Genomic DNA, 69,773 nt, shown 5'->3' with positions numbered 1-69,773 from the left:
CTAGGGATAATGTCAGGTCTAGGGTTATGTTTAGGGATAGTGTTAGGGATATGTTTATGGCTAGGTCTAGTGTAAGGGTAGGTTTAGCGTAAGGCTCAGGTATAGAGCTATGTTATTATTAGGGTCAGAGAATGGGTTAGGGTTTGATTTGGGTTAAGGTTTAAGGTTAGGGCTCAAATTAGCATTGGGGTTAGTGTTGGAGTTAGAGTAATGGAAAGAGTTAGGTTTGCAGTTCAGGTTAGGTTTAGAGTAATATATACTGATAGTGTTAGGGATAGGGTTAGGGTTAGGCCTAGGGTTAGCATTTGGTTTAAGCTAACCAAATGAATAGGTTTAGTGCTAGTGTTAGGGCTTAGGTTAAGGTTAGGACTCGAGCTAGAATTTGGGTTAGTGTTAGGGTTCGGTTTAGGGTAAGTGTTAGGCTTTGAGCTAGGTTTAGGGCTAGGGCAAGGGATAGGGTTAGAATCAGGGCTATGATTAGGGCTATGTTTATGGCTAGGGTTAGGGTTAGGGTTAGGGCTAGGGTTAGCATTAGGGTTAGGGTTATGTTTAAGGTAATGGGTAAAGTTAGAGCTAAGATTTGGGCTATGGTTACACTTAGGATTAGGGATAGGGTTAGGGTTTGGTTTAGAGCTAGGGTTATGTTTAGAGTAAGAGTTAGAGTTTGAGCTAGTGTCGCGACCCCTTGCCCGCAAGGAAGACGCAACACTCAGGAATCTTCTCTTAGCAGTTTATTCAGGTCCCTTGATATTTCTTATTCTTTCTTCTTCTTTCTTCCCGGATGCCCTCCCAGCCTTAATAAAGCATCCCAAGCCCCAATGCAAAGCTGCCGCGTGGAGCTTCCTCACAGGGTGGTGAAAAATCATGTGCCAACTCTCTCAGATAAGGAGTTGTTTGTCACATACCACAGCGGAGCCAGCGCCATCTCGTAATGGCGACCATAGTCTGCAGAAACGGCAGAAGCGGCTCACCACAGTTCCCCCTTTCTGTTTTATTAAAACAATACAGGCGAGAGTTGAGGTCCTATCCCACTGTGCAGAAGTGGCTGCATAGTATGGCTCAGTCCTAAGGAGGGCCCTTCCCCAGATCCGAGGCCACATCAGCCGACGCCTTTTTTCGTGGGGCGGGGCGTGGACGCGTCTAACCCGCATGCAATAGGAATGCTCTCCTTGAGGTCCACGTCAAGGATCACTCAAGTGCAGTGCCTTGCCTCGCATCCTGTATCGTGACGATGGTGGACGAAGGGGGATAGCTGAGGCTGAACTGTGGCTGCATTAATGACAAACAAGTTGACAGCACCCTGAAAGAAAGGCACGGACTTTAAAGCGATAGAAAAGCACTAGTGTGAAAACCCATCTGTGTGCAATGGCAGCAAGACCGGCAGAGTGCAAGGGCTTTCCAACACTAAGAGAATAACAAGGAAAGTCATGTCGATCCCAGTGCAATGTTATAATAACTTGGGGTGCAACGACCATGACAAAGGTTTACTGTTTAAGATGCGCAAGCCAGACTTGAGGTGAGTTGCCATTTTCTAAAGCTGCAAGAGCTTGTATGATCATAGCCTTTTCTTGTGCATGGCGAGTTTTAAGGCGACAGAGAAACCACAAACAAAGTATAACACTGAAGCAACACATTGCACCAAAAATGCCTACTCCCACCCACTCTTTGAAGAAGGAAAAAGCAGAAGATATCCAATCGGTGAATTGACCCAAAGTCACTGGTTCAACACGGGTACTATTCAAAACAGCAATCTGAGTTAGTTGAGACTGGATCATGTCTTCCGCTGCCATGGACCAATTTCCAGCCAAATATTCGCCAATGATGCGGGAGGCATTTCTGGAATCATTAAATCTGACAGAGGTTATGCATAAATGTGCACGTTGATCAACACAACCCAAAAGCACTAAGTCAGCCAATTCTTCTACCTGAGCTTGAAGTAAATCTATCCTTTGGTTGGCAGCTAAAATCCCTGACAAAATATGTTGATTAATTGAATTTTGGGATTCAAGTATGGTGGAAGTTTGTTGAACAACTTGATTAATAGTGGCAGCAGTTTGTACTTGACTGGCCATGGCTACTCCAGCTGTAACTGCTGCAGCAGCAGATACTGCCACAGCTGTCACTATAGCTGCCGTAATTCCAAAATCTCTACGGGTTCTAATCAATTCAACAATAGGAAAGGATTCTGGATCTGCAGTAACCGGGATCGGGACAAAGGTTGGAATTTTCATAATCAATGCCATAGTCCAGGAGCCATTCCAACACTCAGACAAGTAGCAAGTAACATTAGAACAATTAAGCATCCCCTGTAATGTAACATTAGCCAAAAGAAACAGGAACGGAGATTGGAGACAGACTGCTGCGGAGGGTAATGTAGCATTAGATAATTGTGAATTATTTGCAAAAATTTTAAGCCTCCTACCTCGCTCCGAGTCTTGGGTAATGCCAGAAACATTAAACAGCCAACTTTGGACTCCTAATATTTCCCTGGGGAAACACAAGCGCGGACTAGACTAGCCCAATCTGAGGGAGTCATACAAAATCTAGTAAGTCCCTCCACCTGAGTGAGAGTGAAAGCGGCATCTATGCCATAAGTGCGGACGGATTCTGCCAAGGTTTTAACTATCTTAAAGTCTAAAGGCTCATGATATCTTCCTCTATTATTGTCCTGAAACACCGGGTACGCAAGTCCCATATCTGTATTAACTGTCCTCCAAACTTGCACATGAAAAGACCTCCCGGAACCTTGGCTCCCCCCCACATACGGGGGTGGGGCAACAGGCATCATATCTTCTTCTAAATTTTCAACCTCCTCCTCCTCAGAATTCTGTTGACCAATATTAGATCCCTCCCCCTTCTTACAGTAGGCATGCGCGCCTTGTGTCTCCTTTTTCTTCTTTTTCATTTTTATCTTATGTAGTTGTTGCAACAATATATCAAGGTCCTCAGAACTCTCTGAGTCGCTTGTGTTCTCAGGCGTTTTTAATTCGGTCAAGTCTGGATAGAGCCTTCTCCTATTTTTATCTTCAGGCTCTTTTGCCTTCTCACTACTGTTACTTTTGATACTCTCTGCCACTTCACTATGTGATCCTTCAGATTTTTCCTCATGTAGTTGTTCAAGAACGGCCTGACCCTCACTCACAGCTTCTTGGCATTTACCATCTGTAAGGCAACTACGGACCATTTTCCAAAGGGGTATCACCCCACCCTCTAATATGCCCTGCTCAGATGCAAAGTCAAGATCTTTGCCTAATTTATCCCAACTAGGTACAGTAAGGCTGCCCGAAAATGCAAACCACGGTGCAGCGATATCTATCTTCTGTAAAAATCTCTGTAAAGTACTATGTTTCACTTCCAGGCCCTTGGAACGCAACAGGCCATCTAGGGCCAGGAGAAGCGGACTTGAAGATGCGGCACCCATGACACAACAACAAAGGAAGCACAAAAAACAAAAGCGAAAGTACACAGTGCAGCTGCAATAAAATGTAATGCTCTCTCTTTCTTTACAGAGGAGCTGCCCCGCTTTGGTCGCGGATCCCACTTACCTGGGACTAACCAGTGCACCACCCCTGACTGCTGAAAGTTCTGGTTCCCGGGTCTCGGCACCACTTTTCGCGACCCCTTGCCTGCAAGGAAGACGCAACACTCAGGAATCTTCTCTCAGCAGTTTATTCAGGTCCCTTGATATTTCTTATTCTTTCTTCTTCTTTCTTCCCGGATGCCCTCCCAGCCTTAATAAAGCATCCCAAGCCCCAATGCAAAGCTGCCGCGTGGAGCTTTCTCACAGGGTGGTGAAAAATCATGTGCCAACTCTCTCAGATAAGGAGTTGTTTGTCACATACCACAGCGGAGCCAGCGCCATCTCGTAATGGCGACCATAGTCTGCAGAAACGGCAGAAGCGGCTCACCACAAGCTAGGGTTAGGGCTAGGGCAAGCATTAGGTTTAGTGTTTGTGCTAGGATTAGGGTTAAGGTTATGCATAGGTCTAGGTTTAGGGATTGTATTAGGGCTAGGATTTGTGTGAGGTTTATGGCTAGTGTTAGGGCTATGGGTAATGTAAGGGCTAGGGTTATGGTTATGGCTATATTTTGTTGGGTTAGGGTTATAGATATGTCTAGTGTTAAGTTTAAGTTTTGGGAAAGATAAGGTTTAAAGATAGGGTTTGTGTTAGGGTAAGTGTCAGTGTTGGGGTTAGCATTGGTTTTATTGTTAGGGCCAGAATTAGAACTAGGTTTAGGTCTAGAGCTAGGGTTAGTCTTTGCATTATGTTAATGGTTATTTTAGGGCTAGGGTTAGGTTTTTGTTTAGGACTAGGGCTAGAGTTATGGCTATATTTAGGATTAAGTTTATTTCTAGTGCTAGTGTTATGGTTAATTTTAGGTATAGGTTTACTGGTAGGGCTAGTGTTAGGGTTCAGTTTAGTGTTAAGGTCAGGCTTTAACCTAGGGTTAGTGTTAGTGTCAGAATAAGGGTAAGGTTTTGGCTTAGGCTTTGGGTTAGATTAGAGATAGAATGAGGGCTAGGATTAGGACTAGTAATATAGTTAGTGTTTGGGGTAAGCTAAGGATTAGGGTTAAAACTAAGGTAGCATTGGGGTGAGAGTTTGGCTTAGGGTAAGGAATAGGTTTAGAGCTAAGGTTTGGATTAGTGTTAGGGTTAGGGTTAGGGTTAAAGCTAGGGTTGAGGCTCAGATTAGCGCTAGGTTTTGTGTTAGGGTTAGGGCTATGGCTAATGTAAGAATTAGCTTTACGTTTAGGGATAGTTTTAGGGTTAGGATTAGGGCTAGGTCTAGTTTTTGGGTTAGGTTTAAGGTTAGTGTGATGTTCAGAGTAGGGTTAGTTTTAAGGTTAGAGTCAGGGTCAGTATTAATTGTAGGGATAGCTTTAGGACTAGGTGTAACGTTAAGATTTGTTTTAAGTTAAGGGTTAGTATTAGGGCTATAGCTCAGTTTTGTTTGTGGGCTATGGCTAGGATTAGGGCTAGTTTTCAAATTAGAATTAGAGTTAGGGCTAGTGTTAGGGTTAGGTTTAGGTTTAGATTTAGGGTTAGATTTAGAGTTAGGGTTAGTTCTAGCTTTAGGACTAAGTTTAGGGCTAGTGTTAGGGTTAGGCAATAGATAAGTTTGGTACTAGAAATAAGTCTAGGGCTAGAGTTAGGGTTAGTCTTAGGGCTAGGGTTAGATTTAGGGTTACAGTTAGCAATAAATTCGGGCTAGGATTTGAGCTATGGTTAGTGTTAGGATTAGGCCTAGAGTTAGGGCTAGGGTTAGTGTTAGTGGTAGTGTTAGGGTTAGGGATAGGGGAAAGGATGTGGTTATACCTAGGTTCAGAACTAGGGCAAGTGTTGAAATTAGGGTTTTGGCTATGGTTAGGGTTCGGGTTAGGATTAAGGCTAGGTTTAGGACTAGGATGAGGGCTTGGGTTTGTGTTAGGTTCAAGGCAAGTATAAGGTAGAGTGCTAATGTCAGGTCTAGGGTTACAGTTAGGGATACTGTTAATGTTAGTTTTATGGCTAGGTCTAGTTTAAGCGTTATGTTTAGGGTAAGGGTCAGTTTAGAATTAGGTGTGTTATTAGAGTTAGGGTCTTGCTCAGAGTTTAGGTTTATTTTTAGGGCTCAAATTAGCATTAGGTTTAGGTTTAGAGTTATGGTTAGAGTAATTGATGAGGTTAGGTTTAGTGTTCATTTTAGGTTTAGGTAAGGATAAGGTTAGTATTAACGATAGGTTTGTGGTTAGGCCTAAATGGATAGGGCTAGATTTAGGTTTAGGACTAGGGTTAGTGTTTGATTAGCATAACTGTTAGGGTTTGTGCTAAGATTAGGACTATGGCAAATGTTAGTTTTGCGGGTAGGTTTAAATTTAGGGTTAGTGTAGGTTTAGGGTTAGGACTAGGGTTAAGTTTAGAGTTAGGGTTAGAGTAGGTCTAGGGTTCGGGCTAGTTTTATCATGATGTTCATAATTAGGGTTAGGGTAATGGGTGGGATTAGGGCTATGTTTAGAGCTCTGTTTTGGTTAGGCTTATGTTTAGGGTAATGGATAGGTATAGGTCTAGGTTATGGTTAGGATTAGGGCTAGGGTTATGTTTAGGTCTAGGGTCAGTGTTAGGGTTAGGTTTAGGGTAAGTGTTAGGGTTTGAGCTATGGTTAGGGCTAGGTTGATGGATTGGGTTAGTGTCAGGTCTAGGTTTAGGATTAGGGTTAAGTTAAAGGCTAGGGTTATCATTAGGGTTAGGTTTATGTTTAGGGTAATGTTTAGGTAATGGATAGATAGAGTTAGGGCTAGGATTATGGTTAGAATTAATTCTAGGATTAGTTTAAGGGTTAGGGCCAGATTTAGGGTTAGGGTTAGGTTTAGGATAATGGTTAGGGCAAAGGTTAGGGTTAGGGTTAAAACAAGGTGTAGGGCTCAGTTTACAGATAATTTTGGATTAGGTTAAGGCTACAGCTAATGTAAGAATAAGCGTTATGATTAGGGCTACTTTTAGGGTTACAGTTAGGGCTAGTACTAGTTTTAGTTTTACATATACTTTTAGGGCGATTTTAGAGCTAGGGTTAGTTTAAGGTCAGAGTCAGGCTCAAGGTTAGTTTTAGGGTTAGGTTAGGACTGGAATTAGGGCTAAGGTTAGGGTTAGGTGTTGGATTAGGTTTGGGTTTAGATTAAGTGTTAGAGTTAGGGCTATGGCTCTGTTGTTTTAGGGCTTGCAATACATTAGGGCTAGTTTTAGGATTTGTGTTAGTGTTAGGGCTAGTGTTAGTGTGAGGTTTATGCTTAGGTTTAGAGATGGATTTAGAGTTATGGTTAGTTCTAGGGTAAGTACTAGGGCTAGTATTAGGGCTAAGGTTAGGGCAAGTGTTAGGGTTTTGGTAAGGGATAGGGTTAGATTTAGGAATAGGGCTAGGACAAATGTTAGAATAAGTCTTAGTGCTAGTGTAGGATTAGGAATAAATTAGTGCTAGGATCAGGTCTAGGATTAGTGTAAGGGTTAAGTCTAAAGTTAGAGTTAGGGTTAGATTTGGGGGTAGGGATGAGGTTAAAGCAAGGTTCAGAACTAGGGAGAGGGATAAAATTAGAGTTAGGGCTAGAGTTTTGGTTCAGGTTAGAATCAAGGCTAGGTTTATGGCTAGGATGAGGGCTAGAGTTTGTGTTAGGGGTATGGCTACAATTAGGGCTAGAGCTAATATCAGGTCTAGGGTTATGGTTAGGGATAGTTTTGGGGTAAGATTTGTGGCTAGGTCTAATTTCAGAGTTAGGTTTAGGGTGAGGTTCAAGTTGAGAGCTAGGGGTACTATAATAGTCAGAGTCAGTTTTTGGGTTTGGTTTAGGTTGAGGTTTAGGGTTATGGCTCAAATTAGCATTAGGTTTGAGTTAGGATTAGGGTAATGGATAAGGTTGTGTTTAGGCTTCAGGTTTATTTTAGGGCTCAGGTTAAATTTAGGGTAATGGATAGGGTTATGGTAAGGTGTAGGGTTAGCAATAGGTTTATGGTTATCATTAGGATAATGGAAGGGGTTAGAGCTAGGGTTAGAGCTAGGGTTATGTTTAGGATTAGGGCTAGAGTTAGGGTTAGGGTTAGGCTTATCATTTTCTTAAGGTTAGGTTAAGGGTAAGGGTCAGGGATTGAGTAAGTTTTAGGGCTAGTTTGAGGCTTCAGGGATAGAGTTAGGGTTAGGGTTAGGGTTAGGACTAGGTTTAGCATTAGGTTGAGGGTTATGGTTAGGGTAATGCATAGAGTTAGAGCTAGGGTTTGGGATATGGTTACAGTTAGGATTAGGGCTAGGATTGGGGTTAGGTTTTGGACTAGGGTTATGTTTAGGGTAAGGGCTAGGGTTTGAGCTATTGTTAGTGTTAGGGCTAGGTCGAGGATTAGGTTCAGCCTTAGGTCTAGGGACATAATTATGGTAGGTTTAGGGTTAGGGTTAAAATTAGAACTAAGGTTATCATTAGGGTTAGGATAAGGATTAGGGTAATGGATATGGTTAGATGTAGGTTTAGGTTTAGGTTTAGGATTAGATTTAGTTTTAGGGTTAATGTTAAGGCTACAGTTATGTTTAAGTTTATGGTACGGGTTAGGTTTTGAGCTAGGGTTAGGGCTATGGTGAATGTTACTTTGAGGGTTAAGTCTAGTGTTAGTTTTCAGGTTTGGGTTAGGGTTACATTTAGGGTTAAGGCTAGGGTTATCAATAGAGTTAGGTTTAGGGTTAGGAAAGTTGTAGGTTTAGAGCTAGGTTTAGGGATAAGTTTAAGTTCAGTGTTAGGGCTAGGGTTAGCGTTTAGAGTAATGTATAGGTCTAAGTTTCTATTTATGGTAAGGGTTAGGCTTTGAGTAAGTTTTAAGACTAAGGCTAGGGTTAGGTTTAGGGTTAGGGTTAGGGCTAGGTTTAGGGTTGGGGTTACACTTAGGGCTAGATTTAGGCCTAGAATTTGCTCTAGGTTTTTTGTTAGGTTAAGGCATAGAGTTAGGGCTATGGGTAATATAAGAGCTAGGATTATGATTAGGGCTAGTTGTAGGCTTAGAGTTATGGCTTTGTCTAGTGTTAGGTTTGGTTTTTGGTTAGGGTCAGGTTTGGAGATAGGTTTAGTGTTAAAGTAAGGGTCAGTGTTCAGGTTAGAGTTAGAGCTAAGTTTAAAGCCAGAATTGGGACTAGGTTTATGTCTAGGGGTAGGGTTCGTCTTTGCGTTAAGTTAAGGGTTATTGTTAGGGTTAAGACTAGGTTTTTGTTTAGGTCTAGAGCTAGAGTTAAGTCTAGATTTAGGATTAGGTTTAGGTCTACTGCTAGTTGTAGGGTCTGGTTTAGGTATAAGGTTACTGGAATTGCAAGTGTTATGGTTTGGTCTAGCATTATGGTCAGGTTTAGACCTAGGTTAGTTTTATGGTCAGAATAAGGGTCAGAGTTAGGGTTAAGGTTTGGGATAGTGTTAGAGCTATAATGAGGGCTAGGTGTAGGACTATTAATATGGTGAGAGGTTTGATTAGGCTGAGGATTAGGGAAAGGTCTAGGGTTACCATTACGGTTAGGGTTTTGCTTAGGGTTAGGGATAGGGTTAGAGCTAGTGTTAGGGGTAGGATTAGGGTTAGGTTTAGGGTTAAAGCTAGGTGTAGGGCTTGGATTAGGGCTAGTTTTTATGTTAGTGTTGGGCTAGGGTTAGGGCAACAGGTAATGTAAGAACCAGGGTTAAAATTAGGGTTAGCTTAGGGGTTAGGGTTAGGGATAGTTCTAGTGTTAGAGCTAGATTTACGGTTGGGCTGATATTTAGACCTAGAGTTATTTTTAGGATAGGAGTCAGAGTCAGGATTAGTTTTAGTGTTTGAGTTAGGACTCGAATTAGGGCTAGGTTTACTGTTAGGGTTTGATTTAAGGTTAGTGTCATGCTTAGAGCTAGGGTGAGTGTTAGGATATGAGGCAGGGTCAGGGTAAGTTCCAAAGTTAGGTTTTGGACTCGATTAGGGCTAGGGTTAGTTTGTTAGTAGTTTAGGGTTTGGTTTAAGTTAAGTTTTAGTGTTAGGTCTATTTCTCGGTTTTGTTTTAGTCCTAGGGTTAGAGTTAGGGCTAGTTTTACAATTAGTATCAGGGTTAGGGCTAGTGTTATTGTTAGGCTTAGACTTAGAGTTAGGGTTACATTTATAATTATGTTAGATCTAGGATTAAGCTAGGACTACGGATAGGGCAAGGGTTAGTGCCAGGGTTAGAGTTATGGTAAGGTATAGGTTTAGAACTTGGAATAGGGCTAGTGTGAGAGTTAGAGTTAGTGATAGGGCTAAAATTAGAGTTAGGGTTTGGGATAGGGTGAAATTAGGGCTAGGATTAGGACTAGGGTTAGTGTACAGCTTAGGCCTAGTGATAGGGATAGGGTTAGGTTTAAGTTTAGGATAAAGAATGGAGTTATAGCTAGGTTTAGATGTAGGGTGAGGGATAGAGTTAGGGTTAGGGCTAGGGCTGGGGTTAGGGCTAGGATGAGGGCTAGTGGTTGTATTAGATTCAGGACTAGGATTAGTGCTAGGGCTAATATCAGGTCTAGGGTTATGATTAACTTTAGTTTTAGGGTTAGGCTTATGGCTACGTCTAGTGTAAGGGTTAGGTTTTGGGTAAGGGTCAGGTTTAGATCTTGGGGATTTATTGGGATTAGGATTTGGCTTAGCTAAGGATTTAGGTTTATGGCTCAAATTAGCATTAGAGTTAGGGTTATGGATATAGTTAGGGTTTGTTTTAAGGTTCAGGTTTGGTTTAGGATAATTGATATGTTTAGTGTTAGTGACAGGGCTAGGGTTAGGCTTAGAGTTATGGTTAGGGTAATTGATAGGGTTAGAGCTTAGGTTAGAAGTAGAGTTATAGTTAGGAATATGCCTTGAGTTAGGGTTAGAGTTAGTGTTAGAACTAGGGTTAGGTTTAGGTATAGGGTTATGTTTAGCATATGTTTAGGTTTTGAGCTAGGGTTAGGGCTAGGTTTATGGATAGGTCTAGGGACAGGATTATGGTAGGTTTATGTTTAGAGTTAGAGTTAGGGCTAGAGTTATCATTAACATTAGGTTTAGGGTTAAGGTAACGGATAGGGTTAGGTTAGGTCTAGATTTTTTTAGAGTTAGAATTAGTGATTGGGTTAGGATTAGAGCTATGTTTACGTTTAGGTTTATGTTTAGGTTTATGGTTTAATCTAGAGTTAGGGCTATGCTGAGTTTAATTTTAGGGTTATGTCTATGGTTAGTTATCTGGTTAGGGTTAGGGATATCATTAGGTTTTGGGCTAGGATTATCAATAAGTTTAGGTTTAGGGTTAGGGTAATGGGTAAGTTTAGAGATAGGTTTAGGGCTTGGTTAAGTTTAGGATTTGGGCTATGGTTAGTGTGAGAGTTAAGTGTAGGTTTAGGCTTATGTTTAGGGTAAGGGTTAGGCTTTTAGCTATCTTAGGACTAAAGTGAGGGCTAGTGTTAGATATAAGGCTAGTGTTAGGGTTAGGGTTATTCTTAGGGCTAGGTTTAGGCCTAAAATTATCTCTATGTTTAGAGTTAGGTTTAGGCCTAAGGTTAGGGCTATGGGTAATGTAAGATCTAGGGTTATGATTAGGGCTAGTTTAAGGGTTAGGGTTATGACTGGGTCTTGAATGAGGTTTAGATTTTGGTTAGTTTCAGGTTTAGAGGTAGGTTTTGTTTTAAAGGCAGGGTCAGTGTTTGGGTTAGAGTTAAAGTTAGGGTTAAAGACAGAATTAGGACTAGGTTTAGGTCTAGGGGTAGAGTTAATGTTTCGGTTAGGTAAAGGTTTTTTGAGTGCTAGGGCTAGGATTTTGTTTAGGTCTAGAGCTAGATTTCAGGCTATATTTAGAATTAGGTTTAGGTCTGGAGCTAGTGTTAGGTTTAGGTTTAGGTATAAGGTTACAAGTATGGCTAGTGTTAGGGTTTCATTTAGGGTTAGGGTCAGATTTAGACCTAGCGTTTATGTTATGGTCAGAATAAGGGTCAGAGTTAGGGTTAGGGTTTGGAATAGCGTTAGATATAGAAAGAGATCTAGTGTTAGGACTATTAATAGGGTTAGGATTTGTTCAGCCTAAGGATTAGGGATAGGTCTAGGGTTACCATTAGGATTAAGGTTTTGCTCAGGGAAAGGCATAGGGTTAGCACTAGGGGTAGGTTTATGGTTAGGGTTAAAGCTAGGTTTAGGGCTCAGATTCAGGCGAGGTTATTGTGAGGTTTAATGCTAGGGTAGGGCAACAGCTAATATAAGGACTAGGGTTACAATTAGGGTTAGGGGTAGGGGTAGGTCACGTGTTAGGGTTATGTTTATGATTAGGGAGGTATTTATAGCTAGAGTTAGTGTTAGGATATCAGTCAGGTCTGTGTTAGTTTTAGGGTTAGGGTTAGGGTTAAGGTTAGGACTCGAATTAGGGCTAGGTTTACTTTAGGGTTCAGTTTACGTTTAGGGTGGTGTTTAGAGCTAGGATGAGTGTTAGGATATATGTCAGGTCCAGGGTTATTTTTAAGGTTATGATTAGGACTCAACATAGGGCTAAGGTTAGTCTAGCTGTAGTGCTAGGGTTTGATTTAAGTTAAGGTTAGTGTTAGGCCTTTTGCTCGGTTTTGTTTTATTGCTATGGTTAGGGTTAGGGCTAGTTTTATGATTAGCTTTAGGGTTAGGTGCTAAGGTTATGGTTAGGTTTAGGATTAAGGCTAGATTTAAGGCTAGGATTAGGGCTAGGTTTTGTGTTAGGTTTAGGGCAAGAATTAGGGTTATGGCTAATGTCAGGTCTAGGTTTATAGTTAGTGATATTTTTAGGTTTAGGATTATGGCTAGGTCAATTTAAAGTGTTACGTTTAGGGAAAGGGTCATATTAACAGCTGGGATATTATTAGGGTCAGGGTCAGGCTTCGGGTTGGGGTTAGGTTAAGGTTTAGGGTTAAGGCTCAAATTAGCATTAAGTTAGAATTAGGGTTAGGGTAATGAATAGTGTTAAGTTTAGGGTTCAGTTTAGGATTAAGGTAAGGGATATGGTTAGGGCTTGTGATAGGTTTAGGGTTAGGCCAAGAGTTAGCATAAGGGTTATGGATATTTTTAGGGTAATTAATGGAGTTAGACCTAGGGTTCGGACTAGGATAATGGTTAGGATTAGGGCTAGAGTTATGGTTATGGACAGGGATAGTGCAAGGGTGACACTTAGGATTAGGTTTAGGGGACGGTTTAGGGTTTGAGCTAGTATTTTTGCTATGGCTAAGGTTAATTTAGGGTTTGGTCATGGTTAGTGTTATGATTAGGAGTAGGGTTATCATTAGGGTTAGGGTAAGAGGTTTAGATGTCAGGTTAAATATAGGATTAGGTTGAGGTTAGTGTTAGGATTAGGTTTAGTGTTAGGGTTAGGGTTTGAGCTAGCTTAGATTTAGGTTTAGGGTTAGGTTTACTTGTAGTTCTAGGGTTAAATCTATGTTTAGAATTAGGGTAGGTTTATCTTTAGGTCTAGTGTTATCATTAGGGTTAAGTTTAGAGTTACGGTATTGGGTATGGTTTGAACTAGGATTAGGACTAGGGTTAAGGTTAGGGTTAGGGTTAGGGTTAATTTAAGTGTAAAGATTAGGGATTGAGCTAGATTTATGGCTAGTTGATGGTTAGGGTTACAGTCTGGGCTAGGGTAGGGTTAGGATTATGTTTAGGGCTAGGGTTAGCATTAATTTTAGGGTGATGGTTAGTGTAATGTATAGAGTTAGAGCTAGGGTTTGGGCTATGGTTACAGTTAGGGTTAGGGCTAGAGTTAGGGTGAGGTTTAGGGTTTGGGCTAGGGTTATGCTTAGGTAAGGTTTAGGGTTTGAGCTAGGTTTAGGGCTAGATTGAGGGTTATGGTTAGGGCTAGGCTTAGGGTTAGGGTTAGGGTTATGCTTAGGGTTTGATTTAGGGCTGTAATTTGAGCTAGATTTTTGTGTAAGGTAGGGCTAGTTTTAGGTATATGGGTAATGTAAGAGCTAGAGTTATGGTTATGGCTAGATTTTAAGTTCGTCTAGTGTTAGGGTTAGTTTTGGGGTTAGAATAATGTTTAGTGTTAGGGTTTTTGTTAGGGTAAGTGTCAAAGTTTAGGTTAGAATTAGTTTTAGGTTTAGGTCCAGAATGAGGACTAGGGTAGGTCTAGGGGTAGAGTTAGTGTTTGGTTTAGGTTAAGAGTTATTGTTAGGGCTAAGGCTAGGGTTATGGCTATATTTAGAATTAGGTTTAGGTATAAGGCTAGTGTTAATGTTAGGTTTAGTGTTAGGGTTACTGGTAGGGCTAGTGTTAGGTTTCAGATAAGGGTTAGGGTCAGGTTTAAACCTAAGTTTATAGTTAGGGTCAGAATAAGGGTCAGCATTAGGTTTAGGGTTTGGGTTAAGTTTAGATCTAGAATGAGGGCTAGGTTTAGGACTAATGATAGAGTCAGGGTTTGGGGTAGGTATAGAATTAGGGTTAGGACTTGGGTAGCAATAGGGTGAGGGTTTGACTAAGTGTAAAAATTTGGGTTAGAGCTAGGATTAAGACTACAGATAGGGTTACATTTAGGGCCAGGGTTATTGTTAGGGTTAAAACTAGTGTTAGACCTTGGATTAGGGCTTGGTTTTGTGTTAGGTTTAGGGCTATGGCTAATTAAAGAACTGCCATTATGATTAGGGCTAGTTTAAGGTTAGGTTTTGGGCGAGGTCTAGTGTTAGGATTAGGTTTAGGGATAGGGTGATGTGTAGAGCTAGGGTTAGTTGTAAGGTCAGAGTCAGGGTTAGTATTAGTTCTAGGGTTAGAGTTAGGACTCAAATTAGGGCTAGGGTTAGGGCTAGGTGTAGGGTTAGGGTTTGGTTTAGGTTAAGGTTTAGGGTCAGTGCTATGGCTCAGTTTGGCTTGAGGGTTAGGTCTAGGGTTAGAGCTAGTTTCAACTTAGCATTAGGGTTAGATCTAGTGTTAAGGTATGCTTTTGGGTTAGGTTTAGGGTTAGATTTAGGGTAAGGTTTTGGGCTAGAATTAGGGTTATGGTTAGGGTTAAAGGTAGTGTTAGGGCTCCAATTAGGGATAGGTTTAGGGTTAGGTTAGGGCTAGGTTTAGGGCTACAGCCAATGTAAGAACTAGGGTTATGATTAGAATTAGTTTTAGGGTTAGGGTTAGGGCTAGGTCTAGGGTTAGGTTTATGTTTATGTTTTAAGTAATGTTTAGAGGTAGGGTTAGTGTTAGGGTCAGAGTCAGGGTCAGTGTTTGTTTAAGGGTTAGGGATAGGACTCGAATTAGGGCTAGGTTAAGGCTAGTTGTAGGCTTATGGTTTGGTTTTTATGTTCAAGGTTAGGGTTAGGGCTAATGTATAGGCAAGTGATAGCATCAAGATAAGGGATAGGGTTAGAACTAGAAATAGGACTAAGGCGAGAGTTAGAGGTAATCTTAGGGCAAGGGTTAGGTTAGGTTTAGGGTAAACGGGCTAGGATTAGGTCTAGCATTTGTATTAGGGTTAGGCCTAGTTTTAGGCTTAGATTTAGGTTTAGGGATAGGTTTAGGTTTAGGGGAAGTCATGGGGATAGAGCTAGTTTTAAGGCTAGTTCAGAGGTTAGAATTCGGTTAGGGCTAGTGTTATGGTTTTGTTTAGTAATAAGGCTAGGTTTAGGGCTAGGATGAGGGCTAGGGTTTGTTTTAGGGTTATGACAAGAATTAAGGCTAGGGCTAGTGTCAGGTCTAGGCTTACATTAGAGATAGATTGAGGGTAAGATTTATGGCTAGGTCTAGTGTAAGGTTTCGGGTTAGGGTAAGGGTCAGGTTTAGAGCTAGGGGTATTATTAGGGTAAGAATTAGGTTTCAGGTTTGGTTTAGGTTAGGGTTTAGGTTTAGAGCTTGAATTAGCAATAGGGTTTGGTTAGGGTAATGATAGGTTTGGGTGTAGGGTTCATGTTAGGTCTAGGATAACTGATAGGGTTAGAGTTAGCAAAAGGGTTAGGGTTTGTCCTAGGTTTAGCTTTATGGTTATGGTTGTGCTTAGAATAATGGATAGGGTTAGGGATAGGGTTATGGTTTATATTAGGGCTAGAGTTAGGGTTAGGCCTAAGGTTAGGGTTAGGTTCAGGTTTAGTATATGGTTTAGAGTTTGAGCTAGGGTTAGCACTAGGGCAAGGATTAGATTTAGGGTTAGGTCTAGATTATAGGTACGGTTAGGGTCAAGGTTAGTGTTAAGGTTAGGGCTAGGGTTATCATAAGGTTTAGGGTATTGGATTGGGATTGATTTTGTGTCAGGGTTAGGGTTGGGGTTAGGTTTTGGCTTAAGGTTAGGTTTAGTGTAATGGTTAGGGTATGAGCAGGGGTTACCTCTATGACAAGGGTTAGGTTTATGGTTATGTCTAGGGTTAGGGTAGATTTAGGGAAATGGCTAGGGTTATCATCAGGGTTAGCATTAGGGTTAGGGTAATGGGTAGTGTTAGAGCTAGGGTTAGGGATAGGGTATTATTAAGGTTAGGGTTAGAGTTAGGGTAATATGTAAGCTTAGAACTAGGGTTAGGGATAACATTAAGGTTAGTATTAGGGCTAGGGTTTAGGTTAGGTTTAGGTTTAGGCCATTGGTTAGTGTTAGGGTTAGGTTAAGTTTAAGGGTTAGGGATTGAGCTAGTGTTTGGACTAGGATGAGGATTAGAGTTAGAGTCAGTGTGAGGGTTAGGGCTAGGGTTAGCATTAGGATTAGGGTTAGGGTAATGGATAGAGTTAGAGGTAGGTTTTGGCCTATGGTGATGGCTACTTTCAGGGTTAGTGATATGGCTAGGTCTAGTGTTAGGGTTATGTTTTTTGTTAGGATAAGTTTTAGAGCTAAGGTTTGTGTTAGGGTAAGTGTCAGTGTTTGGTATAGGCTTAAGTTTATTGTTAGGGCCAGCGTTAGGTCTACGGTTTGCCCTAGTGGTAGGGTTAGTGTTTGGGTTAGGTTAAGGGTGATTATTAGGGCTAGAACTAAGTTTTTGTTTAGGGCCAGACCTTGAGTTATCACTAGATAAAGGATTAAGTGTGGTCTAGGTCTAGTGTTAGGGTAAGGTTTAGTTATAGGGTTACAGGTAGTGCCAATGTTAGGGGTCGGTTTAGGTTTAGGGTCAAGTTTCGACCTATGGTTAGTGTTAGGGTCAGAATAAGGGTCAGGGTTAGGGTTAGGGTTTGGGAGAGAGGTAGAGCTAGATTGAGGAATAGGGTTAGAACTACTAATAGAGTTAGGTTTTGGGTTAGGCTAAGAATTAGGCTTAGGACTAGGGTAACTTTAGGGTTAGAGTTTGGCTTAGGGTAAGGGATAGGATTAGTGCTAGTGTTAGTCTAAGGTTAGGGTTAGGGTTAGAGCTAGGGTTAGGTTTAGGGTTAGGGTTAAAGCTAGGGTTAGAGCTTGGATTAGGGCTAGGCTAGGTTTTGTGTTAGCTTTAAGGATATGGCTAATGTAAGAACTAGGTTTACAATTAGGGCTAGTTTTGGGGTTAGTGTTTCATCTAGGTTTAGTGTTTGGTTATGTTTAGGATTAGGGTTGTATTTAGGGTAATGAATAGGTTAGGTTTAGTGAATGTGTTAGGGTTAGGCCGAGGGATAGCATTAGGTTTAGGATTAGGGTTAGGGTTAGGGTAATGGATTGAGTTTGAGCTAGGTTTAAGGCTAGGGTTATTGTTAGTGTTAGTGTAAGGGTTAGTGTTACATTTAGGGTTATTGCAAGGATTAAAGTTAGGGTTATGTTTAGGGTAAGGGTTAGGACTTGGTTGAGTTTTAGAGTTAGGGTTAAAGCTAGGGGTGGGGCTCGCCTTATGGCTAGATTTTGTGTTACCTTAGGGCTTGTGTTACGATACACCTAATGTAAGAACTACAGTTATGATTAAGGATAATTTTAGGGTTATGGTTAGGGATAAGTCTAGTTTTATGGTTAGGTTTAAGTTCAGGTTGATGTTTTGAGCTAGGGTTACTGTTAGGTTCAGAGTCAGGGTCAGGTTGAATTTTAGGTTTGGGAACAGGACTCGAGTTAGGGGTATGCTTAGGGCTAGATGTAGGGTTAGGATTTGGTTTAGGTTAAGGGTTAGGATTAGTTCGATGGCTCATTATGTTTTAGGATTAAGGCTAAAGGTAAGGGTAGTTTTACGATTAATGTTAGTATTATTGCTAGTGACATGGTGAATATAGGCTTAGGGGTACATTTAGAGTTATGGTTAATTTTAGGGTTAGGGCTATGGCTAGGTTTAGGGCTAAGGTTAGGTCTAGTGTTTGGGTTATGTTAAGGGATAGGGTTAGAACTAGGAATAGAGCTAGGGCATTAGTTAGAGTTAGTCTTAAGGCTAGGGTTAGTGTTAAGCTTAGGGCTAAATTAGGGCTAGGAATATGTCTAGGATTGGTGTTAGAGTTAGGCCTAGGGTTAGGGCTATGTTTAAGATTAGGTTTAGGGTTAGGTTTAGGGGAAGGGAAGGGGTTATAGCTAAGTTTGGGGCTAGGGCAATGATTAGAATTAGGTTTAGGTCTAGGGTTAGGATTGTGTTAGAATTAAGGCTTGATTTGGTGTTATAATGAGGGCTAGGATTTGTGTTAGTGTTAGGGCAAGTTTTAGGGATAGGGATAATGTCAGGTTTAGGGTTATGGCTAGGGATAGTTATAGGGTTATGTTCATGGCTAGGTCTAATGTTATGTTTAGGGTAAGGCCCATGTTAAGGGTAAGGTGTATTTTTAAGGTCAGGGTCAGGTTTCAGGTTTGTGTTAGGTTAATTATTAGGGGTAAGGCTCAAATTAGCATTAGGGTTAGAATTAAGGTTAGGTTTATGGATAGGTTTGGGTTTAGGATTCAGTTTAAGTTTAGGGTAATTGGTGGGATTAGGGTTATTGATAGGGTTAGGGTTAGTCCTAGGGTTAGCATTTGTGTTAAGGATATTGTTAGGGTAATGAATAGCATTAGAGCTAGGGTTAGTGCTAGGGTTTAGAATAGTATTAGGGCTAGCGTTAGGGTTAGGACTTGGGCTAGTTTGAGGGTTTGGTTTAGGTTTAGGGTACAGGTTAGGTTTTTAGCTAAGATTAGTGCTAGGGTGAGGGTTAGGTTTAGGATTATGTCTAAGGTTAGATTTAGGTTTAAGGTTAGGGTTAGTGTTAGGGTTAGGGCTAAGGTTATCTTTAGAGCTAGGTTAATGGACTGGGTTACGGTTAGTGGTAGCTTTAGTTTTAGGGTTAGTGTTAATGTTATGGCTAAGATTATCATTTGAGTTAGGGAATGTATAGGGTTAGATGTCATGTTAGGGTAAGGGGTAGTTTTAGGTTTAGGGTTAGTGTTAGGGTTTGGCAATAACTTTAATGAAAACTCTAGCCATAACCCAAACCCTAAACCAAACCCTAACCATAAACATATCCTTAGACCTGAATGTAAACCTAAACCTCACCCTAGCCACTACTCTAGCTCAGACAGTAAACTAACCCTAACCTAACCATAACCCTAGCCCTAAACCTAACACTTACCATAAAACCCAAAACTAGCCCTATCCATAAAACTAACTCTAAATTTAGTCTTAATCCAAACCATAACCTAGCCCTAACCCTAGCTCTAAATCTATCCATTATACTAAACATAATCCTAACCTAATGATAAGCTTAACCCTATTGTTAAACATAAACCATCCATTACCCTAAACCTTAACTGAAACCTAAACCTAATCTTATCCATTACCCTAACCCTAAGCCTAAACCTAACACTAATTCAAGCCCTAAACCTAAAATTGACCGAAAACAAAAGCTAACCCTGACCCTAAACCTAATAATACCCCTAACTCTAAACCTGACCCTTACAGTAAATATATCTCTAACACTAGACCTAGCAAGACCTAACCCTAAAACTATCCTTAATCATAACCCTAGGCTTGACATTAGCCCTAGACCTAGTTCTAGCCCAGAACCTAACCTTAATCCTAACATAAATCCTTTAGCCCTAAACCTTGCCTTAATCCTAACATAAACACTAACCCTAGCCCTAATCCTAATTCTAACCCTCTCCCTAGCCCTAAAGCTAGCTATAACCACACCCATTCCCTTAAACTTAATCCTAACCCCAATGCTAATCCTAAACCTAGCCCTATCCCTACGCCTAACAATAACACTAACCCTAGCCCTAAACCTACCCTTATTTTAGTTTTAACCCTAACCCTAACCCTAAGTCTAGTCCTAAATCTAAATCTAACTCTCATCCTAGCCATTTCCCTAGTTCTAACCCTATCCCTTACCATAACACTAACCCTAGCACTAACCCTAACTCTGGATCTAACCCTAACTCTTAATCTAACCCTAATACCAAGCCTAAACCTCACCCTAACACTAGCCCTAACCCTAAAACTAATTCAAAATCTAGCCTAAACCTAGCCCTAGCCCTAAAACAAAACTGAGCCATAGCCTAACCCTAAAACTAACCCTAAAATGAAGTGAAACTTTAAAACACAAACTGTTCCTGACAGCGAACCTTGAACTGAGAAGGCACAACCTGGAAAACATAGTAATGCTCGGTAAAAGATGAATCCTTACTGGTATCAAAGAAATTTGAACAAAACTAACTCTAACCCGAACATTAGTTCTAACCCTAGCCCTAACCCTAATCCTAAAACTAAGCCTTTCCTGTTTATAGAGCTTGATCATAAACGTATCAATCTTGGGGTGCCTAGTAGGGCAAGGTAACAGATGAATCCTGCACAGTATCAAAAATTCTGACCAATAATTGGGGAAGGTGTTTCAGTACATGCCTATTTCCCCTGTTTTCTCCTAAAGTGATCTTGGATAAATTGTTTTTTCATGCTTCAGCTTCAGGTACTCTCACAAGAAACAAAGCAGAGCATGCCCACAGCAAAGTGATTGAGTATGTGAAGTTTCAAGCAGTTAGCACCAACCTTGTTTAATTTCCAGCTCCATGTCCATTTACCCAGTACATCAAAATGAAGTGAATCTGTAAAATACAAATTGTTCCTGGCAGCAAAGAATTGAAACAAGAAGGCCGAAACCTGGGGAACATAGTAAGGCTAGGTAAAAATGTATCCTGCCCAGTATCAAAGAAATTTGAACAAGACAAACTCTAACCCTAACACTAGACCTAACTCTAACCTAACCTGTTTAGAGAACCTTTGATCATAGAAGTCTCAAAGATGAGGAGCCCAGTGGGGCAAGCTAACAGATGAACCCTGCCCAGTATGAAAGAAATCTGACAAAATGATTGGGGGAGGTAGTTTAGTACATGCGCATTTTCCTGTTGTCTCCTAAAATTCTCTCGCATAGCGTTGTTTTTGCATGCTTCATCTTTGGGATACTTTCACGAGGATAAAACCAGAGTTTCCTCACAGAGAACTGATTGTGTGAAGTTTCAAGCAGCTAGCAAAAAACCCTGTTTGATTTCCAGCTCCATTTCCATTTACCCATATAGGTCAAAATGAAGTGAAACCTCAAAATAAAAACTGAAATACTGACAGCAAACCAGTGAACCTAGACGGCCCAAACCTTAGGTACATAGTAAGGCTAGGTAAAAGATAAATCCTGCCTAGTATCAAAGAATTTTGAACAAAACTACTGTAAATCTAACACTAGATATATCCTTAATCATAACCCTACAGCTCACCCTAGCCTCTTTAGAGAACATTTAATCGTAGAAGTCCCAAATTAAGGGAGCCTAGTAGGGAAAGCTAACAGATGAATCCTACACAGTATCAAAGAAATCTGAGCAAATAATTGGAGGAAGTGTTTCAGTACATGTATATTTCCTTGATTTCTCCAAAAGTGCTCTGGGATAAAGTTACTTTTCATGTTTCAGCTGAGGGCAACATTCACATGGAACAAACCAGAGAGTGCCCACAGAGAACTGATGGAGTGTGTGCAGTTTTGAGCAGCTAGCATCAACCCTGTTTGCTTTCGTGCTCCATTTCTCTTCAACAAAATAGTTCAAAATAAAGTGAAACCTTAAAATACAAACTGTACCTGACAGCGAACCATTGAACCGAGAAGGCCCAAACCAGGGAACATTGTGAGTCTAGGTAAAAAGATGAATCCTCCCCAGTATCAAAGATACATGAACAAAACTGACTCTAACCCTAACACTAGGTTTAAACCTAACCCTTACCCTAACCCTAATCTGTTTAGAGAACCTTTCCTCATAGAAGTCCCAAATTAAGGGAGCCTAGTGGGGAAAGCTAACAGATAAATGTTGTGCAGTATCAAAGAAATCTGACCAAATAATTTGGGGAGGTATGTCAGTACTAGTATATTTCCCTATTATCTCCAACAGTATTTTTGGATAAAGATGTTTTTGCATGCTTCATCTTTGGGAAAATTTCACAAGGAAGAAACCAGAGAGCCCACATAGAACTGATTGAGTGTGTGCAGTTTTAAGCAGCAAGCACCCACCCTGTTTGATTTCAAGTTCCATTTCCATTTACCCGTGTAGGTCAAAATGAAGGAAATCTTAAAATACAAACTGTTCCTGACAGCAAACCATTGAAGGGATAAGCCCCAAACCTGGGTAAAATAGTAAGGCTAGGTAAAAGACAAATTATGCCAAGTATCAAATGAATTTGAACAAAACTCACTCTAACTCTAACACTTGATCTAACCTAACCCTAAACTAATTCTAACCTGTTTAGAGTACTTATGATCATAGAAGTCCAAAACTTGGGGAGCCTAGTGGCACATCTTAACAGATGTATCTTGTGCAGTATCAAAGAAATTTGATGAAAAATTGGGGGAGGTATGTTAGTACATTCATATTTCCCTGTTTTTTCCTTAACATGCTCATGAATAAATTGTATTTCATGCTTCAGCTTAAGGTATTTTCACAAAGAAAAAAACAAAGAGTGCTCACAGAGAGCTGATTGAGTGTGTGAAGTTTCATGCAGCTAGCACCAACCCTGTTTGATTTCCAGCTCCATTGCATTCACACCTATAGGCCATAATAAAGTGAAACCTAAAAATTCAAATTGTTCCTGACACTGAACCATTGAACCTTGAAGGCCCAAACGTGGGGAGCCTACTAAGGCTAGGTCAAGGATGAATCCTGTACAGTATCAAATTTATCCAACCAAAAAAAAAATTTGAAGCTCTTTCATTACATGGGTATTCTGCTTGCTCCTAAAACACTCAGAGATAAAGCTGTTACTTTCTACCTCATGTTAGGGCTACTTCCATGGCAAACACCAGATTATGCTCACTGAAAATTGATGGAGTTTGTGAAGTTTCAAGCAGGTAGCCCAAACCCTGTTTGATTTCCAGCTTCATTTCCATTCACCCCTATAGGGCAAAAAGAAGAGAAACATGAAAATTGAAACTGTTCCTGAAGACAAACCCTTTATGTAGGAGGCCCAAACATTTGGAGTATAGTAAAAAAAAAAAAGATGAATCCTGCACAGTATCATAGAAATTTGAAAACAAACAAATTGTTGGGAGACTTATTTCAGTACATACATGTTTCTCTGTTTTCTCATTAAGGGCCCTCAGTTACAGTCTTTTGCATGCTTCAACTTTAGCCTACCTTCAAAAGAAAGAAACCAGAGTGTGCCCACTGAGAACTGATTGTGTGAAGTTTCAAGCACCTCCTGCCAATCTGTTTGATTTCCAGCTCAATTTTCATTCACATCTATAAGCCATAATGAAGGGAAACCTTAAAATACAAACTGTTCCTGACAGTGAACCATTGAACCAACAAGGCCCTAACCTGTGGAGCATAGTAAGGCTAAGTAAAAGATGAATGCAGCCCAGTATCACACAGGCGCTCTCTGCACAGACAGAAGGCAGCACAAAACACAGAGGCTTTGCTTGTGGGTCACCAGACCGAGATCTTGACACAGCACAAGGTCACTCCAGAACCACCCACCTCACCAAACACCATACACAGTTAATAGATGAAATCCATCTTGCAAAACCTTACTCACCATCTATCAGTGGGCGTGGCTATCAGCTTGGTTCTGCAGCTTATCTGGTACCCAGTTTCCAACTCCCTTACCTCAAGCTGTGATAACTCAAGATTTTTCTCACAAGTTTTGGGGGGTGTAGCTATCAATGTGGAACAGCAACTCTACAGGCATCTGGTTTCCAATTCAGAGACTAAGAGTAGGGAGGCTCCAGGTAGAAGCTCAATCCCTCTCACCCTGGCTACCTCCACCACCCTGAGCACAGAGATTCAACCTAGGAATAGGCAACTCCACCTACTGCAAGAAAAGAAAACAGAGTTTGGAGAGACTTTTTTCTTTCTTACTTTTCTTTTCTTGCTCTTCTCATCCATTCTCCTCTGCCCTTCCCCCTATGGTTCTCACAACCTCAACATATGTGAAACCAAGAACTTTCCATAAAACTGGACTTTAAGAACTGAATCACTAGAATTGTATAATATAGAGGAATTGCATAGGCCCCACTTCACCACCTCTTTATTTGTTCTTATTTTCTTTCTCCCTCTCTTTCTTTCTTTCCTTGTTATTTTTTTTCATCTTTTTTCTTTCTCTCTCTATCCCACTTTCAGCCTCCTAACTTTTATTATTTATACATAGGGTAATTTTATGAAAACAAATAAGGAGTTTGAATTTTTACCTTCGTCCCTAAATTCGCCCTGTCAATTCATTAGAGTTCTCCTCCAAAGTTGCTAAATTACATTAATCACATATCGTCATTCCTTTCCCCCTTAACATAGCATCTTACCCTTGACCCTCAGTTCTCTATACACCAACAGAAATGGTATGCCTTTTATGAAACTAATGACTATATTCTAAATAATAATTGAAGCCAAAATCTGTAGACACAGAGTCTAAATATAAATGTATTTATAATGGTTAGGCTTAGGCTTCGGGTTAGGGTTAGATTTAGAGTTAAGTTTTGATCTATGGTTAGGGCTAGGGCTAAGGATAGTGCAATGGTTAGGACTAAGGTTTGGGTTAGGTTTAGGATTATGGTAAGGGATAGAGTTAGAACTAGTAATAGGGCTAGTATGAGAGTTAGAGTTAGTCTTAGTGCTAGGATTAGGGTCATGGTTAGGGTTAGGGATAGGGATAAATTAGGGCTAGTGTTAGTGTTAGGTTTAGGCCTTGGGTTAGGGTTAGAGTTAGGATTATGTTTAGGGTAAGGTATTGGGTTATAGCCAGGTTGAGGTCCAGGGCAAGGATTAGTATTAGGGTTAGGGCTAGGGTTATTTTTACGGTTATGATTAAAGGTAGGATTAGGGCTAGGATGAGGGCTAATGTTTGTGTTAGTGTTAGGGCTAGTATTAGGGCTAGGGCTAATGTCAGGTCTAGGATTACAGTTAGGGATAGATTTAGTGTTAGGTTTATGGCTTGGTCCAGTGTAGGGGTTAGGTGTATACTAAGAGTCAGTTTTAGAGCTAGGGTTATTATTAGGGTAAGGATCAAGGTGAGGCTTTGGGTTAGGTTAGGGTTTAGGTTTAGGGCTTGCATTATCATTAGGATTTTGGGTTAAGATAATGAAAGGGTTAGGTTTAGTGTTCAGGTGTGGCTTAGTGTAATAAATAGGGTTTGGTTTAGGCCTAGGGTTAGCATAAGGGTTATCATTAGGGTAATGGATAGGGTTAGACCTAAGATTAGGGGTAGGGTTATGTATAGAATTAGGGCTTTTGTTTGGGTTAGGTTTAGGGTTTAGGTGTGGTTTAGTGTAATGGATATGTTTAGGGTTAGGCCTAGGATTAGCATCATAGGGTTAGACCTAAGATTGGGGGTAGGGTTATGTATAGGATTGGGGCTATTGTTTGTGTAAGGGTTAGATTTACTTTTACGGTTAAAGCTAGGTTTAGGGGCTGGTGATGTGGCTCAAGAAGTAGCGTGCTCGCCTGGCATGTGCAGGGTGCTGGGTTCTATCCTCAGCACCACATACCAATAAAATAAAGATGCTGTGTTCAGCGAAGAGTAAAAAATAAATCTTAAAATTAACTAGGTTTACGACTCGGATTAAGGCTAGGTTTTGGGTTAGGTTAGGGCTAGGGTTAAGGCTACGGCTAATGTACAAATTAGCCTTATGATTAGAGCTAGGGATAGGGTCAGGGTTAGGGCTGCATCTAGAGTTAGGGTTTAGTTTATGGTTATGATGATGTTTAGAGCTAGATTTAATGTTAGGGTCAGAGTCAGGGTCCAGATTAGTTTTCAGGTTAGGATTAGGACTAGAATTAGAGATAGGATTAGGGCTATGTGTAGGGTTAGGGATTGGTTTAGGTTAAGTATTAGGGTTAGAATTATGATTCGGTTTTATTTTAGGGCTAGGGGTAGAGTTAGGGCTAGTTTTCAGATTAATGTTAGGATTAGGGCTAGTGTTAGTGTGAGGTTTAGGCTTAGGCTTAGGGTTAGATTTAGAGGTAGGTTTAGATCTAGGCTTTAAGCTAGGGCTAAGGAGAGGGATAAAATTAGGGCTAAGTTTAGGGCTAGGTTTAGGGTGATGGTAAGGGATAGAGTTAGAACTAGGTTTAAGACTAGGGCTACAGTTTGGGTTAAACTTAGGGCTAGGATTAGGATTGGGTTAGGGATAGGGCTAAATTAGGGCTGGGTTTAGGGCTAGGGTTAGTGTTAGGGTTAGGGTTAGGGTTAGGTTTAGGTTAAGGGATGGATTATAGCTACTTTTAGGACTAGGGTGAGGATTAGAATTAGGGTTATGTTTATGATGAAGTCAAGGTTTATGGCTAGGATGTGGTCTAAGGTTTGTGTTAGGATTAGGACTAGGATCAGAGCTAGGGCTAATGTCAGGTCTAGGGTTACAGTTAGGGAGAGTTTTAGGGTTAGGTTTATAGCTAGGTCTATTGTGAGGGTCAGGTTTCTTGTTAGGGTCAGGTTTAGAGCTATGGGTATTATTAGGGTCAGGGTCAGGGTTAGGGTTTTTATTAGATTAAGGTTTAGTGTTAAGGCTCAAGTTATCATTATGGTTAGGGATAGATTAATGTTAGTTTTAGGCTTGAAGTTCAGGTTAGGTGTAGGGTAATGGATAGGGTTAGGGTTAGGGATAGAATTAGGATTCGACTTAGGGTTAGCAGAAGTGTTAGGGTTATCATTAGAGTAGTTGGTAAGGTTAGAGATAGTGATAGGGCTAGTGTTATGATTAGAGTTAGGTCTAGGTTTAGGCTTAGGTTTAGGGTTTGGGCTAAGGTTAGGGTTATGGTTAGCTTTAGTGTTCAAGCCAGAGTAGGGCTTGGGTTAGGGCTAGGTTTTGCAATAGGTTAGGGCTATGGCAAATGTAACAACTTTGTTATAATTAAGGCTAGTTTTAGGGTTAATGTTAAAGCTATGTATAGTTTAAGGGTTAGGTTTAGGGTTAGGGTGATGTTTAGAGCTAGGTTAGTGTTAGTGTCAGGGTCAGTGTTCAGTTAAGGGTTATGGTTAATGGGAAAACCAGAATGAGGACGAGGGTTAAGTCTAGGGGAAGGGTTAGTGTTTGGCTTTAGGCTAAGGGTTATTATTAGGGCTAGGGCTAGGTTTTTCTTTAGGTCTATTGCTAGAGTTATGGAAAGATTAGGATTAGGTTTAGGTCTAGGGCTAGTGTTAGGGTTAGGTTTAGGTATAAGGTTACCAGTAGGATAATGTTAGAGTTCGGTTTAGGGTTAGGTTCAGTTTTAGACCTATGATTAGTGTTAGGGTCAGAATAAAGATCAGAGATAGGGTTAGGGTTTGGGTAATGGTTAGAGCTAGAATGAGGACTAGGGTTATGACTACTAATAGGGTTAGGGTTTGGATTAGGTTAAGGATTAGGGTTAGCATTAGTTTTAAGGTTTGGCATAGGTTAAGGTATAGGATTAGAGATAGGGTTAGGGTTAGGGTTAGGGTTAAAACTAGATTTAGGGTTCAGATTTTGGCTAGTATTTGTATTATGATTATGGCTAGTGTTAGAGCAAAGGCTATTGTAAGAACTAGGGTTTTAGGGTTAGTTTTAGGGTATGGTTAGTGGTTAAACCTCTAGTGTTAGGATTAGGTTTAAGTTTAGGGTGAAATTTAGAGCTAGTGTTAGTGTTAGGTTAATAATAGTCAGGGTCAGGTTTAGTTTTAGGGTTAGGTTTAGGACTCAAATTGAGGCTTGGTTTACAGTAAGGGTTTGGTTTAAGGTTAGGGTGGTGTTTAGAGCTAGGGTGAATGTTAGGATATGAGTCATAGTTAGGGTTAGTATTAAGGTTAAGATTAGGACACGAATTAGGGCTAGGGTTAGGTCTAGGTGTAGTGTTAAGGTTTGGTCTAAGTAAAGGTTTAGTGTTAGGGCTATTGTTAGGTTTTGTTTTACTGCAAGGGTTAAGGTTAGGGGTAGTTTTATGATTAGTGTTAGGGCTAGGGCTAGTGTTAATGTTAGGCTTAGGCTTAGGTTTAGGGTTAGATTTAGAGTTAGGGATAGATTTAGAGTTAGCACTAGAAATAAGAATTAAGCAATGGTTATGGCTCGGTTTAAGGCTAGGTGTAGGATTACAGTAATGGATAGGTTTAGAAGTAGGGATAGGGCTAGTTTTAGAGTTAATCTTAGGGCTAGGGTTTGGTTTAGGGTTAGGGATAGGTTTAAATTTGGGTTAGAATTAGGGCTAGGGTTAGTGTTCACCTTAGGCCTAGGGTTAGGGTTAGGGTTAGGGTTAAGTTTAGGGTAAGGAATGATTTTATAGCTAGGTTTAGAGATAGGGTAAGGGTTAGAATTAGTGTTAGGGCTATGGTTAGGGTTAGGGTTACGATTAAGGTTAGGTTTGGGGCTAGGATGAGGACTATGATTTAAGGGTTAGGGCTAGGATTAGGGCTTGGGCTAATATCAGATCTAGGGTTATGGTTAAAGATAGTTTTAGGGTTTGGTTTATGGCTACATGTAATATAAGGGTTAGGTTTAGGGTTAGTGTCAGGTTTAGACCTAAGGTTATTATTAGGTCAAGGTCTGGGTTAGAAGTTTGGGATAGGTTAAGGTTTAAAGTTAGGGCTCAAATTAGCCTTATGGTTAGTGTTAGTGTAATGATAGTGTTAAGTTTAGGGTTTAGATTTGGTTTAGAATAACGCATATGTTTAGGATTAGGGATAGGGTTAGGTTTAGGCCTAGAGTTATGGTTACAGCAATAGATAGGTTTAGAGCTAGGCTTAGGGCTAGGGTTATGGTTTTGATTAGGGCTAGGGTTAGGATTATGGTTAGGGTTAAAACTCGAATTAGGGCTTGGATTAGGGCTAGGTTTTGGGTTAAGTTAGTGCTAGAGTTAGGGGTGAGGCTAATGTAAGTACCAGAGTTAAAATTAGGGTTAAATTTAGATTTAGGGTTAGTAGTAGGTCTAGAGTTAGGTTTATTGTAATAGGTTAGGGTGATGTTTAGACTAAGGTTAGTATTATGGTCAGAGTCAGGGTCAGTGTTAGTTCTAGTTTTCAGCTTAAAACTAGAATTAGAGCTAAGTTTAGGGTTATGGTTTGCTTTAGGTTAAGGGTTAGGATTAGGACAATGGCTCGGTTTGGTTTTAGGGCTAGGGTTAAAATTAGATTTGGACTTAGGTTTAGGGTTGGCTTAGGGTTAGGGTTTAATTCAGAGTTAAAATTAGATCTAGGTTAGGGCTAGAGCTAATGATAGTGCTAGGTTTTAGGGTTAGGGTTAGGACTAGGATTAGGGTTCTGGTAAGGGATAGGGTTAGAACCAGGGATGGTGATAGGGTGAGAGTTAGAGTTAGTCTTAGGGCTAGATTTAGGGATAGGGTTAGGAATAGGTCTAAATTAGGGCTAAGATTAGGGCTAGGTTTAGTTTTTGGGTTAGGCCTAAAGTTAGGTTTAGGGTTAGGATTAAGGCTAGGTTTAGGGCTAGGATAAGGGCTGGGGTTTGTGTTAGGTTTAGGGCTAGGATTAGGGCTGTGGCTAATGCTGAGTCTAAGCTTATGGTAGGGATAGTTTTAGGATTAGGGTTATAGATATGTCTAGTGTAAGGGTTAGGTTTAGTGTTAAAATCAGCTTTAGAGATACAGGATTTATTACAGTAAGGGTCAGTGTAAGAGTTTGTTTGAGGTTAGGGTTTAGGGTTAGGGCTTGGATTAGCACTAGGGTGTGGGTTAGGGTAATGATAGGGTTTTGTTTAGAGTTCACATTAGTTTTAGGGTAATTGATAGGGTTAGGGTTAGTGATAGGGTTAAGGTTAGGCCTAGGGTTTGCATTAGGATAAGGATATGGTTTGTATAATGGATAGGATTAGATCTAAATTTAGGGCTAGGTTTATGGTTAGGAAAAGGTCTTGAATTAAGGTTAGGATTAAAACTAGGGTTAGGATTAGGTTTATGTTTAGCATAAGGGTTAGGTTTTGAGCTAGGTTAGGACTAGGGTGAGGGTTAGGTTTAGGGTTACTTCTAGGGATAAAATTATAGTACTCATAGGGTTAGGATTAGGCTTAGGGCTAGGGACATCATTAGGGATAGGTTTTGGGTTAGGGTAATGTATATGATTAGATGTAGATTTAGGGCTATGTTTAATGTTAGATTGAGGTTTAGGCTTAGAGTTAGGGCTATGGATATGTTTATGTTTATAGTAAGGGTTAGGGCTTGAGCTAGGGTTAGGTCTATGGCAAGTGTGAGTTTTAAGGTTAGGTCTATGGTTAGTTTTCCAGTTAGGTTTAGGATTAGCATTAAGCCTAGGATTATCAATAAGGTTAGGTTTAGGTTTAAAGAAATGGGTAAGTTTAGAGCTAGGTTTAGGACTAGGGTTAAAGTTAGGATTAGGGCTAGGGTAAGGGTTAGACTGAGGGATAGGTGTAGGTTTATGTTTAGAGTAATGTTTAGACTTTGAGCTAGGATTAGGACTAGGGCAAAGATTACATTAGGGTTAGGGCTAGGGTTAGGTTTAGGGTTATGCTTAAGTCTTGATTTAGGCCTAGGATTAGCTTTAGGTTTTGTGTTAGGTTTAGGCCTAGGGTTAGGGCTATGGGTAATGTAAGAGCCAGGGTTATGTTCAGGGCTAGTTGTAGGGTTAAGATTAATGTTAGGTTTAGATTTGGGGGTAGGGTCATATTTAGAGATAGGTTTACTCTAAAGGCAGGATCAGTGTTTGGATTAGAGTTAGTGTTAGGGTTACAGCCAGAAATCGGACTATGTTTATGTCTAGGGTTAGGGTTAGTTTTTGAGTTATGTTAAGGATTATTATTAGGTCTAGGGCTAGGTTTATGTTTAAGTGTAGGGCTAGGTTTATATTTAGGTCTAGGGCTAGATTTAAGGCTAGATTTAGAATTTGGTTTAAGTCTAGGGCTAGTGTTAGGATTTGATCTAGGATTAGGGTCACTTTTAGACCTAGGGCTAGTGTTAGGGTCAGACTAAGGGTCAGGGTTAGCATTAGGGTTTGGGATAGGTTTAGAGCTAGAATGAGGACTAGGGTTAGGACTATTAATAGTGTTAGGGTTTTGGTTAGACTAAGGATTAAAGATAGGTCTAGGGTTACCATTAGGTTTAGGGTTTTTCTTAGGTTAAGGGATAACCTTAGAGCTAGGGTTAATGCTAGTTTTAGGGTTAGGGTTAGGTTTAAATATAGGTTTAGAGCTCCAATTAGGGCTAGTTTATTTGTTAGGATTAAGGCTAGATTTGGGTATTGGCTATGTAAGAGCCAGGGTTACATTAGGGTTAGTTTTAGGGTAAGAGATAGGGGTAGGTCTAGTGTTAGGTTTAGTTTAAGATTAGAGTAATATTTAGATTGAGGGTTATTGTTAGGATATGAGTCAGCATCAGGGTTAGTTAGGGTTAGGTTTAGGACTCAAATAAGGGCAATGGTTACTGTTAGTGTTTGGTTAAAAGTGAGGGCTGTGTTTAGAGCTAGAGTGACTGTTAGGATATCAGTCAGGGTCAGGGTAAGTTCTAAGGCTAGGGTTATGACTTGAATTAGAGCTAGAGTTACTGTTAGGATTTGGTTTAAGTTTAGGGTGGTCTTTAGAGCTAGGATCAGTGTTAGGATATGAGTCAGGGTCAGGGTAAGTTTTAAGGTTAGGGTTAGGACTCGAAATAGGGCTAGGGTTATGTCTAGGTGTAGTGTTAAGGTTTGGTTTAAGTTAAGGTTTAGGATTAGGGCTGTTGCTCAGTTTTGTTTTAGTCCTAGGTTTAGGGTCTGGGCTAGTTATAAGATTAGCATTAGGGTTAGGGCTAGTGTTAGTGTTAGGCTTAGGCTTCGGGTTAGGTTTAGGTTTGGATTTAGCGTTAGATTTAGCATTAGGGCTAGGTTTAACTATAGGGCAAGGGTTAGGACTAGGGTTATGGTTATGGTTATGGTTATGGTAACAGATAGGGTTAGAACTAGGGCTAGGGCTAGGGTGAGAGTTAGGGTTAGTCTTAGGCCTAGGATTTTGGTTACTTTTATGGATAGGGCTAAGTTAGAGCTAGGATTAGGGCTAGGGTTAGTGTTCAGCTTAGGCCTAGTGTTAGGGTCAGGATTAGGGATAGGGTTTGTGTTAGTTTAAGGTTTAGGCATAGGGCTCAAATGAGCACTAGGGTTAGGGTTAGGGTTAGGGTAATTGACTGGGTTAGGTTTAGGTTTGAGGGTAGGTTTAGGGCAATGGAGAGCTTTAGGGTTAAAAAATGGGCTAGGGTTATGCCTAGGTTTAGCATTAGGATTAGGGTTATCATAAGGTTAATATATAGGGTTAGATCTATGGTTAGGGCTAGGGTTAGGTTAGGGTTAGTGCTAGAGTTAGGCTAGATTTTGGGTTAAGTCTAGTAAACATAGCTTAGGGTTATGGTGTGGGTTATATTTAGGGTAAAGTTTAGGTTTTGAGCTAGGGTTAGGTCTAGGACGAGGGTTAGGTTTAGTGAAATGGTCAAGGTTAGGTTTAGGGTTAGGGCTAGGGTTTCATTAGGGTTAGGATTAGGTTTAGGGTAATAGATTGGGTTAGATGTAAGGTTAGCTTTATGGTTAAGGTTAGGTTTAGGTTTAAGTATAGTTGTAGGGCTTGGTTTACTGTTGGTTTTAGGGTAAGAGTTAAATTTGAGTTAGGGTTAAGGCTATGGCAAGGTTTAGGTTTAGGTTTAGGTCTAGAGTTAGGTTTATGGTTTGGGTTAGGGTTTTGGTTACAGTTAAGAATAGGGTTATCATTAGGGTTAGGGTTAGAGTTAGGGTAATGGCTAGGGTTAGGTCGAGTGTTAAGGTTAGAGTTAGGGCTATGGTTAGGGTTATGGTTAGGGATAGTGCTAGGGTTATGTTTAGGCTAACGGTTAGTCTTTGAGCTAGTGTTAGAACTAAGGTGAGGGTTAGGGTTAGGGTTAGGACTAGGGTTATGGTTAGGGTGAGGGTTATGCTTAGGGTAGGTTTAGGCCTCAATTAGGGTTAGGTTTATTTAAGTTTTGTGTTAGGTTTAGGCCTAGGGTTAGTGCTTTTTGTATCATAAGATCTAGGGTTTTGATTAGAGCTAGTTTTAGGGTTAGGGTTACGGCTAGGTCTAGTGTTAGGTTTAGGTTTTGGTTAAGGTCAGGTTTAGAGCTAGGTTTAATGTTAGTGTCAGGGCCAGTGTTCAGGTTAAAGTGTGGGTTAGATTGAAAGCCAGAATAGGACTAGGGTTAGGTCTAGTGGGAGGTTTAGTGTTTGGTTTAGGTTAAGGGTTATTGTTAGGGCTAGCACTAAGTTTTTGTTTAGGTCAAGGGCTAGAGTAATAGCTAGGTTTAGGATTAGGTTTAGGTCTGGGGCTAGTGTTAGGGTTAAATTTATGTATATGTTTACTGGTAGGGCTAGTTTCAGGTTAGTGTTAGGGTTAGGCAATAGATAAGGTTGGTACTTGATATAGGTCTAGGACTAGTGTTAGGGTTAGTCTTAGGACTAGGGTTAGAGTTAGGGTTACAGTTAGCAATAAATTAGGGCTAGGTTTATAGCTATGGTTAGTGTTAGGATTAGGCCTAGAGTTAGGGCTAGGGTTAGTGTTAGTGATAGGGTTAGGGTTAGGGTTAGAGGAAAAGATGTGGCTATACCTAGGTTCAGAACTAGGGAGAGGGTTGAAATCAGGGTTTGGGCTAGAGTTAGGGTTCGGATTAGAATGAAGGCTAGGTTGAGGACTAGGATGAGGGCTCGGGTTTGTGTTAGGTTTAAGGCAAGAATTAAAAAGAGTGCTAATGTCAGGTCTAGGGTTATGGTTAGGGATACTGTTAATGTTAGTTTTATGGCTAGGTCTAGTTTAAGTGTTATGTTTAGGGTAAGGGTTAGGTTTAGAGCTAGGTGTGTTATTAGAGTCAGTGTCTTGTTCAGAGTTTGGGTTAGGTTTTGGTTTAGTTTTAGGGCTCGAATTAGCATTAGGGTTTGGGTTACAGTTAGAATAATTGATAGGGTTAGCTTTAGAGGTCAGGTTAGGTTTAGGTAAGGATAAGTTTAGTGTTAGCGATAGGTTTAGTGTTAGGCCTACATGGATAGGGTTAGATTTAGGTTTATGACTAGGGTTAGTGTTAGGTTTTGTGTAACTGTTAAGGTTTGAGCTAGGATTAGGACTATAGCAAGGGTTAGGTTTAAGTTTAGTTCTAGGATTAGGTTTACAGTTAGGGTTAGTGTAGGTTTAGGGTTAGGGTTAGTGTTATCATGAGGTTTATATTTAGGGTTACGGTAATGGGTGGGGTTAGAACTATATTTAGAGCTATGTTTGGGTTAGGCTTTTGTTTAGGGTAATGGATAGGTTTAGGGCTAGGGTTATGATTAGGATTAGGGCTAGGGTTCGGGTTTGGGTTAGGCCTAGGGTTAGTATTAGGGTTAGGTTTATGGTAAGGGTTAGGTTTATGGTAAGTTTTAGGGTTTGAGCTATGGTTAGGGCTAGGGCAATGGTTAGGGATAGTGTCAGGTTTAGTTTTAGAATTAGGGTTAAGTTTAGGGCTAGGATTAGCATTAGGTTTAGGGTTATGATTAGGGATATGGATAGGGTTAGAGGTAGAGTTAGGGCTAGAATTATGGTTAGTATTAAGTCCTGGGTTAGGTTTACGGTTAGGACCAGTTTTAGGGCAACAGTTAAGTTTAGGGTAATGGTTAGGACTAGGATTAGGTTTAGGGTTAAAACGAGGTGTAGGGCTCAGTTTAGGGATAGGTTTGGGGTTAGGTTAGGGCTAGGATTTGGGCTACAGCTAATGTAAGAACTAGAGTTATGATTCGGGCTACTTTTAGGGTCATGGTTAGGGCTAGTTCTAGTTTTTGTGTTAGGTATACTTTTAGGTTGATGTTAGAGCTAGGGTTAGTGTAAGGTCAGATTCAGGCTCAAGGTTAGTTTTAGGGTTAAGTTAGGACTGGAATTAGGGCTAAGGTTAGGGCTAGGAGTAGGCTTAGGTTTTGGTTTAGGTTAAGGGTTAGGGTTAGGGCTATGGCTTGGTTTTGTTTTAGGGCTTGAACTAGATTAGGGCTAGTTTTAGGATTAGTGTTAGTGTTGGGGCTAGTGTTAGTGTGAGGTTTAGGCTTAGGGTTAGGGTTGGACTTAGAGTTATGGTTAGTTCTAGGGTTAGGGCTAGGGCTAGTGTGAGGGCTAAGGTTAGGACAAGTGTTAGGGTTAGGGTAAGGAATAGGGTTAGATCTAGGTATAGGGCTAGGGTGAGAGTTAGAGTTATTCTTAGTGCTAGTTGTAAGGTTAGGGCTAAATTAGGGCTAGGACCAGGTCTAGAATTAGTGTAAGGGTTAAGACTAGAGTTAGAGTTAGCTTTAGATTTGGGGAAGGGATGGGGTTATAGCAAGGTTATGAACTAGGGCAAGAGATAAAATTAGGGATATTGATAGAGTTAGGGTTCGGGTTAGGATCAAGGATAGGCATAGGTCTAGGATGAGGGCTAGTGTTTGTGTTAGAGTTATGGCTAGAATTAGGGCTAGGACTAATATCAGGTCTAGGGTTATGGTTAGGGATAGTTTTTGGGTAAGGTTTATGGCTAGGTCTAGTGTCAGAGTTAGGTTTAGGGTGAGGTTCAAGTTAAGAGCTAGGGGTATTGTAATAGTCAGAGTCAGGTTTGGGTTTGGTTTAGGTTGAGGTTTATGGTTATGGCTCAAATTAGCATTAGGTTTGAGTTAGGGTTAGGGTAATGGATAAGGGTAAGTTTAGGCTTCAGGTTAGGTTTAGGGCTCAGGTTAGGTTTAGGGGAATGGATAGGGTAAGGGTTAGGCCTAGGGTTAGCATTAGGTTTATGGTTAGCATTAGTGTAATGGATAGGGTTAGAGCTAGGCTTAGGGCTAGGGTTATGTTTAAGATCAGGGCTAGAGTTAGGGTTAGGGTTAGGGTTAAGGCTAGGGTTAGGTTTAGGGTATGGATTAGAGTTTGAGCTAAGGTTAGTGCTAAGGATAGGGTTAGGTTAATATTAGTTCTAGGGTTAGGATTAGGGTTATCAATAGGGCTAAGGTAATGGACAGGTTTAGATATCGGGTTAGGGTTAGGGTTACGTTTAGGTTTAGGACTAGGTTTAGTGTTGTTTAGCATAATTGTTAGAATTTGAGCTAGGGTTAGGACTATGGCAATGGTTAGGTTTATGTTTAGGCCTAGAGTTAGGTTTACAGTTAGGGTTACAGTAGGTTTTGGTATAGGGCTAAGGTTATCATGATGTTAATGGTTAGGGTTAGGGTAATGGGTGGGATTGGAGCTAAGGTTAAGTCTAGTTTTAAGATTAGGATTAGGGCTAGGGTTAGGGTTAGGATTAGGTTAGGCATATCATTGTCTTAAGGTTAGGTTAAGGGTAAGGGTCAGGAATTGAGTAAGTGTTAGGTCTAGGTTAAGGCTTCAGGTTAGAATCAGGGCTAGGGATAGAGTAAGGGTTAGGGTTAGGGTTAGGGTTAGGTTTAGGCTTATGTTTAGGGTAATGGATAGAGTTAGAGCTAGAGTTTTGGCTATGGTTATGGTTAGGATTAGGGCTAGGATTGGGGTTAGGGTTTGGGCTAGGGTTATGTTTAGGGTAAGGGCTAGGGTTTGAGCTAGTTTTAGTGCTAGGTTTAGTTCGAGTATTAGGTTCAGCCTCAGGTCTAGGGACAGGATTATTGTAGATTTAGGATTAGGGTTAAGGTTAGGGCTAGGGTTACATTAGGGTTAGGATAAGGGTTAGGGTAATAGATATGGTTAGATGTAGGTTTAGGTTTAGGTTTAGGGTTAGATTTAGTTTTAGGGTTAATGTTAAGGCTACGGTTATGTTTAGGTTTATGGTACAGATTAGGTTTTCAACTAGGGTTAGGGCTATGGCGAGTGTTAGTTTTAGGGTTAGGTCTATTGTTAGTTTTCTGGTTAGGGTTAGTGTTAGGGTTAAGTCTAGTGTTATCAATACAGTTAGTTGTATGGTTAGATAAGGTGTAGGTTTAGAGCTAGGTTTAGGGCTGGGGTTAAGATAGGGTTAGGGCTAGGGTTAGTATTTAGAGTAAAGTATAGTTCTAAGTTTATATTTATGGCAAGGTTTAGGCTTTGATTAAGTTTTAAGACTAAGGCTAGGGTTAGGTTTAGGGTTAGGGCTAGGGCTAGGGTTAGGGTTGAATTTATGCTTAGGGCTAGATTTAGGCCTAGAATTCACTCTGCGTATTGTGTTAGAACTATTCATATGGTGAGGGTTTTGATTAGGCCGAGATTAGGGATAGGTCTAGGGTTACCATTAGGGTTAGGGTTTTGCTTATGTTTAGGGATAGTGTTAGAGCTAGTGTTAGGGGTAACGGTAGGGGTAGGGTTAGGGTTAGGGTTAGGGTTAGGGCTAAAGTTAGGTGAAGGGCTCAGATTAGGGCTAGTTTTTGTGTTAGTGTTTGGGCTAGGGTTAGGGCAACAGATAATGTAAGAACCAGGGTTACAATTAGGGTTAGCTTTAGGGTTAGGGTTAGGGGTAGTTCTAGTGTTAGTGTTAGATTTAAGGTCAGGGTGATATTTAGAGCTAGAGTTATTTTTAGGATAGGAGTCAAGGTCAGGGTTATTTTTAGGGTTTGAGTTAGGACTCAAATTAGGGCAAGGTTTACTGTTAGGTTTCGGTTTAATGTTAGTGTCGTGTTTAGAGCTAGGGTGAGTGTTAGGATATGAGTCAGGGTCAGGGTTAGTTTTAAGGTTAGGGTTAGGACTCGATTAGGGCTAGGCTTAGTTCTGGTAGTAATTTAGGGTTAGGTTGAAGTCAAGTTTTAGGTTTAGGTCCATTGCTCGGTTTTGTTTTAGTCCTAGGGTTAGGGCTATTTTTACAATCAGTATTAGGGTTAGGGCTAGTGTTAGTGTTAGGGTTAGGGTTACATTTATAGTTAGGTTTAGATCAAGGATTTGGCTAGGATTAAGGATAGGGCAAGGGTTAGGGCCAGGGTTAGAGTTATGGTAAGAGATAGGGTTATTACTAGGAATAGGGCTAGTGTGAGAGTTAGAGTTAGTGATAGGGCTAAAATTAGAGTTATGGTTTGGGATAGGGTTAAATTAAGGCTAGAATTAGGGCTAGGGTTAGTGTTCAGCTTAGGCCTAGCAATAGGGATAGGGTTAGATTTAAGTTTAGGATAAAGTATAGCACTATATCTAGGTTTAGACGTAGGGTGAGTGTTAGAGTTAGCGTTAGGGTTACAATTAAGGTTAGGGTTATAATTAAGGCTAGATTTAGGGCTAGGATGAGGTTAGTGTTTGTTTTAGATTCAGGGCTAGGATTAGTGCTAGGGCTAATATCAGATCTAGGGTTATGGTTAAAGATAGTTTTAGGGTTAGGCTTATGGCTACGTCTAGTGTAAGGGTTAGGTTTAGGCTAAGGGTCAGGTTTAGAGCTCAGGGAATTATTAGGATTAGGATTTGGCTTAGGTAAGTATTTAGGTTTATGGCTCAAATTAGCATTAGTGTTAGGGTTAGTGTGTAGTTAGGGTTTGTTTAAAGGTTCAGGTTTGGTTTAGGGTAATTGATACAGTTAGCTTTAGTGATAGGGTTAGGGTTAGGCTTAGGGTTAGCATTAAAGTAAGAGTAATGGTTAGCTTAATTGATAGGTTTAGAGCTTAGGTTAGAACTAGAGTTATGGTTAGGAATAGGCCTTGAGTTAGGGTTAGAGTTAGTGTTAGAGTTAGTGTTAGAACTAGGGTTAGGGTTAGGTTTAAGGTTATATTTAGAATAAAGGTAGGTTTTGAGCTAGGGTTAGGGCTAGGTTTATGGTTAGGAGGGATAGGATTACGGTAGGTTTAGAGTTAGGGTTAGAGTTAGGGCTACGTTATCATTAATGTTAGGGTTAGGGTTAAGGTAATGGATAGTGTTAGGTTAGGTTTCGATTTTGCTTTAGAGTTAGAATTAGTGATTGGGTTAGGATTAGAGCTATGGTTATACTTAGGTTTATGGTTAGGTTTATGGTTTGATCTAGAGTTAGGGCTATGCTGAGTGTTAATTTTGGGGTTATGTCTATGGTTATTTTTCCAGTTAGGTTTAGGGTTAACATTAGTGTTTGGGCCAGAATTATCAATAAGGTTAGGTTTAGGGTTAGGGTAATGGGTAGGTTTAGAGCTAGGTTTAGGGCTAAGTTAAGTTTAGGATTTGGGCTAGTGTTAGGGTGAGAGTTAGGGACAGGTCTAGGTTTATGTTTAGGGTAAGAGTTAGGCTTTGAGCTATCTTAGGCCTAAGGCGAAGGCTATGGTTAGATATAGGGCTAATATTAGGTTTAGAGTTATGCTTAGGGCTAAGTTTAGGCTAAAATTAGCTCTATGTTTAGTGTTACGTTTAGACCTAGGAATAAGGTTATGGGTAATGTAAGATTTAAGGTTAAGAAAAGGCTAGTTTTAGGGTTAGGGTTATAGCTGGGTCTAGAATTAGATTTAGGTTTTTGTTAGTTTCAGGTTTAGAAGTAGGTTTAGTGTTAAAGGCAGGGTCAGTGTTTGGGTTAGGGTTAAATTTAGGGTTAAAGCCAGAATTAGGACTAGGTTAAGGTCTAGTGTCGAGTTAGTGTTTGGGTTAGGTAAAGGATTTTGTTAAGACTAGGACTTAGGATTATGTTTAGTTCTAGAGCTAAAGTTCAGGCTAGATTTAGGGTTAGGTTTAGTCTAAAGTTAGTGGTATGGTTAGGTTTAGGTATTAGGTTACAAGTAGGCCTAGTGTTAGGGTTTGGTTTAGGGTTAGGGTCAGGTTTAGATCTAGGGTTTATGTTATGGTCAGAATAAGGGTCAGGGTTAGGGTTAAGGTTTGGGTTAGCATTAGAGCTAGAATGAGATCTAGTGTTAGGACTATTAATAGGGTTAGGATTTGGTTAGCCTAAGGATTAGGGATAAGTCTGGGTTACCATTAGGGTTAAGGTTTTGCTCAGGGTAAGGCATAGGGTTAGGGATAGGTTTAGGTTTATGGTTAGGGTTAAAGCTAGGTTTAGGGCTCAGATTCGGGCTAGTTTTTGTGTGAGGTTTAAGGCTAGGGTTAGGACAACAGCTAATATAAGAACTAGAGTTACAATTAGGGTTAGAGGTAGGGGTAGGTCAAGTGTTAGGGTTAGGTTTAATATTACGATGATATTTATACCTAGGGTTAGTGTTAGGATACCAGTCAGGTCAGGGTTAGTTTTAAGGTTATGATTAGGACTCGAATTAGGGCTAGGGTTAGATCTAGGTGTAGTGCTGGCATTCAGTTTAAGTTAAGGTTAGTGTTAGGCCTGTTGCTCAGTTTTGTTTTAGAGATAAGTTTAGGGTAAGGGATAGTTTTGTGATTGGGTTTAGGTTTAGGGCTAGGGTTATGTTTAGGTTTAGGATTAAGGCTAGATTTAGGGCTAGGATTAGGGCTAGGTTTTGTGTTAGGTTTAGGGCAAAAATTAGAGCTAGGACTAATGTCAGGTCTAGGTTTATAGTTAGTGATATTTTTAGAGTTAGGTTTATGGCTAAGTCAAATTAAAATGTTACGTTTATGGAAAGGGTCAGATTAACACCTGGGGTATTATTAGGGTCAGCGTCAGGCTTCGGGTTTGGGTTAGGTTAAGGTTTAGGGTAAAGGCTCAAATTAGCATTAAGGTTAGAATTAGGGTTTGGGTAATGTATAGTGATAGGTTTAGGGTTCAGTTCAGGTTTAAAGTAATGGATATGGTCAGGGTTTGTGATAGGTTTAGGGTTAGGCCTAGGGTTAGCATTAGGGTTATGGTTATTGTTAGGGTAATTTGTAGTGTTAGACCTAGGGTTAGGTCCAGGATTATTATTTGGTTTAGGGTTATTATTAGGTTAATTAATAGCATTAGAGCTAGGGTTAGGGCTAAGGTTTTGGATAGGATTAGGGCTAGAGTTATGGTTATGGTTAGGGTTTGGGCTAGGGTTAGTGTTTGGGTTAGGTTTTGAGCTAGGGTTAGAGCTAGGGTGAGGGTTAGGTTTAAGATTAAGTCTAGGGTTAGATTTTTGGTTACGGCTACGATTAGTGTTAGGGTTAGGGCTAAGGTTATTTTTAGAGTTAGGTTAATGGATATGGTTAGATGTCGGGTTAGGGTTAGGGGTAGTTTTAGGTTTAGGGTTAGTGTTAGAGTAAGGGTTAGGGTTTTATCTAGGTTTAAGTCTACCATGAGGGTTAGGTTTAGGGTTAGGTCTAGGATTAGGATTACATTAGAATTAGAGCTCGGGTTATCATTAGGGTTAAGTTTCGTTTTGGGTAATGGATAATTTTAGAGATAGTTTTAGGGCTAGTGTTAACATTATGATTAAGGCTAGGATTATGATTAGGTTTAGGGATAGGTCTAGGGTTAGGTTTAGGTTTCAGTTTGGGGTTTTATCTAGGGTTAGGTCTAAGGTGAGGGTTAGGGTTAACATCAGGGTTAGGCTTAGGGTAAGGGATAAGGTTAGGTTAGGGTTAGGGTTACGCTTTTGGCTAGATGTAGGCCTAGGATTAGGGCTAGGTTTTGTGTTATTTAGCGCTAGTTTTAGTGTCATGGTAATGTAAGGGTTATGTTTAAAGTCTAGTGTTAGGTTTAGGTTTAGGTTTTGGTTAGGGCCAGTTTTATAGCTAGGATGTCAGGGTCTGTGTTTGGATTAGGGTTAGGGTTAGGGCTAGAGCCATAATTAGGATTGGTTAGGTCTAGAGGTAAGTTTAGTGTTTGGCTTACATTAAGGGTTATCATTATAGCTAGTGCTATTTTTTTTTTTTTAGGTCTTCTTAAAGATATAGCTAGATTTAAGATTAGGTTTAATCTAGGTCTAGTATTATGGTTAGGTTTAGATATAGAATTATGGGTAGGGCTAGTGTTAGGATTTGGTTTAGGTTCAGGGTCAGAATAAGGGTGACATTTAGGGTTAGGATTTGGGTTGTGGTTATAACAAGAATGAGGGCTAGGTTTAGGACTAGTAATATGGTTATGGTTTGGGTTAGACTAAGGATTAGTTTTAAGACTAGGGTTAGCATTAGGGTTGGGGTTTGGCTAGAGTAAAGGTTAAGAATAGAGCTAGGGTTAGAGCTAGGGTTTGGGTTTGGGTTAGGGCTAGTGTTAGGTTTAGGTTTAGGGTGAAAGCTAGGTTTAGGTCTCAGATTTGGGTAGGTTTTGGTTAGCATTAGGTTTAAGATTACAGCTAATGTATGATCTAGTGTTATGATTAAATTATGATTAGGACTAAGTCTAGGGTAGGTTAAGGTTTAGGTTTAGGTTGATGTTTAGAGGTAGGGTTAGTGTTAATGTCAGAGACAGGTTCAGGGTTAGTTTTAGGGTTAAGATTAGGACTCGGATTAGGGCTAGGCTTAGGGCTAGATGTAAGGTTAGAGTTTCGTTGAGGTAAAAGTTTAGGGTTAGTGTTATGGCTCAGTTTTGTTTTAGGGCTAAACCTATGGTTAGGACTAGTTTTAGGATTAGCTTAGGGTTAGGGCTAGTATTAGGGTTAGGTTTAGATCTAGGGTTAGGGCAAGGTGTAAGGTTATGGCTTAGGGCTAGGAATAAGGATACGGTAAGTGATAGGGTTAGAATTAGGGCTAGGGATAGGGCGAGAGTTATAGTTAGTCTTAAAGCTAGGGTTAGGGTTAGGTTTAGGATTAGGGCTAGGGTTAGTATTAGAGTTAGTCCTATGGTTTAGGTTAGGGTTTGGGTTAGTGTTAGGGTTAGAGTTTGGGTTTGGTTTAGGGTAAGCAATGGGGTTATAACTAGGTTTAGGGCTAGGGAAAGGGTTACAATTAGGGTTAGGTTAGGATTAAGGCTAGGTTTGGGGCTAGTATGAGAGCTAGTGTTCATATTAGGGTTAGGGCTAGGATTAGAGCTAGGGCTAATGTCAGGTCTAGGGTTACAGTTAGGGAAAAGTTTCAGTTTGTGTTTATGGTTAGGTCTAGTGTAAGGGTTAGATTTATGGTAAGGGTCAAGTTTACAGCTATGTGTATTATTAGGGTCAGTGTATGGCTTAAGGTGTGGATTAAGTTAAGGTTTAGGTTTAGGGCTCAATTAGCATTAGAGTTAGAGTTAGGGTTAGGGTAATGAATAGGCTTAGGATTAGGATTCATGTTAGTTTTAGGGTAATGGATAGGTTTAGGGATTTTGATAGGGTTAGGGTTAAGCCTAGGGTTAGCATTAGTGTTAGGATTATGGTTAGTGTAATGGATAGAATTAGAGCTAGGTTTAGGGCTAGGTTTAGGGTAGTGGATATAATTAGAGATATGGTTAGGGCTATGGTTAAGGTTAGGATTAGTTAGGTTAGGGTTTGGGATAGAGCTAGGGTTATGTTAAGGGTAAAGGTTAGGCTTTGAGCTAGGGTTAGGTCTAAAGCGAGGCTTAGGTTTAGGGTTAGGGCTAGGGTTAGGTTTAGGGTTACACTTAGGACTATGTTCAGGTCTAAGATTAGGGCTATGATTTGTGTTAGTTTAGGCCTAGGGTTAGGACCATGGGTAATGTAAGAGCTAGGGTTATGATTAGGGATAGTTTTAGAGTTAGGTTTATGGCTATGTCTAGTGTTAGGATTATGTTTTGGGTTAGGGTGAGCTTTGGAGCTAGGATTATGTTAGGGTCAGGGTCAGTGTTCAGGTTAGAGTTAGTGTTGGTTTTAGTGCCAGAATTAGGACTAGGGTTAGGTCTAGGGGTAGGGTTAGTGTTTGGGTTAGGTTAAGGTTTATTGTTAGGGCTAGGGCTAGGTTGTTGTTCAGGTCTAGGGCTAGAGATATGGTTATATTTAGGATTAGGTTTAGGTCTAGGGCTAGTGTTAGGTTTAGGTTTAAGTATAGGTTTACCCGTTTAGGTTTAAGTATAGGATGAGTGTTTGGTTTCGTGTTAGGGTGAGGTTTAGACCTATGGTTCGTGTTAGGGTCAGAATAAGTGTCAGGGTTAGGGTTTGGGTATGGGTTAGGGTTAGAGCTAGAATGAAGTTAGAGTTAGGACTAGTAATAGGGTTAAGTTTTGGTTTAGGCTCTGGATTAGTGTTAGGAATGGGGTTAGCATTAGTTTTAGGGTTTAGCTTAAGGTAATGGATAAGGTAAGAGCTAGGATTAGAGCTAGGGTTAAGATATGGGTTAGGGCTAGTTTTAGGTTTAGGGTTAAAAATAGGGTTAGCGCTCAGATTAGGATCAGGTTTGGGGTTAGGTTGGGGCTAGTTTTAGGCCTACAACTAATGTATGAACCAGGGTTATGATTATAGCTACTTTTGTGGTAAGTGTTATGGCTAGGTCAAGTTTAGGGTTACAGTTAGCTTTAACATGATGTTTAGAACTAGGGTTAGTGTTTGGGTCATGGCCAGTGTTCAGGTTATAATTAGGGTTAGGATTCAACCCAGAATTATCACTAGAGTTAGGTCTAGGTGTAGGGTTAGTATTTGTATTAGGTTAAGGTTTATCATTAGGGCTAGGGCTAGGTTTTTGTTTAGGTCTAGGGCTAGAAATATGGCTAAATTTAGGATTAGGTTTAGGTCTAGAGCTAGTGTTAGGGTTAGGTTTAGGAATAGGTTTATTTCTAGTGCAAGTTTTAGGGTTCAGTATAGGGTTAGGGTCAGGTTTAGACCTAAAGTTACCATTAGGGTCAGAATAATTGTCATGTTTGAGTCATGGTTAGAGCTAGAATTACGGCTAGGGTTAGCACTAGTAATAGGGTTAGGGTTTGGGTTAGGCTGAGGATTAGGGTTAGGCCTAGGATTAGCATTAGGGTTAGAGTTAGCTTAGGGTAAGGGATAGGATTAGAGATAGGGTTAGGGCTATGTTTAGGGTTAAGGTTAGGGCTAGTGTTAGGTTTAAGTTTAGGGTTAAAGCTAGGATTGGGTCTTGCATAAGTTTAGGTTTTGGTTACAGTTAGGGCTAGGTTTAGAGTTATGGCCAATGTATGGACTAGGGTTTCAATTTGGGCTAGTTATAGGATTAGGGTTAGGACTAGGTCTAGTGATAGGATTAGGTATAACATTAGGGTGATATTTAGAGCTAGGTTTAGTGTTAGGGTCAAATTCAAGGACAGAGTAGTTTTAGGGTTAGGGTTTGGACTCGAATTAGGGCTAGGGTTAGGGCTAGGTATTGGGTTAGGTTTTGATTTAGGTTAAGTTTTAAAGTTAGGGCTATGGCTTGGTTTTGTTTTAAGGCTAGGGCTATGGTTACGGCTAGTTTTACGCTTAGCATTAGGTTTATGGCTAGTGTTAGGTTTAGGTTTAGGCTGAGGGTTAAAGTTAGATTTTGATTTAGGATTAAATCTAGGGTTAGGTCTAGTGCTAAGGATAGGGCTACTGTTAGTTCTTGGTTTATGGCTAGGATTAGGGTTAAGAAAGGGATAGGGATAGAACTAGGAATAGGGCTCGGCTGAGAGTGAGAGTTAGTCTTACGGCTAGGCTTAGTGTTTCGTTAGGTATAGGGCTTCATTAGGGCTAGGAATAGGGCTCGGTTTATGGTTATGTTTAGGCCTAGGGTTAGCTTTAGTGTATGTTTAGGCTTACAGTTAGGTTTAGTGTAAGCGATGGGGCTAGAGATAGGGATAGGGCTAGGGTGAAGGTTAGAATTAGGGTTAGAACTAGGGTTTCATTAGAGTTATGATTAAGGCTAGGTTTAGGGCTAGGATGAGGGCTAGGGTTTGTGTTAGGGTTAGGGCTAGGATTAGTGTTAGGGTGAATATCAGATCTAGGGTTATGATTAGGGATAGTTTTAGGGTTAGGTTTATGGCTATGTTTAGTATAAGTGTTAGGTTTAGGGGAAGTGTTACGGTTAGGTGCAGGGTTAGATTTAGGCCTAGGGTTAGCATTATAATTAGGGTTATGTTTATGGTAATTGATAGGGTTAGAGCTAAATTTAGGGCTAGGGTAATGGATAGGATTAGGGCTAGGGTTAGGGTTAGAGTTATGGGTTTGTTTTTTGTTAAGTTTAGGGCTAGAATTACGGCTAGGGCAAATCTAGTATAAAGGTTAGGTTTAGGGGTAGGGTCAAGGTTAGAGCTAGGTATATTATCATGGGAAGAGTCAGAGTTAGGGTTTGGGTTAGGTTAAGGTTTAGGGTTAGGGCTCAAATTAGCATTAAGGTTAGGGTTAGGGTAATGATAGGGTTAGGTTTAGGGCTCAGGTTAGGTTTAGGTTAATGAAATAGGTTAGGATTAGGGATAAGTATAGGGTTAGGCCTAGGGTTACCATTAGAGTTATGGTTATTGTTAGAATAATGGATAGGGTTAGAGCTAATGATAGGGATAGGGTAATGGTTAGAATTCTGTCTAGTGTTAGGCTAAGTTTTAGGGCTGGTTCTGGGTTAAGGTTAGGTTTAGGGTTAGGGTTAAAGCTAGGGTTAAGGCTCGAATTAGGGCTTGGTTTGGGGTTTGGTTAGGGCTAGGGTTAAGGCTATGGATAATATATGAACTAGTGTTGTAATTAGCGCTAGTTTTAGGATTAGGGTTAGGGTTAGGGTTAGGGCTAAGTCTACTGTTATGGTTAGGTTTAGGGTTAGGTTGATGTTTAGAGCAAGGGTTATTGTTAGGGTCACTGTCAGAGTCAGGGTTAGTTTTGTGGTTAGGGTTAGAATTTGAATTATGGCTAAAGTTAGTACTAGGTGTACGGTTAGGGTTTGGTTTAGGTTAAGGGTTAGGAATATAGGTTGATTTTGTATTAGGTCTAGGGCTACGGTTATGGCTAGATTATGATTATCATCAGGATTAGGGTTAGTGTTAGGTTGAGGTTTACGCTTAGAGTTAGGGTTAGATTTAGAGTTAGGGTTAGATCTAAGGTAACAGCTAAGGGTTAGTGGTAGGTTTAGGGCTAAATTAGGGCTATGATCAGGGCTAGAATTATTGGCAGGTTTAGGCTAAATTAGGGCTAGTATTAAGTCTAGTGTTAGTATTGGAGTTAGACCAAGGGGTTGTGCTAGAGTTAGTGTTAGCTTTGGTGTTAAGGTTAAGTTTAGGGGAATGGGTGGGGTTATAGCTAGCTTTAGGGCTAGGGTGAGGGTTAGAATTAGGATTAGGCCTAGGGTTATGGTTCAGTTTAGGATTAAGGCTAGGTTTAGTGCTTAGCTATGGGCTAGGTTAAGGGCTAGGTTTTCTGTTAGGGTTATGGCTAGGACCAGGTCTAGGGTTCATATCAGGTCCTGGGTTAATGATAAGGATTTTTTTAGGGTTAGGTTATGGCTAGGTCTAGTGTAAGAGTTAGGTTTAGGTTAAAGGTCAGCTTTAGGGATAGGGCTATTATTAGGGTCAGGGTCAGGGTCAGGATTAGCATTTGGTTTAGCTAAAGGTTTAGGGTTAGGCCTCAAATTAGCAATATTGTTAGGGTAGGGTTAGCATAATGGATAGGGTTTAGTTTAGGTTTCAGTTAAGTTTTAGGGTAATGGATGGGTTAGGTTTAGTGATCGGATTATGGTTAGCATTAGGGTTATGGTTATGTTTAGTGTAATGGATAGTTTTATAGCTAGGGTGAGGGCTAGGTTTTGGTTTGGATTAAGTCTAGGATTACACCAAGGTTTAGGGATATTTCTAGGGTGTGATTTGGGATAAGTTTTAGGGTTAGGGTAAGTGTTAGGTTTAGGGCTACGGTTATGGTTAGGTTATGTTAGGATTAATGTTTGAGCTAGGGTTAGGGCTAGGGTGAGGGTTAGGTTTAGGTTTAGGTGTAGGTTTACATTTATGGTTAGAGTTAGGTTTAGTGTTAGAGAAGGTGTTTAATTAGGGTTAGGGTTAAGATAATGGATATGGTAATAACTAAAGTTCAGGCTAGGTTTAATGTTAGGATTAACTTTAGGGTTAGGGTTATGGTTAGGGTTTAGGATAGAGCTAGGGTTATGTTTATTGAAAAGGTTAGGCTTTGAGCTAGGGTTAGGTCTAAGGCCAGGCTTAGGTTAGGGCTAGGTTTAGGGCTAGTGTTAAGCTGAGGATTATGCTTAGAGCTAAGTTTAGGCCTAGGATTAGGGCTAGGTATTGTGTTAGATTTTGTGTTAGGTTTAGGACAATGCATAATATAAAAACTAGGGTTATGTTTAGGACTAGTTTTAGGTTTAGGATTATGGCTAGGTCTAGTATTAGGTCTAGGTTTTTGGGTTAGTGTCAGGTAGTTCAGTGTTGGAATCAGGGTCAGTTTGGGGGATAGGGTTAGGGTTGGGGTTAGATCCAGAATTAAGACTAGGTTTAGGTCTAGGGGTAGGGTAATTGTTCAGTTTAGGTTAAGGGTAATTGTTAGGGCTACTGCTAGTTTTCTGTTTAGGTCTTGGGCTAGAGTTATCGCTATATTTAGGATTAGCTTTGGGTCTTGGTCTAGTGTTAGGCTTAGGTATAGATAAAGGGTTTCCAGTAGGGCTAGTGTTAGGATTTCATTTAGGGTTAGGGTCAGGTTTAGACCTAGGGTTACTGTTAAGGTCAGATGATGGTCAGGGTCAGCTTTAGAGGTAGAATGAGGGCTAGGGTTAAGACTAGTATTATGGTTAGAGTTTAAGTGAGGCTAAGGATTAGGATTAGAACTAGGGTTAGCATTTGGGTTAGGGTTTGGCTTAGTGTAAGGAATAGGGTTAGAGTTAGGCTTAGGGCTAGTGTTAGGGTTAAGGTTAGGGTTAGGGCTAGTATTAGGGTTAAAGCAAGGGTTAGGGCTCAGATTAGGGGTAGAATTTGTGTTAGGGTTAGGGCTACAGTTAGGACAAAGTCTAATGTATGAATTAGGGTTACTATTAAGGCTAGTTTTAGGGTTAGGATAAGGCTAGATATAGTGTTAGAGTTAATTTAAGGTTAGGGTGAATTTTAGAGCTAGGATTAGTGTTAGGCTTAGTGTTAGGGTCAGGGTTAGTTTTAGAGTTAGTTTTAGGGCTAGTAGTATGCTTAGTGTTTAGAGCTAAGAGTACTATTAGGATCAGGGTCTCGATTGCTGTTTTGGATAGGTTAATGCTTAATGTTAGGTCTCGAATTAGCATTAGAGTTAGGATTAGGGTAAAGAGAGTGTTAGGTTTAGGTTTCAGGTTAGGTTTAGGGTAATGGATAGGGTTAGGATTAAGGATACAGTTAGATTTAGGCCAAGGTTTAGCATTAGGGTTAGGATTAGGGTAATTGATAGGGTTAGAGATAGGGGTACAGCTAGGGTCAATGTTATGATTATTGATAGGGTTAGGCTTAGGGTTAGGTTTAGGGTTAGGGTTAAATCTAGGGTTACAGCTATCACAATTAGTGATAGGGTTAGGTTTAGGGGTAAATCTAAGGATCTTGCTCAGAATAAGGCTAGGTTTTGGGTTAAGTAAAGGCTAGGTTTAGGGTTACGGCTAATGTAAGTACCTGGGAGGAAATTTGGGCTAATTTTAGGGTTAGGGTTAGGGTTAGGGCTAGGTCTATTTTTAGGTTTAGGTATAGGGTTAGGGTGATGTTTAGAGCTGGGGTTAGTGTTAAGGTCAGAGTCAGGGTCAGGGTTAGTTTTAGGGTTTGGCTTAAAACTCAAATTAGGGCTGGAGTTATGGCTAAGTGTAGGGTTAGGGCTTAGTTTATATTAAGAATTAAGATTACGTATATGGCTTGGTTTTGTTTTAGGGTGAAAGTTAGTGCTACTTTTAGGATTAGCCTTAGGGTTAGGGCTAGTGTTAGGTTTAGGTTTAGTCTAAGGTTTAGGGCTAGATTTAGATTTAGAGTTAGATCTAGGGTTGTTGCTAAGGCTATGAATAGGGCTAATGTTAGACCTATGGTTTGGACTAGGATTAGGGTTCCAGTAAAGTATAGGGTTAGAACTAGGTTTAGCACTAAGGTGAGAGTTAGAGTTAGTCTTTCAACTAGGTTTAGGGTTATGGTTAGGGATAGGGCTAAATTAGATCTAAGATTAGGGCTAGGGTTAGTGTTAGGGTTAGGTCTAGGATTATGGTAAGGGTTATAATTAAGGCTATGTTTAGGGCTAGGATAAGGGCTGGGGTTTGTGTTAGGATTAGGGCTAGTATCATGGCTAGGGCTAATATCAGGTCTAGGGTTATGCTTAGGGATAGTTTTAGGGTTAGTTCAATGGCTAGGTCTAGTGTAAGTGTTAGGTATATGGTAAGAGTGAGGTTTAGAGCTAGGGGAATTATTAGGGTCAGTGTCAGTGTTAGGGTATAGTTTAGGTTTGAGTTTAAGTTTAGGGCTCAAACTAGCATTAGGGTTAGGGTTAGGGTAATGATTGAATTAGCTCTAGGGTTCAGGGTAGGTTTAGGATAATTGATAATTTGGGGGATAGTGATATGTTTAGGGTTAGGCCTAGGGTTATCATTAAGGTAATGGTTATGTTTAAGGTAATGATACAGTTAGACTTAAGGTTAGGAGTAGGGTTATTGTTAGGATTAGGTCTTGAATTAGGATTAGGGTGAGAGTTATAACTAGGGTTAGGTTAGGGATATGTTTAGTGTAAGGGTTAGGTTCTGAGCTATGGTTTGGGCTAGGCTGAGAGTTAGGTTCAGGATTAGGTCTAGGGATAGGATTACGGAATATTTTGGTTTAGGGTTAGGGTTAGGATTAGACCTAGGCTTAGTGGTAGTGTCAGTAAAAGGGTCAGGGTTAGTGTTAGGGTTTTGGATAGGGTTAGATCTAGAATAAGGGCAAGGGTAAGGGCTATTAATAGGGTTAGTGTTTTGGTTAGCCTAAGGATTAGGGATAGGTCTAGGGTTACCCTTAGTTTTACGGTTTTGCTTAGGTAAGGGATTGGTTTAGAGCTAGGGTTAGGGCTATGGTTATGGTTAGAGTTAGGGTTAAAGATAAGTTTAGGTCTTGTATTAGGCCTAGGTCTTGTGTTAGGGTTAGGGCTAATGTTAGGACAATGGCTAATGTAAGAACTAATGTTACCATTAGGGTTAGTTTTAGTGTTAGGGTATATGTTAGGTTTAGTGTTTGAATTACTTTTAAGTTTATGGTGATATTTATAGCTAGGGTTCATGTTAAGATAATAGTCAGGGTCAGGCTTAGTTTTAGGGTTAGAGTTAGGACTCAAATTAGGGCTAGATTACTATTAGGGTTCATTTTAAGGTGAGGGAGGTGTTTAGAGTTAGGGAGAGTGTTAGGATATGAGTAAGGGTCACGTTTGGTTTTAAGGTTAGGGTTAGGACTTGAATTGGGGCTGGGTTAGGTCTAGTTGTAGTGTTAGGATTTGGTTTAAGTTAAGGTTTAGGGTTAGGGCTCATACTCGGTTTTGTTTTAGTCCTAGGGTTAGGGTTAGCACTAATGTTAGTGTTAGGCTTAGGCTTAGGGTTAGGGTTAAATTTGGAATTAGGGTTAGATCTAAGGTTAGGGCCAGAACTTAGAATATGACAAGGGTTATGGCTAGGTTTAGGGTTATGGAAAGGGATAGAGTTAGAACTAGAGAAAGGACTAGGGTGAGAGTTAGTCTTAGGGCTAGGGTTAGGGTTAGGGTTAGAGATAGGGCTAAATTAGGGCTAGGATTAGGGCTAGGATTAGTGTTTATTTAAGCCTAGTGTTAGGCTCATGGTTAGAGTTATGGTTATGGTTAGGGTGAGGGTTAGAGTTTAGAGTTTAGGTTTAGAGTTAGGGCAAAGTTTGGGGTAAGGATTGGCTTTATAGCTAGGTTTAGAGGTAGGGTGAGGATTAGAATTGGGTTTAGGGCCTGTGGTTAGTGTTAGGGTTCTGATTAAGGCTAGGTTTAGGGCTATGATGAGGGCTAGGGTTTTTTTTTTTTTTTTTTTTTTTTTTTTTTTTTTAGGGTTAGGGCTAGGATTAGTGCTAGGGTTAATTTCAGGTCCAAAATTATGCTTAAATATAGTTTTAGGTTAGAATGATGGGTATGTCTAGTGTAAGGGTTAGGTTTAGGGTTAGCATGAGTTTTAGAGCTAGGGGTATTATTGGGGTCAAGTTCTGGGTTAGGGTTTTGGACAGGTTAATGTTTAAAGGTAGGTCTTGAATTAGCATTAGGTTTAGGGTTAGGGTTATGGTAACAGAGTTAGAAATCAGTTTAGGGCTAGGGTTATGGTTATGATTAGGGCTAGGTTTTGGGTTAAGTTAGTGTAGGGTTAGGGTTATGGCTAATGTAAGTACTAGGGTTATGATTACAGCTAATTTTAGTGTTTTATGGCTAGGTTTACTGTTAGGTTTAGGTTTAGGGTTCGGGTGATGTTTTGACCTCGAGTTAGTGTTATGGTCAGACTAAAGGTCAGGGTTAATTTTAGGGTTTGGCTTAAAACTCGAATTAGGGCTGGGGTTAGGGCTAGGTGTAGGGTTAGGGCTTTGTTTAGGTTAAGGGTTAAGGTTAGAGCTTTGGCTCGGTTTGGTTTTAGGGCTAGGGTTAGGGTTAGTGAAATTTTTAGGATTAGTGTTAGGGTTAGGGCTAGTCTTAGATTTAGGCTTAGGCTTCAGTTTAGGGTTAAATTTAGAGTTAGGTTTTTATCTAAGGTTAGTGCTAGGGCTAAGGATAGGGCAAGGGTTAGGACTAAGATTTGGAATAGGGTTAGGTTTATGGGAATGGATAGAAATAAAACGAGTGATAGGGCCAGTGTGAGAATTAGTTATTCTTAGGGCTAGGATTAGGTTTAGGGTTAGGGATAGGGCTAAATTATGACTAGGGTTAGTGTTAGGGTTAGGGTTAGGGCTAGGTTAAAATTAGCATCAGGGTTAGGGCTAGTTTTAGGCTTAGGCATCGAGTTAGGGTTAGATTTAAAGTTAGGTTTTGATCTAGTGTTAAAGCTAGGGCTAAGGATAGGGCAATTGTGATAAAAGGGTTAGGGTAAGATTTAGGGTTATGTTTAGGTTAAGGGATGTGGTCTTTGCTAGGTTTAGGGCTAGGGCAAGGGTTAGTATTAAGGTTAGGGCTTAGTTAGGGTTAGGGTTATGTTTAAGGCTAGGTTTATGGCTAGGATGAGGTTTAGGGTTTGTGTTAGCGTTAGGGATAGTATTAAGGGCTAGGGCTAATGTCAGGTCTAGGGTTATCATTAGGGCTAGATTTAGTGTTAGGTTGATGGCTTGTTCCAGTGTAAGGATTATATATAGGGTAAGATTTAGGTTTATATCTAGGATTATTTTGGGGTCAGGGTCAGGGTTAGGGTTTGGGTTAGGTTAGGATTTAGGTTTAGGGTAATGACAGGGTTAGTATTAGGGTTTAGGTTTGGTTTAGTGTAATGGATAGGGTTATGGTTAGGCCTAGGGTTAGCGTAAGGGTTAGGGTTATTGTCAGGGTAATGGATAGGTTTATACCTAAGGTTAGGGCTAGAGTTATGTATAGGATTAGGGCTAGTTTGGGGTTAGAGTTAGGTTTAAGTTTAGGGTTAACGCTAGATTTAGGACTCCGATTAAGGCTAGGTTTGGGGTTAGGTAGGGTTAGGGTTAAGGCTACCACTAATGTGTGAAGTAGGGTTATGATTAGTGCTAGTTATAGGGTTAGAGTCAGGGCTAGGGTTAGTGTTAGGTTGGGGTGTACGGTGATGATGATGTTTAGAGCCAGGGTTAGTGTTTGGGTCAGAGTCAGGGTCAGGGTTATTTTTTGGAATAGGTTTAGGACTAGAATTAGGGATATGGTTAGGGCTAGGTGAAGGGTTAGGGTTTGGTTTAGGTTAAGGGTTAGGGTTATGGCTATGACTCGGTTTTGTTTCAGGGATAGAGCTAGGGTTAGAGCTAGTTTTAGAATTAGCATTAGCGTTAGGGCTATTTCTAGGTTTAGGTTAAGGATTAGGGTTAGGGTTACATTTATAGTTAGGGTTAGATCCAGGGTTATGGCCAGGGATATGAATTGGGTTAAGATTACACAAGGGTTAAAACTAAAATTAGGGTTCTGATAGAGTTAGAAAAAGGGTTAGGGTTAGGGTTAGAGTTACAGTTAGTCTTTGGGCTAGAGTTAGGGTTAGGATTAGGGATAGGGCTAAATTAGGGCTAAGATTAGGGCTAGGATTAGTGTTAGGGTTAGGCCAAGGGTTTTGGATAGGGATAAAATGAAATCTATGTTTAAGGCTAGGATAAGGGCTAGAATTTGTGTTAGGTTTAGGGCTAGGATTAAGACTAGGGTTAAAATCAGGTCTAGGGTTAAAATTAGGAATAGTTTTAGGGTTAGGTTTATGACTAGGTCTAGTGTAAGTGTTAGGTAGGGTAAGAGTCAGGTTTATAGCTAAGGGAATTATTAGAGTCATGGTCAGTGTTAAGGTTTGGTTTAGGTTTGAGGTTAGCTTAGAGCTCGAATTAGCATTAGGGTTAGGGTTAGTGTAATGATTATGTTAGGTTTATTGTTCAGGGTAGGTTTAGGGTAATTGATAGGTTTGGGGAAAGCGATAGGTTTAGGGTTAAGCCTAGGGTTAGCATTATAGTAAGGGTTATTTTTATGGCTAGGTTTATGGTTAGGATTAGGTCCGTTTTTAAAAAAAGAGAGAGAGAGAGAGAGAGAGAGAGAGAGAGAGAGAGAGAGAGAGAGAGAATTTTTTAATATTTATTTTTTAATTTTTCAGCGGGCACAACATCTTTGTTTGTATGTGGTGCTGAGGATCAAACCCAGGCCACATGCATGCCAGGCAAGGGTGCTACTGCTTGAGCCATTCCCCAGCCCAAGGATTAGGTCTTGTGTTAGGGTTAAGGTGAGGGTTAGAACTAGGATTAGGTTTAGGGTTATGTTTAGCATAAGGGTTAGGTTCTGAGCTATGATTAGGGCTAGGCTGAGAGTTACATTCAGAGTTAGGTGTAGGGATAAGATTATGGTAAATTGTGGGTTAGGTTTGGGGTTAGGGTTAGACCTAGGTTTAGTATTAGGGTCAGAATAAGGGACAGGGTTAGGGTTAGGGTTTGGTATAGTGTTAGAGCTAAAATGAAGGCTAGGGTTAGGACTATTAATAGGGTTAGGGTTTTGGTTAGTCTAAGGACTAGGGATATGTCTAGGGTTACTCTTAGTTTTAAGGTTTCACATAGGGTAAGGGATTGATTAGGTTAGGGCTATGGTTAGGGTTAAAATTAGAGTTAAAGCTAGGTTTAGGGCTCGGTTTAGGACTAGTTTTTGTGTTAGGTTAGGGCTAGGATTAGGGTAACGGCTAATGTAAGAACTAGGGTTACAATTAGGGTTAGCTTTAGGGTTAGGGGTAGGGGTAGGTTGAGTGGTAGGGTCAGGTTTAAGGTTAGCGTAATATTTATAGCTACGGTTCTTGTTAGGATAGGAGTCAGGGTCAGGGTTAGTTTTAGGGTTAGCGTTAAGACTCGAATTAGGGCTATTGTTAATGTTAGTGTTAGGTTTGAGTTTAGGGCCATGTTTAGATCTAGGGTGAGTGTTAGGATATGAGTCAGGGTTAAGATTAGTTTTAAGGTGAGTCTTAGGACTCAAATTAGTGCTAGGTTTAGGTCTAGGTGAAGTGTTAGTGTTTAGTTTAAGTTAAGGTTTAGGGTTAGGGCTATTATTCAGTTTTGGTTAACTGCTAGAATTAGGGTTAGGGCTAGTTTTATGATTAGCATTAAGTGTTATGGCTAGTATTAGTTTTGGGCTTAGGTTTGGGTTTACGGTTAGATTTAGAGTTATGGTTAGGGCTGGGACAAAATTTAGGGCAAGTGTTAGGGCTAGTGTTAGGTTTACAGTAGTGGATAGGGATAGAACTAGGGATAGGGATAGGGCAAGAGTTAGAGTTAGTCTTAGGGCTAGGGTTAGGATAGGATTAGAGATAGAGCTAAATTAGGGCTAGGATTAAGGCTAGGTTTTGTGTTTAGCTTAAGCCTAGGGTTAGGGTTAGAGTTAGGTTTAAATTTAGAGTAAAGGATGACATTACAGCTAGGTTTAGAGGTAGGGTGAAGGTTACAATTAGCTTAGGTGTAGGGCTAGAGTTAGGGTTATGATTAAGGCTAGATTTAGGGCTAGGTATGTTTTTAGGGTTAGGGCTAGGATTATGGCTAGATCTAATTTCAGGTCCAGGATTATGGTTAAAGATAGTTTTAGGATTAGGTTTATGGCTATGTCTAGGCTAAGGGTTAGGTGTTGGGTTATGGTCAAGTTTAGAGCTAGGGGTATTATTAGGGTCAAGGTATGGTTTAGGGTTTGGGATAGGTTAAGGTTTCAAGTTTGGGCTTGAATTAGTTTTATGATAAGGGTTAGGGTAATGATAGGGTTAGGTTTAGGATTCAGGTTAGGTTTAGGGTAATGGAAGTGTTAGGATTCGGGATAGGGCTAGGTTTATGCCTAGGGTTTTCATTATGGTTAGGGCTATTGTTATGGTAATGGATAGAGTTTGAGATCAGTTTAAGGCTAGATTTATGGTTACAATTAGGGATAGTGTTAGGGTTAGGTTAGGTTTAAAGATAGGGTTAGGGCTTGGATAGGGGTAGGTTTGAGTTTATGTTAGAACTAGGCTTAGGATTACAGCTAATGTAAGTACTAGGTTTACTATTAGGGCTAGTTTTAGGGATTTAGTGCTAGGTTTAGTGTTAGAATTAGGTTTAGGGTTAAGGTGATGTTTAGAGCTATAAGTGTTAGGGTCAGTGTCAGGTTCAGTGTTAGTTTTAGGGTTTGGCTTCCAACTCAAATTAGGGCTAGGGTTAGGTCTAGGTGTAAGGTTAGGGCTTGGTTTAGGGTAATGCTTAGGGTTAGAGCTATGGCTCAGTTTTGTTATAGGGCTAGGACTAGGGTTAGGGCTCGATTTAGAATTAGTATTGTGGTTTGGGCTAGTGTTAGGGGTAGGCTTAAGTTTCGGATTAGGGCTAGATTTAGATTATGTTTTGTCTAAGGTTAGTGCTAGGGATAAGGATAGGGCAAGGGTTAGTACTAGAGTTAGGGCTAGGGTTAGGGTTATGGTAAGGGACAGGGTTAGAACGAGTGATAGGGCTAGTGTGAGAGTTAGCGTTAGTCTTAGGACTAGGGTTAGGGTTAGGATTAGTGATAGGGCTAAGTTACAGCTAGGGTTATGTTAGGGCTAGGGTTAGAATTAGTTTTAGGATTAGGATTAGGCATCGAGTTAGGGTTAGATTTAGAGTTAGTTTTAGATCTAGGGTTAGTGCTAGGGCTAAGAATAAGGCAAAGGTTACATTAGGGTTAGGGTTATAGTTAGGGTTCAGTTTAGGCTAAGAATGTGATTATAGCTAGGTTTAGGTCAATACGAAGGTTAGTATTAGGGTTAGAACTACGGTTAGGGTTAGGGTAATGATTAAGGCTATTTTAGGGCTACGATGAGGACTAGGATTTGTTTTAAGGTTAGGGATAGTATTAGGGCTATGGCTAATGTCAGGTCTAGGGTTACAGTTAGGGATAGATTTAGTTTTAGGTTTATGGCTTGGTCCAGTGTAAGGGTTAGGTTTTTGGTTAGGGTCAGGTTTAGATCTAGGGTTATTTTTAGAATCAGGGTCAGGATTAGGGTTTTGGTTAAGTTAGTGTTTAGGTGCAGGCTCGAATTAGTGTTAGATTTAGGGTTAGGGTAATGACAGTGTTAGGTTTAGGGTTTAGGTTTGGTTTAGTGTAATGTATAGGTTAGGGTTAGGCCTAGGGTTATCAGAAGTGTTAGAGTTATCATTTGGGTAATGGATAGGGTTAGCCCTAAGGTTAGGGCTAAGGTTATGTATAGAATTAAAGCTAGTGTTTGGGTTAGTGTTAGGTTTAAGTTTAGGATTATAGCTAGGTTTAGGACTAGGATTAAGGCTAGGTTTTGGGTTAGTTTAGGTCTAGGGTTAAGGCTACCACTAAAGTATGAAGTAGGTTTATGATTACAGGTAGTTAAAGAATTAGAGTTAGGTCTAGGTCTAGTGTTAAAGTTCGGTTTACGGTGATGATGATGTTTAGAGCCAGGGTTAGTGTTAGGGTCAGAGTCAAGGTCAGGATTAGTTTTTGGGTTAGGGTTAGACTATAATTAGGGATAGAGTTAGGGCTAGGTTTAGGGTTAGGGTTTGGTTTAGGATAAGGGTTAAGTTTAGGGCTATGACTCGGTTTTGTTTTAGGGCTAGGGGTAGGGTTAGGGCTAGTTTTAAGATTAGTCTTAGGGTTAGGGCTAGTGTAAGTGTGAGATTTAGGCTTATGTAAAGGATTAGGGATAAGAATAGAGTTAAAGTTAGATTTAGTCTTAGGGTTAGGGTTAAATTTAGAGTTAGATTTCTATATAGATTTTGAGATAGGGCTAAGTATACGACTAGGGTAGGGCTATGTTTAGGGCTAGGTGTATGGTGATGGTAAGGGATAGGGTTAGAACTAGGTATAGGGCTAGTTTGAGAGTTAGAGTTAGTCTTAGGGCTAGGGTTAGGGTTTGGGATAGGGCTAAATTAGGGCTAGGATTAGGGCTAGGGTTAGTGTTAGGGTTAGGCCTAGGGTTAGTGTTAGGTTTAGGGTTAGGGTTAGGTTTAGGGTAATGGATGGGAATATAGCTACTTTTAGGACTAGGGTGAGATTTAGCGTTAAGGTTAGGGCTAACGTTAGGGTTAGGGTTATGATTAAGGTGAGGTTCATGGATAGGATGTGGGCTAAGTTTTGTATTAGGGTTAGGGCTAGGATTGGAGTAGGGCTATTTTCAGGTCTAAGATACAGTTAGGGATAGTTTTAGGGTTAGGTTTAAGGCTAGGTCTAATGTAAAATTTAAGTTTCTTGTTAGGGTCAGGTTTAGAGCTATGGGTATTATTAGAGTCAGTGTCATTTTAGGGTTTGGGTTAAGTTAAGGTTTAGGTTTAGGGCTCAAATTAGTCTTATGTTTAGAGATAGAGTTAGGTTTAGGGTTCAGTTTAAGTGTAGGTTAATGGATAGGGTTAAGGCTAGTGCAAGGATTAGGGTTCCGCCTAAGGTTAGCATAAGGATTATAGTCATCTTAGGGTAATGAATAGGGTTAGAGCTAGGGTTAGGGCTAGGGTTATTGTCAGGGTTATGTTTAGTGTTAAAGCTAAGGTAGTGCTTGGATTAGGGCTCTCTTTTGTGATAGGTTAAGGCTATGGCTAATGTAAGAACTAGTGTAATGATTAGGACTAGTTTAATGGTTAATGCTATGGCTATGTGTAGTTTTAGGGTTAGTGTTAGGGTTAGGGTGAAGTTTAGAGCTATGATTAGTGTTAGTGTCAGGGACAATTTTCGGGTAGGGTAATGGTTAGGGTTAAAGCCAGAATTAGGACTAGGATTAGGTCTAGATGTAGGGTAAGAGTTTGGGTTGGTTAAGGGTTATTGTTAAGGCTATGTCTAGTTTGTCTTTAGGTCTAGAGCTATAGTTATGGCTAGATTTATGATTAGGTTTAGGTCTAGGTCTAGTATTAGGGTTAGGTTTAGTTATAAGGTTACCAGGAGGGCTAGTGTTAGGTTTCGCTTTAAGGTTAGGTTTAGATTTAAACCTAAGATTAGTGTTAGGGTCAGAATAATGGTCAGGATAAGGTTAGAGTTTGGGTTATGGTTAGATCTAGAATGAAGTCTAGGGTTAGGACTAGTTATAGACTTAGTGTTTTGGTTAGGCTAAGGATTAGTGTTAAGAATACGTTTAGCTTTAGGGTGAGGGTTTGGCTTAGGGTAAGTGATAGGGTTAGAGCTAGGGTTAGGACCAGGGTTATGGTTAGGTTTAGGGTTAAAGCTCGTGTTTGGGCTTGGATTAAGGCTAGTTTTATATTAGGGTTAGGGCTAGTGTTATGGTTATGGCTATTGTAAGAACTAGGGTTACAATTAGGGTTAGTTTTAGGGTTAATGTTTAGGGCTAGGTCTAGTATTATCGTTAGGTTAAAGGTTAGGGTGATATTTAGAGCTAGGTTTAGTGTTTGGATATGAGTCAGGGTCATGGTTCGGTTTAGGTTTAGGGTTAGGTTTCAAATTAGAGCTAGGGTTAGGGCTAGTGTAGGGTTAGGTTTTGGTCTAAAGTAAGTGTTAGTGTTAGGGGTATGGCTCGGTATTGTTTTAGGGCAAGGGCTAGGGTTAGAGCTAATTTTAGGATTAGCATTAGGGTTAGAGCTAGTTTCAGGGTTAGGGTGAGGCATCGGGTTAGGGTTAGTTTTAGATATAGGTTTCGATCCAGAGTTAGTACTTGGGCTAAAGATAGTGCAAGGGATATGACTAGGGTTAGAGCTTGGGTTAGGGTTACCATAATGTATAGGGTTAGAAGTAGGTATAAGTCTTATGTGAGAATTATCATTAGTCTTAATTCTAGGGTTAGGGATAGGATTAGGCATAGAGCTAAATTAGGGCTAGGATAAGGGCTAGGTTTAGTGTTAGGGTTAGGGCTAGAGTTAGTGTTATGGTTAGGGCTAGGGCTAGTTTTAGTATTAGGGTAAGGGTTAGGGATTAAGATATGGTTAGGGTTAGGGTGAGTGTTAGGTTTAGTGTTAGGTCTGGGTTAGGGTTATGGTTAGGGTTAGGGCAATGGTTGTGGTTAGGGCTAGGGTTTTCATTAGGGTTAGGGTTAGTTTTAGAGTAATGTATTGGATTAGATGTAAGATTAGATTTAGCGTTAAATTTAGGTTATGGTTAAATTTAGGTTTAGGGATAGGTTTTGTTTTGATTTATGGTAAGGGTTATGGTTAAGTTTATGGCAAGGTTTAGGTTTAGGGTTAGGTCGAGTTTATGTTTATGATTAGGGTTAGGGATAGGGTTAGGTTTAGGGCTAGGGTTATTATTAGGGTTAGGGGTAGTTTTAGGGTAATGTTAGGGTTAGAGCTAGTGTTAGTACTAGGGTTAAGTTTAGGATTAGGTCTAAGGTTAGGTTTAGGTTTAGGAATAGGGCTAGGCTTATGTTTAGGCTAAGGGTTAGGCTTTGAGCTAGGGTTATTTGTAAGGCAAGGGTTAGGGTAAGGGCTACATTTAGGATTACGGTTATGCTTATGGTAGGATTAGGCCTCAGATTAGGGAAAGGATTTGTGTTAGGTTTAGGCCCAGGTTTACTGCTATGTGTAATTGTAAGATCTAGGGTTCTGATTAGAGCTAGTTTTAGGGTTAGAGTTATGGCTATGTCTAGTGTTAGGTTTAGGTTTTGGGATAGGTTCAGGTTTAGAGCTAGGTTTAGTGTTAATGTTAGGGTCAGTGTTCAGGTTAGAGTTACGTTTAAGGTGAAAGGCAAAATTAGGACTAGAGTTAGGTCTAGGCATAGTGTTAGTATTTGCTTTAGGTTAAGGATTATGTTAAGGCTAGGGCTCAGGGATTTTTTTTAGGTCTAGGTCTAGAGTTATGGCTATATTTAGGATTAGGCTACTGTTAGGGTTAGGTTTAGGTATAAGTTTAATTGTAGGGCTAGTTTTAGGGTTTGGTTCAGGGTTAGGGTCAGATTTAGACTGAGAGTTTGTGTTAGGGTAAGGGTTTGAGTTAGGGTTAGAGCTAGAATGAGGGCTAGAGTTAGGACTAGTAATAGGATTAGGGTTTGGATTAGGCTACGGATTAGGATTAGGACTAAGGTTAGCATTTTGGATAGGGTTTGGCTTAGGGTAAGTGATAGAGTTAGAGCTAGGTTTAGGGCTCGGGTTAGGGTTAGGGCTAATATAAAAACTAAGGTTATGATTAGAGTTAGTATTTGGTCTAGATCTAGTGTTAGCGCTATCTTTAGGGTCAGTGTGATATTTAGAATTAAGGTTAGTGTTAGAATATAAGTCAGGGTCAGGGTTAATTTTAGGCCTAGGACATGAATTAGAGATAGAAGGTTATGGCTAAGTTTAGAGTTAGGGTTTGGTTTAGGTTAACATTTAGTGTTAGGACAATGACTCGGTTTTGTTTAAGGCATAAGGCTAGGGATATGGCTAGTTTTAGGATTAGTGATAGTGTTAGGTCTAGTGGTAGGTTGAGGATTAGGCTTAGGGTTAGGGTCAAACGTAGAGTTATGGTTAGATCCAGGGTAGGGTCTAGGGCTATGGTTAGGGCTAAGGTTAGGGCTTGTGTTAGGTTTATTGTAATGTATAGGATTAGAACTAGAAATAGGTCTAGGGGGAGAGTTAGAGTTAGTCTTAGGACAAGGTTAGGGGTAGATTTAGGGTTAGGGCTAAATTAGGGCTAGGATTAGTGCTAGGGTTAGTGTTAGGTTTAGGCCTAATATTAGGGCTAGAGTTATGGTTAGTGTTAGGGTTAGAGTTAGTGATAGGGTTAGGGGAAAGGATGGGGTTATACCTAATTTCAGGTCTAGGGCGAGGGTTAAAGATAGGGCTAGAGTTAGGGTTTGGGTTAGGATTAAGGCTAGATATAGGCTAAGATGAGGACTAGTTTTTGTGTCAGGGTTAGGGCTAGGATTAGGGCTGGGGCTAATGTCAGGTCTGGGTTTATGGTTATGATTAGTTTTAGGGTTAGGTTATGGCTAAGTCTAGTGTAAGGTTTAGGTTTAGGTTAAGGGTCAGGTTTAAAGCTAGGTGTATTATTAGGGTCAGAGTTCTAGTAGGGTTTGGTTTAGGTTAAGATTCAGGGTTAAGGCTTGATTTAGTGTAAGGGATAGGGTTTGTGTCCAGGTTAGGATAATTGATAGGGTTATGTTTAGGGTTCAGGTTCGGTTTAGAGTAATGAATAGGGTTAGTGTTAGCAATAGTGTTAGCATTAGCCCTAGGGTTAGCATTTGGGTTAGGCTTATCTTTAGGGTAATGGATAAGGTTAGAGTTAAGGTTAGGGCTAGGGTTAAGGTTAGAATTAGGACTAGGATTAGGGTACGGGTTAGGGTAATTGATAGGGTTAGGTTTAGGGTTCAGGTTAGATTTAGAGAAATGAATAGCGTTAGTGTTAGCAATAGTGTTTTAAGGCTAGGGCAATAGTGTTAGTGTTAGGCCTAGGGTTAGCATTTGGATTAGGCTTATCTTTAGGGTGATGGATAGGGTTAGAGCTAAGGTTAGGGCTAGAGTTAAGGTTAGAATTAGGACTAGGGTTAGGTTTAGGCCTAGGGTTCATGTCAGGGTTAAGTTTGGGGTAAGTGTTAGCGTTTGAGCTAGGATTAGGCTAGCTTGAGTGTTAGGGTTAGAGTGAGGGCTAATGTTAGGTTTAGGGTTATGTTTAGATTAAGGTTAGAGTTTGAGCTTGAATTAGGGTTAGGGCAAGGGTTAGGGTTAGGGTTAGGTCTAGGCTTATGATTATGGTTACAATAAGGGTAGGTTTAGAGCTAGGATAAGGTCAATGTTTTGTGTGAGGTTTATGGCTATCATTAGGGCTATGGATAAATTAAGAGCTAGGGATATGGTTATGGCTAGTTTTAGGGTTAGGGATATGGATAAGTCTAGTGTTCCAGTTAGGATTTGGGTTAGGATAAGATTTAGAGCTAGGGTTTTTTTTGTTTTTTTTTTTTTTTTAGGATAACTGTCATTGTCAGGTTAGGGTTAGGTTTAAGGTGAGGGCCACATTTAGGACTAGCGTTGGGTCTAGGGATAGAGTTAGTCTTTACGTTAGGTTAATGGTTATTGTTAGGGCTACTGCTAGGTTTTTGTTTAGGGCTAAGTCTAGATTTATGACTCTATTTAGGATTAGGTTTAGTCTAGTGCTAGTGTTACTGTTAGGTTTAGGTATGGGTTTACCGGTAGGGGTAGGGGTACTGTTCGCTTTAGGGTGTCAAGTTTAGATGTAGGGTTAGTGTTAGGGTCAGAATAAGGGACATGGTTAGAGTTAGGGTTAGAACTAGAATGAGGGCTAGCGTTAGGACTAGTAATAGAGATAGGGTTTGAGGTAGGCTAAGGATTATGGTTAGGACTAGGGTAGCATTAGGTTGAGGGTTTGGCTTAGGGTAAGGGGGATAGAGTTAGAGATAGAGTTAGGGTTAGGGTTAAATCTAGGTTTAGGGCTCGAAATAGGGATACGATTTGTGTTAGCATTAGGGCTACAGCTAATGAAGGTACTAGGATTCCGATTAGGGCTAGTTCTAGGGTTAGCATTAGGTCAATGTTTAGAACTAGAGTTACTGTTAGGGTCCAAGTAAGGGTCAGGGTTACTTCTAGGGTTAGAGTTAGGATTCAAATTAGGACTACGTTTAGGGCTAGGTATAGGGTTAGGGTTTGGTTTAGGTTAAGGGTTAAGGTTAGGGTTATGGCTCAATTTCGTTTTAGGGCTAGGGTAGTGTTAAGGCTAGTTTTCCAATTAGCATTTGGGTTAGGGCTAGTATTAGAGTGAGCTTTAGGCTAAAGATTAGGGTTAGATCCAGTTTTAGGGCTTGGGTGAAGGTTAGGGCTAGGTTTGGGGCTAGGGATAGGGATAGGGATAGGATTAGGGTTATGATAACAGATAGGTTTAGAACTAGGGATAGGGTAGGGCGAGAGTTAGAGTTGTCTTAGGGCTAGGAATAGTATTAGGTTTAGGATTAGGGCTAAATTAGGACTAGATTAGAGCTATGGTTAGTGGTAGGTTTAGGCCTAGTTTTAGGACTAGGTTTAGGGTTATCATTAGGTTTAGGGTAAAGTATGATGTTACAGCTACATTTTGGGCAAGGGCATGGGATAAAATTAGGGTTTATTGCTCTGGTTAAGGTTAGGATTAGGATTAAGTCTAGTATTAGGGCTAGGATTAGGTGTAGGGTTTGTGCTAGGGTTAGGGCTAGGATTAGATCTATGGCTTATGTCAGTTCTAGGGTTATGGTTAGGGATAGTTTTAAGTTTAGGTTTATGATCAAGTCTATTGTAAGGGTTATGTTGAGGGTTAGGGTCAGGTTTACAGCTAGGGGTATTATTAGGGTCAGATTCAGGGTTAGGTTATGGGTTATGTTAAGGTTTAGGGATAGGGCTAAAATTAGCATTAGGGTTAGGGTAATGGATATGATTAGGTTTCAGGTTCAGGTTAGGTTTAGTATAATGGACAGTGTTAGGTAAGGCATAGGGTAAGAGTTAGGCCTAGGGATAGAATTTGGTTAAAGATATGGTTCAGGTAATGGATAGAATTAGAGCTACAGTTGGGACTAGGGTTATGGTTATGTTAGGGCTATTGTTAGGGTTAGGCCTAGTCTTAGGGTTATGATTAGTGTAATGGATAAAATTATATCTTGGTTGAAGGCTAGTGTTATGGTTAGGAATAGGGCTGTGATTCAGTTTAGGTTTCCGGTTAGGACAAGGTTTAGGCTTAGGGTTAGGTTTAGGTTAAGTGTTAGGGCTAGGGACAGGGTTAGGGCTATGATTAAAAACAGAGTTAGGACTCAGATTAGGGCTAGGTTTTTGGTTAGGTTAGGGCTAGTGTAGGACTATGGCTAATGTAAGAACTAGGGTTATGATTAGAGATAGCATTAGGTCTACTCAAGGTCTAGTGTTTAGACTAGGTTTAGGTTTAAGGAGATGATTAGAGATAGGGTTAGTGTTAGGGTCAGAGTCAGGATCAGTGTTACTGATCAGGGTTAGGGATACAACTCTACTTAGGGCTAGGATTAAAGCTAGGTGTAGGGTTAGGTTTTGTGTTAGGGTTAGGGTAAGAATTAAGGATAGGGCAAATGTCAGGTCTAGCGTTACCATTAGGCTTGGGTTATGTTAAGGCTATGGCTCAGTTTTATTTTAGGGCTAGGGCTAGGGTTAGGGCTAGTTTTAGGATTACCAATATTGTTAGGGCTAGTGGTATAAGGAGGTATAGGCTTATTTATTGTTATGGTTAGATCTAGGTTTAGGCTTGGGGTCTGCATTAGGGTTAAGGTTAGGGCTAGTGTTAGGGTAACGGATAGGGTTAGAACTAGAAATAGGACTGGGGTGCGACTAGAGTTATTCTTTGGGCTAGGGTTAGGGGTAGGTTTAGGGTTAGGGCTAAATTAGGGCTAGGATTAGCGCTAGGGTTAGTGTTAGGGTTATGGCTAGGTTTATGGTAAGTGTTAGTGTTAGGGTTAGGGTTAGATTTAGGGGAAGGGGGTTATACCTAGGTTTAGAGCTAGGGTTCGGGTTAGAATTTGATTTATGGCTAGGGTTAGGGTTCGGGTTAGGATTAAGGCTAGGTTTAGTGCCAGGATGAGGTTATGTGTTAGGGCTGGGGCTAAGATTAGGGCTAGGGCTAATGTCAGGTCTAGGTTCAAAGTAAGTGGTAACTTTATGATTAGGTTATGGCTAGGTCTAGTGTAAGGGTTAGGTTTTGGATAAGGGTCAGGTTTAGAGCAAAGTGTTTTATTAGGGTAAGTGTCTGTGTATGGTTTGGTTTAGGTTAAGGTTTAGGGTTAAGGCTTGTATTAGCATTAGGGTTCGGTTTAGGATTCGGGTAATGGATAGGGTTAGGTTTAGGATTCAGGTTAGGTTTAGAGTAATGGATATGGTTATTGTTAGTGATAGGGTTAGCGTTAGACCTAGGGTTAGCATTTGGTTTAGGCTTATCTTTAGGGTAATGAATAGGGTTAGAGCTAAGGTTAGGACTAGAGTTAAGGTTAAGTTTATGGCTAGGGTTAGGGTTAGGCCTAGGGTTAGTGTCAGGGTTAGATTTAGGGTAAGTATTAGGGTTTGAGCTAGGGTTAGGTCTAGGGCTAGGGTTTGGGTTAGAGTCAGGGCTAGGGTTAGAGTTAGTTTTATGATTAGGGAAAGAGTTTGAGCTAGGTTTAGGACTAGGTTGAGGATTAGGGTTAGGGTTAGGTCTAGGGTTATGGTTGGGGTTACAATTAGGGCTAGGTTTAGGGCTAGGATAAGTGCTAGGTTTGCGTGATGTTTATGGCTAGCGTTAGGGCTATGCGTAATGTAAGAGCTCGGGTTATGGTTATGGCTAGTTTTAGGGTTAGGGTTATGGATAAGTCTCGTGTTAGGGTTAGGTTTTGAGTTAGGATAAGTTTAGAGCTAGGGTGTGTTAGGGTAAGCGTCAGTGTTTGGATTAGTGTTAGGGCCAGAATTAGGAATAGCGTTGAGTCTAGGGATAGGGTTAGCCTTTGTGTTCAGTTAAGGGTTATTGTTAGGGCCAGTTCAAGGTTTTTGTTTAGGGCTAGGGCTAGAATTATAACTCTATATAATATTAGGTTTGGTCTAGTGCTAGTGTTACTGTTAGGTTTAGGTATAGGTTTACTGGTAGGGGAAGAGTTAGGGTCCGGTTTAGGGTTAGTGTCAGGTTTAGATCTAGGGTTAGTGTTAGAGTCAGAATAAGGGTCAGTTTTGGGTTAAGGCTAAAGCTAGAATGATACCGAGGGTTAGAAGTAGTAAAAGAGTTAAGGTTTGGGATAGACTAAGGATTAGTGTTAGGACTAGGGTAGCATTAGGGGGAGGGTTTGGCTTAGGGTAATGGATAGAAAGAGAGGCAGGGTTAGGATTAGGGATAGGGTTAGGTTTAGTGTTACTGTTAGGATTCGGTTTAGGGTTAGGGTTGCAGTTTGAGTTAGTGTTAAGGTTAGAGTTACGATTAGGGATAGCGTTAGTGTTTGGGTTAGGGTTATAGTTAGGTTTAGGATTAGTGTTAGGTTTAGGGTTATGGTTAGTGTTAGGTTTAGGGTTAGAATTAGGTGAGTGTTAGGGTTAGCGTTAGGGTTAGGTTTACGGATAGTGTTAGGGTTAGGGTTAGGTTCATATAAGGTTTAGTTGTACGGTTAGTGTAAGCGTTAGGTTACTGTTAGGGTTAGTGTTAGGGTTAGGGTTAGGGTTTGGGTAAGGTATAGTGCTAGGTTTAGGGTCAATTTTAGGGTTAGTGTTAGAGTTAGGGTTAGGGTTAGGGTTAGTGTTACGTTTAGGTTTAGGGATATGGATAGGATTAGTTTAGCTTTACAGTTAGGTTTAGTGTTAGCATTAGGGTTAGGTTTAGTGTTAGTCTTAGCATAAGGGTTAGGGTTAGCATTAAGATTTGGCTTAGAGTTTGGGTTAGGGTTAAGTTTAGGGATAGGTTTAGAGTTAGGGTTAGGATTATGGTTTGGGTTAGGGTTAGGTTAAGGGTTAGGGTTAGGATTAGATTTAGGGTTTGTGTTAGGGTTAGGGTAGGATTAGGGTTAGTGTTAGGGTCAGTGTTAGGGTTACAGTTAGGGTTAATGTTAGGTTTACTGTTAGGGTTATGGATAGGTTTAATGATAGGGTTAGGGTTGGGGTTTTGTTAGGATTAGTGTTAGTGTTATGTAAAGTTTAGGGTTAGGGTTAGATTAGTTTTAGGTTTACCATTTGGATTAGGATTTGTGTTCAGGTTAGAAATTGGGTTAGGGATAAGGTTACAGTTAGTGTTAGGATTAGTGTTAGGGTTAAAATTGGAGTTAGGGCTCATGTTAGAATAAGGGTTAGGGTTAGGATTACTGTCTGGGTTAGAGATAGGTTTAGGGTTATTGTTAGGTTTAGGATTAGTGTTAGTGTCAGGGTTAGTGTTAGGCTTAGGCAAGGATTAGGATTCGGGTTAGGTTAAGGATAGGGTTAGGGTTAGGGTGAGTGTTAGAGTTAGGGTTAGCATTAGGGTTAGTGTTAGAGTTAGTTTTAGGGTTTTAATTAGGTTTAGTATTAGAGTTAGTGTTAGTTTTGGGATTAGGGTTAGTGTTAGGTTAGGGTATAGGTTTGGGTTAGGGTTAGGGTTAGAGTTAGGGTTAGGGTTAGTGTTAGTGTTTGCATTAGGTCAGAGTAAGTTTTAGGGTTAGGGTTAAAGTTAGTGTTAGGGTTTGGGTTAGGGTTAGATTTCCAGTAGGGTTGGGGTTAGTGTAAATTTATGGTTAGGATTAGGGTTAGGTTAGGGTTAGTGTTATGGTTAATTTTTTGGTTTATGTTATGGTTAGTGTTAGGGTTAGGATTAGGGTTAGGGTTTGTGTTAGAATTAGGGTTAGTGTTAGGTTTAGGGATAGTGTTAGTGTTAGGGTTAGTGTTAGTGTTAGGGTCAATGTTAGGGTGAGATTTAGTTTTAGGTTTAGGGTTATATTTAGAGTTAGTGTTAGTGTTAGGGTTAGGGTGAATGTTAGGGTTAATGTTAGTATTAGGCTTAGGGTTAAGTTAGGGTTAAGGTTAGGGTTAGGGTTAGTGTTAGGGTTGGGTTTATGTTTGGGTTTAAGGTTCGTGTTAAGGATAGGGTTAGGGTTAGATTTTGGTTAGATTTTAGAATAATGGTTAGGGTTAGGGTTTGGATTGGTGTTATTGTTAGGGTTAGTGTTATGATTAGGATTAGGGCTAGGGTTAGGTTTAGGCACAGGGTTAGGTTAGGGTTAGGGATATGGTTAGGGTTAGCATTAGGGTTAGGGTTAGGTTTGGGGTTAGGTTTTGTGTTAGGAATAGTGTTAGGGTTAGGTTTACTTAGGGCTTGGATTAGTTTTATGGTTCATATTATGGTTAGGATTAGGGTTAGGGTTAGTGTTAGGTTTAGGTTTATGTTTATGGTTAGGCTTAGCGTTAGTTTTAGGGTTAGGGTTAGGGTTAGTGTTAGGGTGAGGTTTAGGGTTAGTATTCGTATTTGATTAGGGTTCAGGTAAAGTTTAGGGTTAGGTTTATGTTTATGATTACAGTTAGTATTACTAATAGAGTTAGGGTTAATTTGAGGGTCAGGTTTAGAGTAAGGATTAGGGTTAAGTTTAGTGTTAGGTTTAGGGTTAGTGTTATGGTTAGGGTTACGGTTATGATTAGGATTAGGGTTAGGTTTAGGTTTAGGGTTAGGTTTAGGTTAGGATTAGAGTTAGGGTTTGGGGTAGTGTTAAGGTTAGGTTTAGAGTTGGGGTTATGTTTCGAATTCGGGTTAGTGTTAGGGTTCATGTTAGGGTAGGGTTAGAATTAGTATTATGTTTAGGTTTAGTTTTAGAGATAGGTTTAGTGTTAGCGTTAGGGTTAGGGTTAGTGCTAGTGTTAGGGTTATGGTTAGGTTTAGGATTAGTGTTAGCGTTAGGGTGAGGTTCAGCGTTAGTTTAAAATTAGGGTGAGAATAAGGGTTAGGGATCAGGGCAGGTTTAGAGTTAGTTTAAGAGTTAGGATTAGGGTTTGGGCTTGGGTTAGGGTTAGTGTTAGGTTTAGGGCTTTGGTTTGTGTTAAGTGGAGGGTTAGGGTTAGGGGTAGGGTTTGGGTTAGGGTTAGAGTTACGGTTATGTTTGGATTAGGGTTAGAGTTAGGATTAGTGTTAGGTTTAAAGGTAGGGATAGGGTTAGTGTTAATGATAGGGTTAGCTTTAGGATTAGGGTTAGTATTAGGTAAGGGATAGGGTTAGTGTTAGGGTACAGTTTTGGGTTAGTTTCAGGTTTAGTTTTAGAATTAGGGTGAAGTTCAGGGATATGGAACGGGTGAGGGTTAGTTTAAGAGTTAGGATTAGGGTTAGAGTTAGGGTTAGGGTTAGGGTTAGGGTTGGTGTTAGGTTGAGGGTTAGGGTTAGGGTTTGTGTTAGTGTTAGAGTTAGGGTTACTTTTGGATTAATTTTGGAGTTAGGGTTAAGGTTAGAGTTAGGGTTAGTGATAAGGTTAAGAATAGGGTTAGGCTAAGGGTTAGGTTTAGGGTTAGGGTAAGGGTTAGAGTGAGTGTTAGGGTAAGTGTTAGGGTTAGGGTTAGCGTAGGGATAGGAGTATGTTTAGTATTAGT

The sequence above is a fragment of the Marmota flaviventris genome, chromosome 7 (genome assembly GCF_047511675.1).
Source record: "Marmota flaviventris isolate mMarFla1 chromosome 7, mMarFla1.hap1, whole genome shotgun sequence".
Classification (NCBI taxonomy): Eukaryota; Metazoa; Chordata; class Mammalia; order Rodentia; family Sciuridae; genus Marmota; species Marmota flaviventris.
The sequence above is the reverse complement of the archived record's forward strand: the minus strand, read 5'-3'. Positions refer to the sequence as shown.